At 39.8% G+C, this 71,289-nt stretch overlaps 3 protein-coding genes across 5 annotated transcripts; 2 read left to right on the top strand and 1 right to left on the bottom strand.

The window, feature by feature from the left end:
* Positions 1-3,243: 3,243 nt before the first annotated feature.
* LOC117288577 (signal transducer and activator of transcription 5A-like) lies at positions 3,244-32,624 on the top strand. Of its 3 annotated transcripts, none has more exons than XM_033769485.1 (22): positions 3,244-3,383; positions 6,328-6,570; positions 7,364-7,520; positions 8,847-8,933; positions 9,511-9,606; positions 10,120-10,201; positions 10,599-10,747; positions 11,635-11,786; positions 12,621-12,845; positions 13,843-13,908; positions 14,227-14,362; positions 14,540-14,581; positions 15,306-15,386; positions 18,244-18,336; positions 19,176-19,314; positions 19,560-19,621; positions 19,899-19,993; positions 20,592-20,731; positions 21,592-21,747; positions 22,342-22,408; positions 22,717-22,827; positions 30,771-32,624. In XM_033769485.1, exons 2-22 carry the CDS (start codon positions 6,440-6,442, stop codon positions 30,886-30,888), a joined length of 2,385 nt encoding a protein of 794 aa, XP_033625376.1. In that variant the 5' UTR covers positions 3,244-3,383; positions 6,328-6,439; the 3' UTR covers positions 30,889-32,624. The 3 variants fall into 3 exon arrangements, with proteins under 3 accessions (XP_033625376.1, XP_033625375.1, XP_033625377.1); XM_033769484.1 differs by having other exon boundaries at positions 30,768-32,624; XM_033769486.1 differs by lacking the exon at positions 30,771-32,624 and adding an exon at positions 25,180-26,221.
* A 6,307-nt stretch (positions 32,625-38,931) lies between these two features.
* Positions 38,932-44,611, top strand: LOC117287781 (retinol dehydrogenase 7-like). Its single transcript, XM_033768301.1, has 5 exons — positions 38,932-39,206; positions 39,649-40,006; positions 40,256-40,514; positions 41,585-41,748; positions 44,289-44,611. The coding sequence occupies exons 2-5, from the start codon at positions 39,682-39,684 to the stop codon at positions 44,507-44,509; spliced, it is 969 nt and encodes a 322-aa protein (XP_033624192.1). The 5' UTR covers positions 38,932-39,206; positions 39,649-39,681; the 3' UTR covers positions 44,510-44,611.
* Positions 44,612-46,118: 1,507 nt separating this feature from the next.
* On the bottom strand, positions 46,119-69,629 carry LOC117287780 (separin-like). The gene is made up of 22 exons (XM_033768300.1): positions 69,589-69,629; positions 68,242-68,402; positions 66,466-67,942; positions 65,748-65,890; positions 64,990-65,192; positions 64,433-64,540; positions 62,036-62,176; positions 61,221-61,392; positions 60,450-60,743; positions 57,765-58,019; positions 57,057-57,375; positions 54,243-56,564; positions 53,671-53,881; positions 52,939-53,156; positions 52,193-52,323; positions 51,781-51,918; positions 51,055-51,222; positions 50,644-50,823; positions 49,551-49,762; positions 48,874-48,957; positions 48,314-48,478; positions 46,119-47,919 (listed from the first exon to the last, which is right to left on the bottom strand). The coding sequence occupies exons 2-22, from the start codon at positions 68,311-68,313 to the stop codon at positions 47,703-47,705; spliced, it is 7,230 nt and encodes a 2,409-aa protein (XP_033624191.1). The 5' UTR covers positions 68,314-68,402; positions 69,589-69,629; the 3' UTR covers positions 46,119-47,702.
* Positions 69,630-71,289: the final 1,660 nt, after the last annotated feature.

Genomic DNA, 71,289 nt, shown 5'->3' with positions numbered 1-71,289 from the left:
ATATACTGGCCAAACGGACATTGCCGAGTATCACGTAGAAGTAGAAAAAAGCAAACTTCCATGCCTGCCATATTAACATTGCTTGTGATGACTGGTTTTTACTGCTGTTTACTTAGCATAATAATTGAGTATAGTCTTGGCTGACAGGCTGGTAATCTAGTTTTACTAAGGAAGGTTTTTTCAATCTAAAGTAATATTTTGAGTAAAATACCAAACTGTCCACAGTGCCTCAAAAACGATGAAATTGTTGTAATTTGTATTTTTTAAAAAGTCGGCTTGAACGGATATGGCCGGCGAGACTCCATACAGACGATTCAAGGAGGAAAGTTCTGATCAACATTCGGAGGAGAAAAGAAGTAACAACGCACAGGAGGAGAAAAGCAGTAAGAAGGCACCCGTGCAGCCTCAGCTTAGTGGCCCGTCGTCGACACCCGAGGACCGGCAAACTGGAGTTATTGCCCGAAACGCATCCTCGGACACCATTCCGCCACCAGGAACACGACGTCCGTACCGGCCTTGTGTCCCTAGAATGTGAGTAACCTATATAAAGAAAAGGCCTATTGTCCGTGTGTTTTTATATCTGGACGATAGCAAAAATAAGATTCCTTTTTATTTTGAATCAAAAACTAAACTTGAGCTTTGTTGAGATTTGCAATTCCCATAAAGTTTTTTCAATGATAAAATTATTTGGGATCTCAAGACATTGTTTGATAGTCATGTGCTTCCAAAGTGGTCCTGTATAACATGCACAAATAATTGTTGACTATGTGATGTTTTCAGTGTGCACTGAAGTCGGTTGCCCCAATGTAAAAGTTGCCTCGTGTGACAAGGCCCTTTTCACATGTTTCGGGAAAAATATATGGAACAATATTGTTTTGTTTTTACGTTTACAGACCGCTGGGGCGAAAGCGAGGATACCATGCCTTGACAGTGTCCGATGTCGACAATAATATGTCTTATATGGAAATCGGGCCTGCTGGGGAGTCTCTTAACGCATAAAACAAAGGCTCCAAAAGTGGGACACTAACGATGCAGACAAACGTATACCAGTTAATGAGAAGGCAGTCTTAGTCAAGGCTATAGTTTGAACCATTGTTTGAGATATTGTTTTGCTATTGTTTAAGCCATAGTGTATCATGTAGTTGGCAGAATACAATAGGCTCAGCCGCAGTGCGCAGAGAAGCAAAAGCTATTTTAAAAACTTGACAGAAAAAGACAAAATACAAGGATAAAACTGGAATAAAAAGAAAAAACTAGAACTAGAAAGTATTGCAGAGAAAAAGAAAAGATTACGGATAAACAAAATAGGCCTACAAGGAGGTCCTAAAGCTTGGAAGAATAGGCATCGAAGAAAAGTCTAATTCTCTGACCAGATGTGTTTCTTCTTTAAACAAAAGTTCAATAAAAGGCAATATCTTTGAAAACCCTGAACATGTTTTCTTGTTAGCTTTTATTTAGCCCGATAATTATTAGCCTTTCCCGTGAATTATAACAATGACATTTAATTCACGCATCTGCCTCCAGACACTATTTGGCAAACGCCATGATAATAATATAGGCATGCCCCAGCTAGACACACAAACGCGTCTAATGCGTCACGCTAATACCACCCCATACAAAAAGTGTTCCCTCGATTCGCCCAACCAACTATACGCTGTTGTTTTACTGTTTTTATGGTTTAGGTTAAACGTGTAAACTACAAAAACTTATGCTTAGAAATATGTTGAAAATCTAAGTGTAAGGGCCTTGTCACACGAGGCAATGAGAATCTCCTGCCACTACACTTTTGCATAAACATAATTTTCTGGGTTAGTAGAAAATGTGCTTACAGTAAACACAAACTTGGGCGTGGCGTCATTGCACAACGCGATAATACATCCCGTGAGGTCGATTCTTCACAAGGAGTCGGCGTTTCTCACAATGTTTTATCATCCATCAACCTCTCCCCATTACTCGTCACCAAGAACGTTTTTATGCTAATCATTATTTTGGGTAATTACCAATAGTGTCCACTGCCTTTAAGAAATTGAACACCCTATCGTTTTCTGTGGGGTGTGCTTAAAGGCAGATGGACACTATTGGTAATTACTCAAAACAATTGTTAGCATAAAACCTTACTTGGTGACGAGTAATTGGGAAAGGTTGGTGGTATACAACATTGTGAGAAACGGCTCCCTCTGAAGTGATGTAGTTTTGGAGAAAGAAGTAATTTTCCACGAATTTGATTTCGAGACCTCAGGTTTAGAACTTGAGGTCTCGAAATCAACCATCTAAACGCGCACAACTTCGTGTGGCAAGGGTGTTTTTTCTTTCATTATTATCTCGCCACTTCGACGACAAATTGAGCTAATATTTTCACAGGCTTGTTAATTTATGCATATGTTGAGATACACCAAGTGAGAAGACTGGTCTTTGACAATTACCAATAGTGTCCAGGGGTCGATTTCACAAAGAGTTAGGACTAGTCCTAACTTAGGACTAGTCCTAAGAGATATCAAAAGCGTACAGCTAGTCCTAAGTTAGGACTAGTAACTCGTCCTAACTCAAGATAAGACTAGTCCTAACTCTTTGTGAAATCAACCCCTGGGTCGTTAAACCTGACCAGACATTTTGAAGAATATATAGATGATCATGATGTAGATAGGTGATATGCTCGAAAGAAGAAGATGAAGACACCAGTAGCTTGAAGACACCATAATTCAAGTGCACCCACTAAGAACAGATTTACAATAAGATGCCACCACTAGCTGTAGCCCTTAATCGTTGTGTTACGTTTGTCCTACTACTTTGTCCGACTACTTTTCAGCATAAACAACAATTAATTAAAGTATCATCAATGTAATTAGAAATCCCCATCAAAATCATCAAAAGTTATCATAGTCTATCAGTTGAAATGTCATTTCAGTGAATTGGCAAATCAAAACTAACCAAATCCCGTAATACGTTATATGAGGCATTGCCTATAATATTTACTAACTAAATACTTTGTGGTTTGACCTAGTTTCCGATAATCTGTGAGGAGTCGGCCTGGTGAGGTCATCTTGTTTCTGAAAAATCTTACTCCATTTCCAGGAGCTTATGAATAAAACATGAATTCCAGGTACGCCTGCCACTTGCCCTGTGATTGGTTGATCAGTTGTGACAATATCGCAAGGAAATCTGTCACTGACCAATACAAATCGACGATCTAGCATACAACCTCACGTGACCATACGTCACAGGCGCAGCTGCAGACCACGGAAGTGTACGACGAGTGGTCATATTATGCATGCTTTTTCTGAGAAACTCCCGTAATCGGCCCAAGTGTAGTAAGTTTTTTCATGGGTTTTGATTCATTCATATGTTTCGTTAATTGGGAGTGGAACTGCTGAAACTGCATAGAGGTAAGTAGTAACATTTTCATGGCCTATTATTTTGTTGTTGCAAGTTGTTTTGGGTCGTTCTATGTTTGCATTCTGAGCGAGTGCTGCATGGATATTTCGGTATACAGTGTATTTTCACATGTTATGTGTGTGTGCATGTTATAAGGGTGAAAAAGAACATGGCGTTTCGTGAAATCAATGAACACTGATGAACATACAATGATCATTTTTGATAGTTCATTAATAACATGAACACGGGCATTGCATGATGGTGTACTTTAGACATGAAGGTAATTTCTACCTCCAAATGTGTAGCCAAACAACTTAACAAGGGTGACATTCTCTGTATTTCGGACAAAAGTTAAAAACTTATCTCTTCAATTCAAGTTCTTGTGTTTTCGCTGTAGAAAAAAGCTTTGATGTTTGATGTAAACAAACACTTTATTTTAGCCCCACTTGTGTGGCCAAGGCTAGCTGAATCCTTAGCCCAACGTCCACACCATTTCCTCCTGCAGCTAAGAAATAACCAAAATAAAAAAAGCGCCTCCCCTACTAGTTGCGATAACGTAACCCTCCTGCCGACGGTGTAGCCGGAGGATTACCAGTCATTCGCAATCGATTCATGGCGAAATATTTTAGTTAACAGATTTGCTCATTTTTTACCACTTTCAAAAATCATGACACAAGTTCTATGAACACGAACTTAATCCTCAAGTCAATGTCTAATGAATAACATTCAAAAACACAATTGAGAAAATATTTTGAAAAAAAGGACAAAAACAGTCACAAATTTCCCAGGTTCTATTTTTGAACCTGTCGCTGGTTACCAAGCGCTGACCCCAACCGCAGGTACCAGCCAATTGAATTGACGACCTGCCGACCGAGTCGCAGCCGAGTTTGACTAAACCATTCTGTAAAAGGGGTGTTACAATGGGTGCAGCTGCAGTGCGGCAGTGCGCTAAGCGAGTGAACAGCGGGCTTAGTAAACGGACAGCGCACACGCACGCCCTGCCGTGCTGCCTTATAACAGAACCTGGGAAATTTGTGACTGTTTCGCTCCGGGATCTGGTAAGTTTTTGTACTTTTTTTCAAAATACTTTCTCCATGGTGTTTTGAATGTTATTCATTAGATATTGAGGATTAAGGTTGTGTTCATAGAATTTGTGTCATGATTTTCGAAAGGGGTAAAAATTGAGCAAATCTGTTGACTAGCTGTCGAAATTGTACATGTTTGACCATTTCGCCCTGCACAGATTGCGTGTGACTCGTAACCCTCCGGCTCCACCGTCGGCAGGAGGGTTACGTTATCGCAACTACTCCCCTACGAGCCACCCGGCAGTATAAACCGGCTGAATGTGTTCACCTAACTCTTGGCTTGATTTGTGTGTATAGACCTTATGCACATGACGTCATTTCAGTAGGGCGCCCTCACCTAGAGGTCAAAAGGAAGTTATTCATTGGCCAATCCTGTGCACCGCGCGTACAAGTCTGTGCGTTTCGATTGTTTCGTCACCGTGTTTCCACTAAGATGGCCGCTGGATGACGTCAATTGAAAAATTGAAACAAAAAAAATTTTTAAAAGAAATTTTTTACGATAACTTTGCTACCTTTCTCCGACTCTAATTTCCTCAATTCGTACATGGTGCCAATCAGCATGATGTCGTCGGCCAGCCGAGCTGTGGGCGGAGTGTGTGGAGCGCGAATACAAATCAACAGCTATTTTATGTGAATTAAGCTTGGGTATTTTTCGTGGACTACGTAGCGCGTGCCCGTAAAAAGTACACAAGCTTAATTCACATAAAACAGCCGTTGATTTGTATTCGCGCCCTCACGGGTCCACAGCTCGGCAGGCCGATGACGTTATGCTGATTCCAAGATGGCTGCGCCGTGTACGAATCGAGGAAATTAGAGTCGGAGAAAGGTAGCAAGTAGGGGAAGTGCTAGAAATGTAGGGGAGGTGCTAGAATTTTTTTAATTTTTGGTTATTTCTTAGCTGCATGAGGAAATGGTGTGGACGTGTGGCTAAGGATTCAGCTAGCCTTGGCCACACAAGTGGGGCTAACTTTATATAAAAAAGCTGAGATTAATTCTAGTTTCCTGTATGTATTCTGTTATTGTTAATTAGCCTTAATAATTAATTTGTAACTGTTAGTGTTACATCAGACACAATGGACGTTTTGAATAGGATTGGGGGGGGGGGTCTCAATTTAATTAAATAACAATTAAATGGAAAACAAAATACATCAATTTGTTTTGAAGACTAAAATCATTTTTGCCCAATATGAAAATTTCACCATGTGTTCAATTCAAGAATGGTCATGTTTTAAACTGAACATCATACATGTAGACTGTTTGACTTGAACATAATTTAGACCAGAGGGTTATGACGCATCACGTCTATTCAAATGAAATTCAATTCTAAAATTATGACACAGTACACGTTATATAGAAAATTATTTGATCTGTAAAGATTGTGTAATGAATCAATTTAGAACATTCAAAACATCATGGAGAAGATATGTTGCTGACATATTTGACCAAAACTTACCAAAGGCTGAATGAGTTTTCACAATCAATGCGGGCGTCAATGAAAATGCAAGTTACTGACCTGATCCGGAGAGCATTGTCTGCCTAACAGCCTAAATCTTGCATTTTATGTTATGAATAAATTTCACCCAAAGCAGGTTTGAACTTTAAGGTCAGATACTTCATGAAGGCAACAAAGATGATTGCCTCCATGCCTCCTCGTCACTGCCTTTGTTGTGTCCTTGAAATGTAGAAATTTACAATTTCCTCATAAGGTGCCCTTTACCAAGAAGAAAATGCATCTGTGCCCTAACCCTTTAAAAAAAAAAGCATTCAATTTACAAGCCCGAACATTGAGGACAAATAGACAAAATACAAGTTTCGTGTTCAAGGGCAAGGCGTAGTGTGAGGTACCTAATGTTTGCATCCTTCCTTTTAGGGTTAGTCAGTGGTTGGTCAGTGGTTTATTCATCTCCATCTTACTCTGAAGTCAACTCCTTGACATAACACCCCAAGGATCTGTCCAAGGGGTGCCACACTATTCTGCCACCATGTCTACGATTCTTCAGCTGCAACAGTTAAAGGGGCCCGACTTGGAGCAGCTTACACTCTTGTATCAGGAGACAGGCTTCCCGGTAGAGGTGCGCTACTACTGCGGATTATGGATTGAAAGTCAACAATGGTAAGATTTTGTTTTTTCTTGTTATCTTTGTTCTACAAATTTGAAATTTCCTTGATTTAGAACTGCATTTGTCAGTAAAATTTTAAAAGTCTGTGCTGCAAACTTTGCGAACATACTTTGCTTATTTTGTAATTTATTCAAATTGCAGCGATTAAAAAGGGTTCTGCTCGAATCAGTATTCAAACTGTGATTAAAATGCATATAAAATGTGCTGTTCTTGGCCTTTCCCAAAGACTTGAAGAACTTTCACTGGAAGGGCCCTTGCAAAATGAAAATGGCCCTGCACTCTCAAAGATGAAATTCCAGGCCTGCAAGTGTCTGAAGGCAAAATGTGAATGAATGGTAGATTCTCTAGGTTATGCGTTTGTGGACACCCATTCATACAAGGGCATCTCAAAGCGCTTCGAACATTATTACCCCTGGTCACTTGGGCCATTTAATTCAATCCTTAAACCATTTCCGCTATCTGGGGAGTATACCGCCTATGCAACAAATATGCACTACTATTAGCTAAATCAATCACAAGAACCATCCCTGCCCTCTGACGTACCCATTTACCCCTTGGTGGAGAGAAGCATTTAAAGTTAGTGTAATGACCGAGTGTCATGACCGAGACTCGAACCCACACTCTGCTGAACAGAAACACTAGAGCTTGAGTTCCATGCTCTTATCCGCCTGGCCACTACAACCCTACAACTCCATGAAGTATGACGAATTATAGACATAAAAACGGAAGAGAACAAGATGACATCTAGATCATGTTAAGAAGTTTTGTGTTGTTTTTACCTTTCAGGGCAAGTCTTGACCTTGACAGCCAAAGCAGTGAGCCTGCTGCTAGTATGCTGTTGCAGCAACTCATCCAAGAGATCAATCAAAAGAGTGAGGAGCTCTCTGGAGACGACTTGTTTGTTACAAGGCTGAAACTTAAAGACTTTGCCAATGACTTTTACGTAAGTAACCTTAATTGGGAGGCATGGTTGGCTTGTGCGTAAAGCGCTCGCCTCTCACCAAGGTGACCCTGGTTCAATACCCGGCCAGGGCCATATGCAATCTCTGGCTGTGCTCCGTTGTTATAATGGGTTAATTTGGCTGGCTGCCAAAGGCGCCCTTGCATGCCTGCTTCTCGAACACGTTGCAGCAGCGTCCTTCGTAATTCAGCTCTTAGCTGCGAGTAAGGATGATTAGCCTCCCAAACTATTAATTGGATCTTGGAAGAGGACATTGTGTACATTATATGTCCATTGTACTTGTTGACAGAACTATGCGGGAACAAACATGCCACATAATAATAATACTTTTATCAAGAGGAAAAGGGCTTGGTGCCCTTTCCCTCTCAAAAAAACAAAGCAATACAGGCATGATAATCATTGCAAGCAATACTGAATTGGCAAAGTTACTTTGAAACCAAGAACATGTATTTTTGGTTGCATTTTTTTCACAATTAAAGTTTTGAACGAAACAAGAATTTTGATTGTTAGTGATATGTGATCTTGGTAATAAGAATCTCAACAACTTGTTTGCTTTGATGTTTTTGGTATTTTTGGAACTCAATTCTGTCCTCTGTCCACACGCAATGTATCTTGTTACCAGTTGTAAATAAGTCTCAAATTGTGGTTTCTGAGAAAATCAAGCATGTATCTTTTCCACTGATTTCCTTGTTTTTGGTTTCCCAGCTTTGCCCCCAAAAAACACAGAACAAATTGTGCTGCGCCTGCCACTTCCCTCTTTGTTTTCCACAAGCAGCAGGTGCATGCCTGGAAAATCAGTATTCTTGTTTATGAGAAACCCCCCCCCCCCCATACACACTGGGTGGTTTCCAATCCTGATACCTCCTTTGTTCAACTCTTTGTTTTATCTTTATGATAGCAACCATGGATTAATTGTCTCTTTGCTTTAGGTCCTTGGTTTGAATGTCCCTACAAATACACATTCACACATTGTTTGTCAACCTTGTAATTTCAAATCTTTTTGTTGTTCTGCCATTGAACTTTTTTTTGCTACTGTCACATGTCCTCGAAAACAAACAAGGATGTTCTTGCTCTGTCAAAATATCTGAATCCCTTTTGTTATGGTCCTCAGACTCAACGGGTAGACAGCCACACAAGTCCATTATAGAGGTTCCCCACGAGTTTTAGTGAAGCAAACTCTGACATTAGAACTGGGACTCTTATTAGGACTCTGATAGAACCGTTAGGTTATCAGGGGTGATCTTTGTGTTGCTAACATTGTGACTGCCTTTCGTTTACTATATTTTTTGTTTTCATACATAAATACAGAAAAACTACCGAAACAACCCGTTGAAGTTTGTTCGTGTGGTCCGTCACTGTCTTGAGTCAGAATGGCGGATAATTGAGCAGTCCAATGTAAGTATACAGCTTGACCAGAAATGTACTCAGGACATGAAATTTGGGTAAAAATCCACAAGTTCCAAGGGATGGTAGCTCAAAAGCTTAAGGGGACCAGATTGATTTAAATGGACTATAATTTTTGTCACAAGACCAAAATTGTTATGAGAAAATCAACACAGTTTAATATTTGAACTGTTTTACCTTGAACAAGCACTCAGAGAAAAATTGTATGGGTAAGTATTCTTCAATACTCAACAGAATTAAAAGATATTTATCAGACTGAAACTCAACATTTTGAGACTTGCCGGCGATTTCACCGAACTCTTTAAACTTGGGATAAATCTTGGGACTAGTGATGAGTTAAGTTCTGTATCCATAGACGTTTGGACGCATTGAACCCATCCTAACTCGAGATAGGATTAATCCTAGCATCTCAAAAGTCTTGACTCGGATATCATCAAAGCAAAGTTTGCTTGGCTCCTTTCATGTATTGATTGTCGATGCTGAACTTTTGAGTTGGGACCTAGAAAATGATGCTTAAGGATATCGAATCATAACAGTTCTATTGTTATTTTTTATTTGTTATATGCAGAGTGGAGTACAAGGTGCCATGGAGCAGGCCATGCCCGTTCCAGACTCTCATCAGGAGATAGAAAGTGTCTTAAAAACCCTCAAATTTAAAACACAGGTAACGTAGAACAAAGTCTAGTATCAGTTCAATCCTTGGCCTTGCCCTCTCAAAGGTCAAATTCCCAGTCTTGTCTCTGTATTTGAATCAAAGTTTTGTAAGTTATTTTACATACATGTGTACCACATGGACAACGCTTGGGTGGTTTTTCGTATTGCCAAGTAGTCACCTGTTCAATTCTTATATAGCGCCTTTTCACATCCCTAAAGGGGCGTATCAATGCGCACAGTATCTTTCATGCAAGGTGTACGGAGCTACGAGTTGAAGTATGAGACCTATTCTTGTGAAGCACCGTGGAATGGTTTTACAAGGTCCTGCGGTGCAACACTGTCTGCTATTATTTTGTCAACACTACCAATCCTGTATAATTCCATTAAAAAACTAATAAAGTGAAATAAAATATATGTTTATAGGGTGTTTGTAAGCATGAAGTTGTGAGCAAATGAGCTTAGTAATATAACACTTGCTGCCTGGTTTATGTTCATGTAATATTGTATTTTCTTTATTAAACAGGTTGGGGAGAAACAGTTGAGTGACATGCGACAAAAGCAGGAACTCTTCGTTGTAAAATATCAAGAGTTTCAAATGATACAGAGTGAGTTCACTAAAATTTGAATAATTATATATATTTTTGAAAATAACCTTATGTCCAGGTGTTGATTTCCCACATACCTCAGAGTGATCTCAACTGAGTATTTATCTGAATTGCTAAGCAAAGTGCGATGTCACAATACAAGTAGTAGGCGGTGACGGGCGAGCCTGCCCAGAACTAGCAAATTTCACCCAGCACTCTGAGCAAAATACACTGTGCTGCCCAGCACAGATTTCCCCCAGGTTGCACTTCAGCAATGATTGCCCCTCATCTTATTATTAATAATTTTGGCGAATTGCTCGCCCTTGGTGGATTAAATTGAATTAAGAGCCCACCACTAAAATTGGTCTAGCTATAACACTGCCATGTTTTCTAAAGTTATGCCTTTGACCCGTCATAGGTAAGCTTTCTGCCAGTCAGCAACAGTTTCAGGGGGTGCCAACAGATAACACCAGTAGTAGGAACGAAGAGGTCCGTTTAAACCAGAGAAAGGAAGAGATGAAAGTTGTTATCAACAGAGATGCCCAACATTTGATGGCTTTGAGAATGGTATGGTCCCCTCTGCCCAATCCCCTCTACCCGAAAAAAAACCCAAAACGCTGCACTTTTCACTTGTCCAGCTGTGCGATCATCGTCGCAGAAATGTTTGAAGAAAAATGTCACTTTCATATTTTGTGTAAACAAACTAGTTGAATACATTGAGTCTGTGTTGACTTTTTTAGTTGGCCTGTTGAAGAAAATCAGGGTTTTTTTCCCCCCACATTTTAAAGACACTCAGCTCTTTGGTGTATTACTGCAGTGCTGAGCACACTGTTTCATAATTAAAAAAAGAATATTCCCAATTTTGTTTTCCCTTCCCCCCCCTAATATAAGCTTGGCATGCCTTAAAAAGCTTGGCAACAATAATGTACAAACACAATAATGTCGGCTAAGCCTAGTTAATGGCTTAAAGGGGTGTCCCTATTCGACCAGCGTAAATGCGTGACGCGCGCTCACTTGACGTTACACGATCATTCTTACATCATGTAGTGTTTCAGCTCTTTTTTCAAGGGTCCTCTCACATGCCTGCTAAAAGCTTTAAGAAGTCTTAAACCCGGGGGTTACTAACAGATGGACATGACATTTTCAAATTTGGGTTCAGTTTTAGACTTTTTTGTCAGCATTGACTCTCGCCCCAGGGCCCAATTTCATAGAGCTGCTTAAGCCAAAAAAATTGCCTAACAATTGTCTGCTTAGCAGAATTGAGCAGAATACCAGTCATAAATTGTACAAGTTACATGGTACTTTTGCTGGTAACCTTATTCAGATAACCATAATTTTGTTTTGCTCAGCTACTTTTTCTGTTTAAGCAGCTCTATGAAATTAGGCCCTGTTCATGAAAAAAAACACAACTGCAGTGGGTTATGTTTGATATTCTTTCCTTATCATTACCGCAGCAAATGGCCGAGCATCATCGGGAAATCTACATGCTGTTGGCTAAAGTGCAGTCTCGGGTGTTGAAGGACGAGCTGAACAAGTGGAAGCGTCAACAGCAACTCGCTGGCATTGGAGGCCCACAAGAGGGCTCTTTGGATACTCTGCAGTCATGGTAAGTCCAAAAGATTCTCTGATTCGTGCACATGAACAAAAACAAAAAAACAAACAAACACAAATTTTGATCTTTACTACTACTACTACTACTAGTGGTGGGTGTCATGGCCGAGTGGTTTAGGGCGGTGGACTCAAGTTCTGTAATTTATATAAATATAGAAGAGTTTGCATGTAATAACAATCTCTAAATGAGTTGGGGTGGTTCTGAAAAGAACCGTTGGATTAACTCGACGTTTCGATCAGTATGCTCTGATCGTCCTCTGTAACTTACAGAATGTGAGTTTGAATCCTGTCCTGGCCAGTTTTGACACCTGTACCCTTGAGGAAGGAACTTTATCATAATTGCTTCTCTCTGTATCAATGGGTAGCAGCTAGAGCTGAAGAGTAACCTGCGACAGAGTGGCCTCTTGTCCAAAGGGAAATAGAAATAATTTTAGTTGTTTAATGCCAAAGAAACAGGATAAAAACACCATCCCGAGGAGCCATATTGGCTCGGGACAGACTTTAATAACTACTAATAATAATAATCCAAGATATAACAATATTATGCAAAGGTATCACAACAGTTTCCAACAAATAATGCAAAGAGTGCCCTGTAAAGTATGTTATTTTATGGGTTGTAAGCACGGAACTCCTCTGTAAGCAGTGGCATGAAATTGAGCCCCGGTTCTTGGGTCCTTGCATTCAGTTAAAATTCTTGATCAAAATGTGTGTGACTAGTCGCTTGCCCTGCACGAATGCCATTAGGTCAGAAAAATAATTTTTCAGGGGCTAAAATATTGTAAAACTAGGAGGGAGAAATAATAAACTTGATTGCTTCTCTCAATTCTAGGTGTGAATCCCTCGCTGAGATCATCTGGCAAAACAGGCAGCAGATCATGCACATTGAAATCCTCAAGACGCGCCTCCCCTTGGCGAATCCAGCCGAAGACCCAACCCAAAACCTTAACAGCAGCTTTACAGCACTATTATCGGCGCTCGTCCCATCCACATTCATTATCGAGAAACAACCACCGCAAGTGCTCAAGAAAGAAACAAAGTTTAAGACGTCGGTCAGGTGAATGCATCGCTGATTGCCGGTGTACTAATTTTCAAATTCTAGGCTTCTTCACTTTTGATGGGCCCTTGCCACACGGGGCAATTTACAGGCAACCAGTTCCAGGCAATCTGTAATGATTTCAAATTTTAGGCTCTTACTTAAAGGAACACGTTGCCTTGGATTGGTCGAGTTGGTCTTTGACAAGCGTTTGTGACCGTTTTTTTAAATAAAATGCATATGATTAGAAAGGTATTTTAAAAGTAGAATATAATGATCCACACAAGTATCACTCGAAATTGCGTGGTTTTCCTTTTACCTGGTCCACAAACACGGTCGGCCGTTTATGGGAGTCAAATTTTTGACTCCCATAAATGGCCGACCATGTTAGTTCGCAAAGTAAAAGGAAAACCACGCAATTTCGAGGCAAATGAGTGTGGATTGTTGTATTCTACTTTTTAAACGTCTTTCTGACCATATACATTTTATAACAAACGGTTACAAACGCTTTTCAAAGACCAACTCGACCCGATCCAAGGCAATGTGTTCCTTTAAATGATGGGGTCTTTCATTGATAGGCCCTTGTCACACGGGGCAATTAAACAGGGAAGCAGTTCCAGGCAATCTCCGAGAAGAAAGGTTTTCAAAATATTTTTCTTTGTGATCAGAGGACATTGTTTAACAAATTACTCATGTGCTACCAAAGTGGTTCTGTAGCATTCACTGCAGTTGGTCGTCTCGAAGTTGCCTGTAAAAGTTTCCAACGTGTGACAAGGGGGTTAGGCTAGGCTGTTGCAAAGAAAGGTTTATGGCGTATTTAAACTGCAAACTAATTTCATTAATGATAGATTTTCACAAGTTAAGTGTATAAATCATAACTGGGCTGCAAGTTACTTACATTCAATTTGTCTGTTCAAAGTGTGAAGATGCATTGTCCGCACAACTCTTTCGGTATTTCTTGTTCAAAGTTGCTTAAGAATTTTACACTTTTGTTTCTTTTTTTTTTTAAATGGTCCAGATTGCTGGTAGGGGGCAAGCTGAATGTTCACATGGAGCCACCACAAGTGAAGGCCACAATAATCAGGTAATTCCACAGGAATGTTAACATTGCAAGATATGGCTTTGTCTAACTAGCAATTACCTCTGCATTTGAATTATATAGTCGGCAAAGCATCCTAATGGAAAAATCACACCAACTTTGTAATGTGTAGAGAAGTCACTTAAGAAATTAAAGTTTTAGGCTCAAACCTGGGTCCATCGAAGTGAAAGGCATGGAGAGAAACGACTGAGCCAACTTGACTTAGTATATAACATGGAGGAAAAGTTACAGCTAAATATACAACTTTCCTGTGAATAAATGCTGAATTTAAAACAAACACTTTTTTGATGCTCTATTTTCCAGCGAAATGCAGGCCAAAGCTCTGCTGAGTAATGAAAATTTGAGTCCCGATGAAACAAGTGGAGAGTTTCTCAACAACTCTGGCATCATGGAGTACCATAGAGACACAGGAATTTTGAATGTATCATTTAGAAATATGGTGAGTATACTGGGCCCATTTAACTTCGCCTCCTGAAACTCAATCTTTGATCTTGTTCTCAAGTGATTTCTGCTGAGTTTGATTCAATGTGTTCACAGCTCAACCAATTTCTGTAGCGCAGACTGCCTGTGTTTTCTTCTTTCCTTTTATTTATGTATTCACCTTTTTGTCTTGCAGTCACTAAAGAAAATCAAGAGAGCAGATAGACGAGGCGCAGAGGTAAGATTTGAGGAGCAGACGGTTCTTGACCGACTTGGACTATGATTAGCCAAGGTGGCGAGACAATTCTGCTGGGATGTGTGCAAAAGCAAAGATTTAATAAAAACTAAGTTCTTATATAACACATTTCACAATAACCTCTCAATGCGCTTTACATTTGCATTTCTTAGGCATTTTTTAAGGGGGTGGAGGAAATAAATAAACTTACAGAAGGCTTGGAATTTTATCTTTGAGAGGGAGGGCATTTTTCATTTTGCAAGGGCACTTCTGTTGAAAAACCTATGAAGGGGTATTATTAGTTAATTTGGGGGGCTAATCGTCCTTACTCGCAGCTAAGAGCTGAATTGCGAAGGACGCGGCTACAACGTGTTCGAGAAGCAGGCATGCAAGGGCGCATTCAGCTGCCAGCCACATCAACCCATCCTTGACCACGGAGCACAGCCAAGATCGAAAGTGTTTGATTTTTTCCTGAGGGAGGAAAACCGGATAGTCTGGAAAACCCTCGTGGCACAGCAGAGAACCAACGCACAACTCAACTCACATATGGCCCCGAACGGGAATCAAACCGGGGTCACCTTGGTGAGAGGCGAGCGCTTTACGCACAAGCGAACCGTGCCACCCATAATCGAGGCCAAGACTAGCGCAACAGAGGCCAAATGGGCGCTTTTTATTATTTTTGCCGTGTTTGTAACTGGCTTCAACTCTATTTTGTTTTATTTTACAGTTTGTGACCGAGGAGAAGTTTACGGTACTTTACCAGTGTAAATTCACAGTGTCTAGTGGTGAGCTGGCTTTCAAAGTCATGGTAAGTCAATTTACTAATCAAGGTCCAATCTGCTTAAACATTAAAAATAGCTAAGCACAGAATAATAATGCTTACTGGAACAAGTAATGCAATTTTTCCTGTTTACAAGCATCTGTTTCAAATTCGGTCATAGAGGTTGAACTTATGAAGTCGGTAAGCAGAAAGAAAAATCTCTTGACAATTTCATCTGCTTAGCAAAAGTTAGCAAGTCTCCAGTCTCTAGCAGTGAAGTGATATTTTGGTTGTTAACCTATTTTTGGATGGCAAGATTTCTGCGCTTGGCCTGTTTGGCTGAAGGGGAGCCTTCCATCAGGTTTTTTTGGTTACACAGTCCAAATGAAAACTTGTAAGCGCAGCCACATTGCAACAGAAGGTTCTATCGTCTGGCCCAGATGGAACTATTATAGATTAAGGAGCTTTGGGATTCGTAATTTGATAATCAAAAATTTGAATTAAAAAAATCAATGTATTTCTTTTTTCAAAAGTAGGGTATAACCTTGTATTTTGTTCTTCACATTCACTTGTAAAACAATCTTTTTTGCATTATATATTCAATTCATTTCAATTCTATTTCAATATTTCATCGTAGTGTGCAAATAAAAAGCGACATAAACTTGCATTCAACATTCAAATTTTGTGTTCATTGCATACTATGCAGACATATCTTTATTTTATAGTGTTATGTATGTAATGCCATTTCCATTTTAGTGAAGTACAGACTTTGCCGCAATCATGTTGTTGTGGGCCTGAAATTTACTTCATCTCAATTCATTGAACAATAATGTGCTTTAAAGTTAGATGCTTCAGTGTTTAAAGGCACTGGACACGTTATTCTAGTACACTTGTAGTCTCACTTGGTGTATCCCAACATGCATAAAGTAACAAATCTGAGAAAATTTTGACTCAATTGGTCTTATTATGAGTTTCAAGAGAATAATAAAAGAAAACAAACCCACCCTTGTTGCATAACACTTTGTGTGCTTTTAGATGCATAATAAAAGGCTTCAGCTGAAGTCTTTTTTTTGTTTGAGTGAGAACTTGCCTCTTTCTCAAAGACTACGTTACTTCAGAGGGAGTCGTTATTCGCAATGTTTTATACTATCAACAGCTCTCCATTGCTCATTACCAAGTAAGTTTTTATGCTTATAATTATTTTGAGTAATCTCCAATAGTGTCCAGTGCCTTTAATGAAGATTATTTTATATTGTGTTTTTCATGATTTGGGATACTTAATTTGGGACAATATATATTTTTCTGCCTGAAAAATGAGTGTTTGTTGCTTAAGATTTTCTGCCGAATAATGCATGCTCATCATGCATAAAGTGCAACCTGGCTTTAAAGTTCAACCATGAACCAAAGATCCGGTCTGGAATTTCATCTTTGAGTGGGCATGGCCAGTTTCATTTTACAAAAGGCACTTCCATTTGAAAATCTTAAAAGTCTTTGGGAAGCATTTGAAGGGGCACCAAGGCCCAAGACCAGGGGTCAATTTCATAGAGCTGCTAAACACATAAATTTGCTTAGCATGAAACTTCTCACTGATAAAAACAGGTTTACCAACCAAACTTCCATGTGATTTTCAAGATAAGCAAACAAAAGCTGAATACCAGTAACAAGCACTATACAATAAATGGAAATTTGGCTGGTAATCCTGTTTTGATCTGGGAAGAAATTTCATGCTTAGCAAATTTTTGTGCTGAGCAGCTCTATGAGATTGGGCCCTGGGCAATGAACCTTGGTCTCTGTGTAACTCCAGGCCTGAAAGATTGTTTCCATTTAATACATGAAACACCCAATGCCTTCTCTCTTATAACTTTAATCAATATTACCCTGGCTTTTCATTACCATTAAAAATGGCTGAAAGTACATTTACTCGCTTGCTCATTTTGTTTTCCATTTGGAAACTTTCTCCCTGTTTAATCGATGCGTGCATGAAACCCTAACAGGTATCAATAATAGTTCATATCAGTATTTAACACTTGCTTCCAACAACAATCTTTTTTATCATTAGTGCTTTGCTCTTGGGAAGCCTAAATCTGAAACCAGTAACATTATCAAGAAAAATCTTTACCATCTCTCCTTAAGGTCAAGTTGCAAAGAAGTGAAGCATTATTCTTTTGTGAGCGCTTGATGCATAAATCATTGGTCTAAAAAAAAATAACCATGGTCATGCATATCTCCGCAGGAAAGCTTTCATTTCAATCTTTTTTGCATCCTCTTAAAAAAATAAAAAAATAAAATGCCAATAATGTAAAGAAGACGGCAACTGCTTATTTCTTTTCTTTCTCCCCGCTTGTTTGTTTTCTGTCTGGTTTATTTGTTTTTTTTGCATTCTAGACCCTTTCGCTACCTGTAGTTGTGGTGTCGCATGGCAACCAAGAATGCAATGCATTAGCTACTATTCTGTGGGATAATGGTTTTGGTGACTGCGCATCAGTAAGTTTATTCCCCCCTTTGCCCGATGGCCGCTTTTTTTGTGACGACGGACGGGCTAGGCATGGCTGGTCAGGGAACTGTCAAGCCTTTGTGGGCTTTATAACGCTTCTCACTCTGCTAGACATTAGCTGCTTGTCGATCCATCTCCATATCAAATCCTTCCCATCCTTCCAATAGCATTTTGCATTTGCTTCTGAAAACATATTTCAATCTGCATGTTCAGTTTTCATACAGATTTCTAACGCCCAGTTTGCAGTGTATGCAAGATTATTTTTTCATAAATAGTAAAACCAAATTTAAAAAGTGGAGAAAGCAAAAAGCAGAGGTGTCTTTCAGATGGTTGTTGTTGTTTGTCGTCACGGAGCGGTCGTCATTTGTAGCCTAGTCAGCATGTTAACAGGTTCCCCCCATGTCTTCACAGACTCTGTCACTACCCGTCGTGGTGATCGTCCACGGTAACCAGGAGTCCAACGCATTGGCCACAGTGTTGTGGGACAATGCTTTTGCAGAGCCAGTAAGTTATCTGTGTTACACGTTGTTCTGATACGTTCATTGGAGAGGGGAAGTTCATTACGAAAGGTCCGTCTTATAGAAGCGCCGATCCTATATAAGTGTTGAACAATTTGGAAGATTTAATAGATGTTAAATTTGCATCAGGGATAAAGAATGTTAATTTTGGTTTTTACCCGTATACACTGATGTTTGTTAGCACTGTATACTCAGTACTTTCCTGAGCTCTGTAAAAAAAAAATCACAGGCATATTACTCGAGTGGGATTTTGAACCCAAGACCTTTGCAGTTCTAGAAAAGTGTCTTACCAACTAGATCACCGAGATTGCTCGGTAGCTGGAGGCAGTTTTAATCCTATATTACACATTGTTCTGTTACGTTCATTGGAGAGGGAAGTTTACTACAAAAGGCCGTCTTATAGAAATATCCTATAAAAGTGTTGAACAATTTGGAAGATCTAAAATTACCAAAAATTTTTAATTGATAATGCCATAGTGATCAGAAATAATTTTTTAATGCTGCATTTCTAGGCAGCATTGGCAAATAGAGTCACTGATCCTATACAAATTTTGAACGAGTTGGCTGTTTTAAAATGAGTGTCACTAATGGTGCATTTTTAGGCAGCATCTTGCAAGTACATGTAGAGGGGCAGCAGCCAATTTCACGAAATGCTAGGATTGATCCTAACTCGAGTTAGGACGAGTAACCCGTCCTAACTTAGGATGGGTTCAAAAAAAGGGCTTCTCGCCTTGGGGCCAGTGGTCAAGTATACAATTCAAGCCCTTTGGGCCTCCAATTATTTTGATCCGAGCTAATGCTGATGTGTATGTTTGTATCCAACAGGACAGAGTTCCCTTTGTCATCCCAGACAAAGTCCCATGGCCGCTGATGGCCAACGCCCTCAACTCAAAGTTTATGGCAGCGAACGGGAGGAGCCTGTCCAATGACAACTTACAGTACCTTGCCATGAAGGCCTTCAGCAGTAAGTCGCATATTGTAGTGTTACCCTTTGACCTTCAGAACCCATCTTGATCATGATAATCTTGGTTCAATTTTCTAAAAACTTGCTAAGCACAAAAAAAATTGTTTTAATAGCAAATGAAGGTTACTAGCCAGAGCATTATACAGTTGCCATTGCTCCCTGGTTTTCATATTAATTTTCAGGCCAAAATTTTAAAAGGTAGACATTATGGTAATTTCAATCCATATCTCTTTTTTCATTGACAGACCAGAGTGTGCAGACAGATGACTTCTCCAACATGTACATCACCTGGAGTAACTTCAATAGGGTAGGGTAACCAAGCTTTTTATTCAATGTTCGATATGACAGAGAGTGGTCCCCCCCCCCCCTAAAAAAAATGTTTCCATACCAGGGAACGTTATTATCTGGTAATTTTTGCTAAGCAAAATATTAAGCCTGAACAAGTTTTGTGCACATTGAATGATAATATTGAGCAGCAAACAATGATTTCCGAGTAGCAACAGAGACACTTTCAGAGACAATTTTTTTTTACAAAGAGAGAAATAACTTGACACTAGAAGTGTTTATTGATTGATTTGTTTCAGGATCCTTTGCCTGGCTGTGCATTTACCTTTTGGCGATGGTTTCATGGAGTACTGGAGTTGACGAGAAAACACTTGGGAATCCCATGGAAAGAAGGGTAAGGTTTTAACTCTATGATCCTCTCTTTAAACCAAGGTTTGGGCTAAGGCTTTGCCTGGGACCCCGCCAGCTATTTTGAAAAATGTATTTTCCTTATTCGGTGTCACTCTGGGCCAAATGTCATAAGAACCCAAATTTACTAAGCGATTTTGCTTACTGGAAAAGGGTTACCAGCTAAAGTATCATGTTATGTGAACAGTTTGTGACTGGTTCCCTGCTTATTTTTGCTAAGCAGAATTTGTTAGGCAATATTTTCTGCTGAAGCAGTTCTATGAAATTGGTACCAGGTGAACAAAGCCAAGCATAAGCCATAGTTTTCAAAAGGGGCCTATTACACTAGCACCTACAAAGCCATCCCCTCATGTGGAGGGGCCAATTTCATAGAGCTGCTTAAGCGTGGAAATAGCTTGCTTATTTTACACATGTTAGTGGCCAAAATTTAATGGAGTCTTGGCCAGTAATCTGATTTTACTATGCATGGATTTTTTTGCTTAAGGGAAATGATGTGCGTAAGCAGCTCTATGAAATTGGGCTGAGATTACAAGGGTGTGATAAGCGCTATAAAAAAAAAAATGATTATTAATATTATCTTGCAGGTCCATCTTGGGGTTCATACGTAAGGAGCAGGCTCAGGAGCTTCTCTTGACCAAGCAGACCGGAACCTTCTTGTTACGCTTTAGTGACTCCAAGATAGGAGCCATTAGCATCACTTGGGTTAATGAGGATCCCAACACAGGTCAGTGTCGTTTTTATACTGCCATGCCTTGTGTGTTAACCACTGATTGCTAGACATTCTGAACATTTTTCTGTCCTCACCCGCTGGATTAATTTTCAGATAGTAAAGACAACAAAAGTTCCTCATAAAAGAATGCTTAAGGTTTTTTGTTCTCTTTTGAGAAATTTATGTGGTGTGTGGTTATAGTACATCTAAAACGGCTATACCCTCGGCCTAGTATTTGGAACTAATCTTTAGCAGCATCCAGCAATAGAGTCCAGCATTCTCCTGAAGAAGTTCAGCGCATACTGATCAAAATGATGAGTTATCAACCACTTGCTCTTTTCAGAACCAACACTGCTCAAAAGAGATTGTCTACATGGTGTTACTGCAAACCTCGCCTAGCTATACTTCCACCATGCAAAGTTTCAAAGTTCTTTCTTATTATTATGTTGTTGTTGGCTGCCCACTGTTAAGGGGCAGACACAAAGGCATTGATAACGAGAACGAAAACGAGATTGTTAACAATGCACGCCCTTGATTGGTAGAATAAAGCCCGGTTTATACTTCCTGCGAATGCGATGCGAAAAAATGACGTGAATTTGACATCACAACCCTCCTTTCACACCGATATTCGCATGTGAGTTGAGCAAAGTTGAACTGCTGCGAATTATTCGTTGCGAATTTGTGACGTCAACATTCGTATCGCATTCACATTCGCAGGAAGTATGAACCGGGCTTCAGCGTGCGAGTGTTCTGCCTGGAGCAATTCAACCAAGAGAATGCGTCCTCTTTGCATCATTATCGTTTTTGTTATCGCTATAGTGTGACTGGCCCTTGAGTCTGAATATTAAATTTGTCTTTCCCTTTTTGGATTGTAGGTGAAAGGCAAGTGCTGAATCTATTGCCGTTTGCCTCTGAGGACTTCCACATTCGTTCCCTCGCTGACCGCATCCACGACTTGCCACATTTAACGCACCTGTTTCCTGATATTCCAAAGGATACTGCTTTTGGCAATCTGTATACCCCTGAAGATAGTAAGTCAAATTTATCACCTTGAATATTACGCCTCTGGTGTTTGGTTGTTATGTCTGTCCGATAGGATATGATGTAGCCTATTTCTGTTATATTTATTATCAGCGAATTAAAACTGAAACAGGTGGCCCAAAGGTCAAAATCGATTCAATGTACAAAGTTAAACGATACAAAAATCGCATTAAATTGTAACTTAAATAAAATTACAAACAATCAACAAACCCAAGAGCCAAGTGGCCACAGCAAATAACAGCAAGTTGAAAAAGAATTCAACTTGTGCTTAAAAGAAATACAATGAAGGATTGAGCGAGATGGTCATGATTCCATAAAGCCATAGCTGGCCTGCTTGATCCTTCGGACCCAGATCACTTATCAAAAAGATAGGGGGGTGGGCCCCGGTGTTCCTGGTTTGATTGGCAGCATTTTGCGCCACGGTACTTGTAAACCATCAAATGTCCCATATACCTTGCATGAAAACACTGTATGTTTAAAGGGCCTTTGGCGTCGATTGACAAATATATGCGCGACACAAGAAGCAACTGTTTGCTTTCACAGAGTACTGACCAAACTTCTTGACCCTGTTTGTGTATTTTCAGAGGAGTTACCACAGCCTGGTGGTGGTTATGTCAGTTCAGTGCTTGTCAGTAGGATCCCTCAACTCAAGTAAGTTTTTTAAACACAACAACCTTCTCGTTTATATCAACCTTTTCAAAGATAACAGTATGGATGAATTTGAATTGAATCAAAAAATTTTGTGCTTTATTGAATATTGTACTGTCAAAAATTTGTCTGTTTTTTCACAACAACTATTTTGTAGTTCCGTCTTTTTGTAACATTGCTGGTGCTTTTATTATATTGTTACTAATTCTTTTTATAGTAAACTGTACATTTCGGCTTTTGGTCGCTGTATCACAGTATTTTAATAAACCATGATTAATATTAATATTGAGGAATTTGATTGATGTTGACAGACCTCCGCACGCATCATACGATGCCCCAGGTACCCCAATGAGTGGGTCTGTGGAGCCAGCCTCACCCCAGCAACAACTTCACAACCCGCAGGACTTTGACGAATTTAATACGTAAGTTAACAATTTCAGATAATTCTATATTTTGTCTTGTTTTGCTCATCTAACTAGCCATTGTGGATATCTTTCATTTTCCAGCACAAATGGGCACAAATATGTGAACCATATTCACAAATAAAAGGAACTTTTCCATTTGAATTGGGTTAATTAATTTTCTTTTTAAAGGATTTGGGTATTTTTTGTAACTCAAAACACAATGTCTACAGATGTCAATAAACTTACACTGTTTGAAGATAATGGTAGTAGAAAGTTTACCTTAAAATATTAATTGCTGAGGTGCGGCAGTTTTTGAGAAATGAGTAAAACAATGTCACAAAAAATAAGTTTTACATATTTTTCGGGACTTGTTTGACTCGTTTCTCAAAAACTACAGCGTCTCAGAAACTAGTACTTCAAGGGAAGCTTTCTACCATTATTATTTTCAAACTGTGTGAGTTTGATGTAAATCTGTGGACGTTGTGTTTTGTGTCATGCTAAAAAGTACCCAGACCCTCCAGCGGTGCCTTTGTTACCTTACATAGGGAAAGGTTCTTACCACCCGAATTACTCTTAGAGGGCTATTCCCGAAAATACTTTTAGGGGGGTCATTTCTAATAATAATCGCTCTCTCTGTAAGGTTGGATTTAAGTCTGGGTTGAGTGCAAATTTATTAGAGCACTGATGACCGGTTAGTCTGTTCCATTATTAAGTGTGATAGAAACATATTGCTAAAAAAAAAAAATGTTGCTGATGAATAGCCTTCCATCAATTTGGAAACCAGTTGTGCCTTCCCAAAAAAACAGAAAGGATTCTAAGTCCAATAGATTTTAATAAAGTCTGATGAATTCAAATTTAAGTGGTACCTTGTGATCAAGCTAGTCATTGTACCAGACATGCCTGTCTGGTCATTGCCTTGGTGCCTTTGAAATGCTCCCGTAGTAGTTCACAACTTCCTGATGGTGTCCTTTATCAAGGAGAAAATGCATTGGTGCCCTTCAAATTTAAAGCATACAGGCCTGATTTGCTGTCGGTAAGTCCGAAATTTGTCTGAATGAAACCGTTACTTAGCCAAGCAAAAGCCACTGGAGGCTCTCATAAAATAGTCTGTGATTTTGGTTTCTCTTTTAATGTATACACACTGTCCTTAGTTTGGGTTGGTCATTTTTGTTTGTTTAGGTCTTCAGTTATTTTCCTGAATATGACTTCATTTCAGAAGGAAATTGATTTGGGGTACAACAAGGAAAAATAATCTTGTATTTTCAGGCTAATATTCCACAATGATATGTTTATCCTTACCAATCCTGTATAATGATATGTGATGATCTCATTTGTCCACTAAGAGATTAGGCATTTTTGTCAAGTAAACTTTAGAGGGTTAAAGGCACTGAACACCTCTGTTAATTGTCAAAGACCAGTATTCTAAATTAGTGTATCCCAACATACGCATATAATAACAAGTCTGTGAACATTTTGATTCAATTGGTCATCAAAGTTGAAGGAGAAAAACACCCTTGTTGCACAAATATGTGTGCTTTCAGATGCATAAAAGGCTTCAGCTGAAGTCATTTATTCTTTGAGTAAGAAATTACTTTTCTCAAATACTGTGTTACTTCAGAGGGAGCCATTTCTCACTATGATGTATATTATCAACGGCTCTCCATTGCTTGTAACCAATGGAGTTTGTATGCTAACAATTGTTTCAAGCAATATCCAATATCATCCATTGCCTTTAAGTGGTCTTGGAGTTTGAGTTGACTTTCAGCCGGTTTTCATTATAAATTAGGTTCTGGGTAGAACCCCGGATAATAGAGAAGTTGTTCCTGTGTTTCTGTTTCAGGGGAAGCCATTCCAAGCTTTCCCTAAGCCATAAAAAAAAGAAACACTGTTTATTTGTCTTCACTATAAATGCATTTTATCATACATCAAGAATGTTCCCACCCACCTTAAAAAAAAGAAAATCAAGAGCAAAACAAAACAAGCGCTGGGAGATATAGTGGCAAGACCTACCTGCAGTGTAGCATGCTAGCCTGGGGGTAGGTAGGTAGAACCACTGTGGGGATTGGAGAATGAGCTGAACACCTGTATAATCTATTGAATGGCAAACATCCCATGCAGTCAGGCGACAAATTTTGCTGAACTTTAAAAAAAAAAAAAAAAAAAAAAAAAAAAAAAGAGAATACATTCTTTAATCGGTATGATAAGATGAATCAACATGAAGAGAAACGAAATCAAAAATTTCATAAAAAAAAAAAAAAAAAACAAGCAGAAATATTTATCATCATTTTCCCAATTTTTCCTTTGGATTTTTAAACAAATTCGTATGAATAGTAAAAGAATGCTTTTTGGCTCTCTGTTTTTTTGCTGCAGGGCAATGGAGGGTTCTTTGCCTGGAAGCTAGCTGGGATGTTTGCTGTTCATGTGAGATAGATTTGTTGTAAAAAAAAGTAAAAGATGAAAAAGTCTACGTCCCCCCCCCAATCAACTTTGCCTCTCCCCCGTGTTTTGAGCTTACTGTCGCTAGTTGGATCTCATAGCTGACCCCCCCTCCCCTGTGCTACCGTCAGAAGGGGGACATTGGAAGGAATCATGAGACTTGTGTGACATCAAGGAGCAAGTTCGAGTGCACACTTTTTAGTCAATTACTGACCAGTGACGTACATGTGCAGTGATGCACTTGAACGGCTTGTTTGGAAGCCTAGTCAACCATCAGTACCACGGCATTCAACACTCCCTTGCCTTCCGCGTTTTGGCCATCGAATCACTGGTTCCCCTCTGTGCTTTACACATGTTAGCATGGAACAGGCTATTGGGACCAGTGAAAAAACCATGCTCATGAGGCTGGTCTCAAATGGTCGATCGCAGTAGTCAACCAATGGTCGACCAGCCAGGGTTGGAGTCAAAATAGTAAACTTTCAGTTGACCATGGTGGACACTCACGCTTGCTCAAAGCTGTGAGACTCATTGAGTATTCCTTTGGGTTGATGAAAACTCGAACGACACCCTGAGTGTGTACACGCTGTACACATCGGGGGAATTGAGGGCGATTTCTTCTGATGGTTCTCATCAAAACTTCCTCATGTAAATGATTGGTTGGTTAGTTGGCGTTCTAGACCTTATTCATTGACGTCATCCAGCCGAATGGAAACGCACACTATTTGTATGCGTGGCGCACAGGATTAACCAATGAACAGCCTCTTTTTGATCTCTACGCGAGGGTGCTCTACTCAAACGTCCTCATGTGCATAAGGTCTATTGTAATCTCACTTTTTCAGTGGAATTCAAGATTGTGATTCTTAATTGTCTCTGAGAACCTTCTCAAATCATCAAAAGAGCAGAGCTTGATACTTCACGGAGGCAACAAAGGCGATTGCCTCCATGGCCCCTGGTCATTGCCTTGCTGCCCTTGAAATGCTCCTTGAAATTTTTAAGCATCTGCTCTGACCATTTCCCAACAAAACCCTGTCGGTAATCATTGAAAAAAAAAACACCCTAATATTTATGTTGTCGGTGCTCCTGTAGGAAAATATTTTTTCTTAACACACTTTTTATATTTGACCCTAAGTTTGTTTTTTTCTTGTTCAAAGTTAATCATGTAAATAAATGCTTTAAAAACACTTTTATATATTTAATGTGAATGTTGCTTGTGTGCTGCAGTAAAACAAGTAAGTAAAAAAATAAGGATAAAGACCAAATAAGGTGGCACTTAGGGCTTTTAAATCTTGTTGGATGTTCCCTTCAAAGAGATAAATAGCGGAGCAAAGCTCTAATGTTTCAATGTAATTTTTAAAGGAGATTTTTTTTTCTGTTTACTACTGACACGCCTGAGATATGTAATGTTTTCAGTTGTAAATCCCCCGGGCCCGAGTTTATAGAGCTGCTTAGGCACAAAATATTACTTAAGAATTCTGCTTAGCAGGTATGAGCCGGATACCAGTCACATATACAAGTGATATGGTAGTTTGGCTGGTAACCATATTCAAGTAAGCATAATTTTGTTATGCATAGCTTCTTTTGTGCTTTTTAAAGCAGCTGTATGAGATTGGCCTTGGGCTTAGGGATGAAATGAAGGTAAAAGGCCACAAAGATCTACAAATGTGTTTGCTGGGCCGTAGTAGCTATATAATACCAGTTGTTGGTGTTTTATATATTTTATAGATAATCTGATTATTATTATTATTTTTTTCTTTGAAGAAACAATTTTTGAGATGACTTGTTGTTTTTCAGTTTCTAAAACAAATCCTGAAATGAATCCGTACAACTCTGATCGAAATAGGTGTGCACAAATTTGACAGAATGAAGCCTATGTTGTTTTTGTGGTGATGTTTATAAACTTAACTGAATACTTTTCATGACTTGCCTCGCAAGCCAATCAGTGACGATGTTGTCTCAAAAATGAGAGTACTTAATGGGTTAGAAGAAAGGACTCTAGACTATTGGTAGTTGTGCCATCTTTTACACTGTATACGGATTTTTATATTTTTGAAACGTTTATCTAATTTATTGTCTGCTAGTCCGATTAAGTTAGTAGTAAAGATCCAGTATCAAGTTAAGACAGCCCTCTTGCCGATGCTTCTAAGACGAAACACATTAAAGCCATTGGACCCTTTCGGTACAGAAAAAAAAAAAAATTCACAGATTTACAAATAACTTACAGGGTTTACAGAAGGTAGTGGTGAAATACTTCTCTTGAAATATTATTCCATGAAATGCTTTACTTTTTGAGAAAACAGTAAAACAATATCAATTCTCGTCAACGAGAATTACGGATTTATTTTAAACACATGTCATGACACGGCGAAATGCGCGGATACAAGGGTGGGTTTTCCCGTTATTTTCTCCCGACTCCGATGACGGATTAAGCCCAAATTTTCACAGGTTTGTTATTTGATATAGAAGTTGTGATACACGAAGTGTGGGCCTTGGACAATACTGTTTACCGAAAGGGTCCAATGGCTTTAAGCGAGGGGGGGATTTATAGTTGGAATTTGTTTGGGTTTCTTCGTTAATTGTTTTGCTGCTGTGCATTCAATCGTTTCTGATGAGGAAATCAAATCTGAGAAATATTTTTTCAACCACTCGTCAATATTTGACGGTTATCTACGCAGGCAACACATCCTGGTTACCAGGCAAAATCGCCAAATGGTTGACTTTAGTGCCTTGCTCAAACTTGACCATAGTTGATTCATGCCTGAAATTGCATAGGAGTCGTCAAGTACATATCCTCCAGGGTTCTCCCTGCGTTTCGGGATAGTAGGGTTTACTTATGAATGATTTGCCACTTGGTTTCTTAGCCATTTGTCAAGGCCGCCTTGGTTAGAACAGCTTCGTGGAGCCTTGATCCCAAGTGGGATCAGGAAGGGGAGACTGACCCGCTGACCCCCGTCGAAACTGATTGCTACCAGTCAAGATTGATAAACGAAAACATAAGAAACCATGATCGTGTTATGAAATGCCCACTCGATATGTGTGCGATAGGCGTGGAATGAGAATGCATGCTGGTCTAGCTAGACCAGCATGCACCTCATTCAACAGTTAGCGCTTGCGCAATGGGTATTTGCGAAAGGTTCTTTAACCACTACATAGCGCCCTCTATTGAAATAAATGCATCAATGAAACGCAACAGAAAAGCCAAGGCTGATCAGAGTTAAACATTTTGGAACGTCTGTTTGATAACTGTTTTGTATCTTTGGATAATTCTTTATTATATAAGGAAAAGTGATATCCCCTTCAATGGTGCTTAGAGAGTGTGACATTAAATTGCAAAAACAGACTCATGTCCGATATTATCTCATAGTTTTGCGTAGTAGTAGTGTATATGTAAGACACTTTGTACTACTGATAGCCATCTTCTATAAATATATATTTAATATCCAACAAAACCAGAATTCTTTTTTATTTGAAATGTTAAAACATTTACAAGTATTATAAGGAAATAATAGGTAATCAATTGTACATGTTTTTTAGTTATTAAGTGTTAATCTGTACAATGTCTGTTTTCTGGTTGCTTAATAAAATTGCTTTTTTTGGAAGCCTTATGTAGTTTTATTTGATGATAACGCTGGCAAGTTTACCCGATGGTCGATGTTATTTGCTTTTGCACTTTGTCTTGTATTGACCATTGACCATGTACATCCTAAGGGTTCTGGTTGAACCTGTAAGTTTGAAATGAAAAAAGAAAAGAAAAACGGAACAAAAAAGTGTCTCGAGTGAGTTATTGGTGTGCTCGGTTTGCCCTTAACTTTTTAAGTGACTGGCCAGCAGGTGCAGTTAGCTTGTCATTGTCATTTTCCGTCACCTTTTTACTGGTCCTGGCCGAGCGGTTAAGAGCACCGAACTCGAGCTCTGGTGTTTTTGTTCAACAGAGCGTGGGTTCTAATTTCGGTCGTGACACTTGTGTCCTTGAGCAAGACACTTAACTATTATTGCTTCTCTCCACCCAGGGGTAAATGGGTTCATGTACCTGTGAGGGCAGAGATGGTTCTTGTGATTGATTTAGCCTAGTGTGCAACATATTTTGGCAGAACAGGCTGTATACTCCCCAACTAATGTTGGAAGCGCTTAGAGACACCCTTTGAGCAAGACCAGTTACGTTTGTCATTTCACTACCCCTACGGCTTTTTCACTTGTCCATATTTCAAACAAGGAAACAGGATTGCTTTTGAACAATAAAACTAGTCGGCAGGACCACTTGGAGTGAATTTGAACTGGTCCTCGGGTGTTTTAACTGCCATTTGGCCAGCGGACCACAGTTAAGGGAGAATGCTGGGTTTGTCATGCACGAACATAAAAGGCAGTGGACACTATTGGTAATTGTCAAAGACTAGCCTTCACAGTTGGTGTATCTCAACATATGCATGAAAAAACAAACCTGTGAAAATTTGAGCTCAATCAGTCATCGAACATGAAAGAAAAAACACCCTTGTCACACGAAGTTGTGTGTGTTTAGATGGTTAATTTCGAGACCTCAAGTTCTAAATCTGATGTCTCGAAATCAAATTCGTGGAAAATTACTTCTTTCGCGAAAACTACGTTACTTCAGAGGGAGCCGTTTCTCACAATGTTTTATACTATCAACAGCTCCCCATTACTTGTTACCAAGTAAGGTTTTATGCTAATAATTATTTTGAGTAATTACCAATAGTGTCCACTACCTTTAAGGAGCCATTGATGTATTTATTTTTATCCTTTATTTACCCAGGGTGGCCTAATCAGACAAAAATAACAGGTTTCCATTTGGACCCTGCAGTACATTTTTAAGAATAAACAAATTAATATATTATTAAAAAGTAAATGTACATAAATAATCAAGCTAACGATATAAAAGTTATAAGCTAAATATGTAAAAATGCAAACGGAAAATTAAAAGCAATACAAACAAAATTGATGTCATAAGGCAGCCCTCAGAGGAGAGGGCTGAGTGTTTTTAGGAGGATCTGCAATGGAGGGTAGGTTTCCAACCGGACATGCTGGTCTAGTCTGGTATACATTCTTGAGTGGACAATTTTGGGACAGGTTGGGGGAGGGATGGGGGTGTGTTAGACCAGGGCCCTATTTCATGGCTTTGCTTACCTTTAGCAAAGAATCAGCCCTTACGGAAGCAGGGAATTCCGAGCTTTTGGCAAGCGCATTTCCACGGGTAAGCGAGGAATTTTTGGCTTGTGTGTGTACTCCACGTTACAAGGCATTCTTCGCTTACACAGCTAGTGCAAAAATTCGGCGGTAAGCTGAGCCATGAAATTGGGCCCAGGTCATGGTGTAGTTTAACTTTTCCCAAATCACCTCTGAGCTTATATAAACGGGCCCTGGACCAACCCTCGAGGCGAAGAAGTCCTACCCTCGAGGCGAAGAAGTCCTACCCTCGAGGCGAAGAAGTCCTACCCTCGAGGCGAAGAAATCCTGCCATGCTCATCGATAATAACCATTAAGTATTTTCCTTCTCTTGCTTTACCTTCTAGCAGATTTGACGATTATGACCAAGAAGATTCCATGGTGACCCCTGACCTTGACGAGCTGCTGAAGGGTCTTCAGTTTGAGCCCGGTGAGAACAATCTTCTGAAGTACGAAATGACTTCCTAGTTTAACCAAAGGAATGCTGACGGCGGCGGCTGGCTTCCAGATGCAGACGGCAGATATCCAGGCCTGTATGCTTCATTTTTGGAAGGGCAAGGACATCCAGGCACTTTCTCTTCTTTGGTCAAGGTCACCCCATGAGGAAATTTAGAGTATACTTTGAAAATTACCAAGGCAATGACCACTGGACATGGAGGCAATCGCCTTCTTTGCTTCCGTGAAGTATCAAGCCTGGATATCAACGAGAGCATTACCGGTAAATATGTGCTAAGCGTAAGAATGGTGGACCATCAAAATTGTAATAACCTGAATCTGGTTAGGCAGAAACAGTTATGTACAGACTGCTACTTGTACTAGTCAAACTATACTAATATAAAGGTCTGGCTGTGTATGTAAACTGTATACTTGTACATGGGGCCCAATTTCATACAGCTGCTTAAGCACACAAAGTAGCTGTTTAAGCACACAAACCAGCTAAGCATAACAAAAGTATGCTTACCAGTCAAACTACTATGTAACGTACAATTTTTGACTGGTATCCTGCTTAAGCAGTATTTACTGCTGTAGCTGAAATTGGGCCCCAGACCGAGCATTGGTGGAGTTAATGTATTAAATATCCCTTGCGTGTTTGTATTGTTCATCACTGCGAAGAGTAATTATAACTAATGGAGACTTTTTTCCAGTTTGCTAAAATGTCAATGTTGAGGTTAAAACTAATTTCCTTGGAATATGTGATAAGGTAAAAAGTTTAAATAAATATTTTTCTTGAGTGAAAAATGACACTAATAGGCTTGTGGAGTGGGTTGTGCTATTGGGAAGCTGTCTTGTCGTCGTCTGATTAAAAATTGCTAAGAAACTTGACTTTCTTTTGTGAAAATCTCTAAAAGGATAGTTGTATTTTTGTATGATACTCTGATTTAAATTAGAAGAATTCTACTTAGAAGTGGGTGGGAACTGAATCAAAATGCTAATAATGAACCCGCATTGTTTGTCAGGCAGTGAAATTCGTTTCTGAAGTGGCACAGCAATTTTCCTCTGGTTCGTCTATGAGGAAAATGTAAAATTTGTATTGGAACTTTGCTAAAGGGCACAACAGCAAAAGCCACAGGGCACCACGGCGATTGCCATTGGTGCTGTGGGTTAATTCGAGGCTTGGTTTCTGCTTGAAATGATAATATATTCTTTGTGATAAAAATGTGATGCGATCAAGCTTTAAATTGAGTCGTTTGTCAGAAAAAAAAATATCAGTATGGAGAAACGAGCCAGAACAGTCAAGCATGGGTCAAAGGCGAGCTTCTCAGTTGCTCAGAAGTTGTAAAAAATAAAAATTCATCACACCCTGCAGTATGTATTTAACTTCATTCCGATTTTGAGAACTGTGCACGTGCTCAGCACTACGTAAACAATAGACCTTTCCGCAAATACCCATTGCGCAACCGCAAACGCAAACTGTTGAATGAGGTGCATGCTGGTCTAGCTGGGAATCAAACTTAAGCGCTAGCTAGACCAGCATGCACCTCATTCAATGCCCAGCGTTGAGGTCTATAGAAATATACCCAGTACAGTATGTCTGCTGCCGACTAGCGTTCAAAAATATCCCATTGTGTAAAACATAAATAGCATCTATTTGATCATAAAGTGCACAGCAATCTTATTTTTTGAATACTATTTTTTTATAACAGTGATTTCAGCGAGTCGCAAAATTGTATAGATCTATGTATTATCAGGGAATTTTTTTTTTTTTTTTTTTTTTTTTTGGGGGGGGGAGGATGGGTAAATCTTGGAGGGGCTTTGAAGAAAGTATTTTACTTTGTTTAAAAATTGCTTCTTTTTAGCATAATATGTTTTTTTTCCTGTTAACTGCTCTTGACATTGTTTGAAGAAGGTTTTGTGATAGATTTTAAGCGATTTTTGAGCGATTCTTTAATTTTTTTTATTAAAAGTTTGTTCCCCCTAGTTGAAGGATTATTGTTTTTCATATTTCTCTTTTGCCAAAGGCACGTTTTCATTATAAGGGGCTCACACTTTCATATAAATAACATTTATGAACAACAATGAATTATGAAAAACATTTCAATTTAACTATAAATATCGACAAAACTATTTTGACAAAGCTTAACTGCTGTTAGTGTTTATTATCACTGTGTGAATAAATATATTTTCTAAATCGTAGCATCTAGAACAAATAAACCCAGAACAAAGTTTTGACATTTACAATCTTTGCAATTGTAGATAGAGTTGTTTAAGCCTTCCACTAGAAGTGCTTAAAAAATGTATGTGCTTTAAGATGTGTGTATAACTAAGATTGAAAACTCATGGCTCTGCTTACCGCCAAATTATGCGGTTCTGATCACCATTTTCTGCTTAACTGTGCAACCACAGAACAGAATTTCTGTTAAGCGAAGAATGCCTACTAACCTTGAGGAAGCACATGCAAAAGGAAAAGATCCCTGCTAACCCGTGAAATATGCTTGACGTATGTGCATAATTCCCTGCTTCCGTAAGCACCAATTCTTTGTTTACGGTAAGCAGATCCATAAAACTGAGACCAGTTCTTTATCATCTAGCCTGTGTAAACCCAACAGAAGTACCTGCTGGATTGCTCGCTCAAAGTGTTTTTGTTTTCATGTCATGTAAATACCAACAGTTTCTGAGTTGTTTTGTGTCGAATAGAGGAGGTTCATCTATAGTGAGGGTTTAAAATCCAAGCCTGCTCTGAAGAGGTTTAGTAATTGACAAACTTAAACAAAATATTTAAAATGGATTTTTCGCTTGAGTTGTGCAAAGGTTTCTTTGAACCAGTGATGGTGTAGATTGTAAAAATTGTAGCTCTGTGTAGCTGCAGGTTTGGGCTCAGTTCGGAATGCTTCTTAAAGCATAACATTCTGCTAAGCAGAACAAAGCACAGAGTTACATGTATCAGAGCACTAGTCACAACAATGTTATAATTAGATGTGGCAGTGTGGATGGTTGCCAGCTTCAGCTAAGCAAGATCATTTTTTGCTGACCAACATTTGAGTGCTGACCAGGGCCCATTTTCATAAAGGTTCGTTCAAAGCAAAACTTTCTTAGGAACTGTCATGGTATTTTGGCTGGTTTCGGCTTAGCAAGAATGTTTCTGTGCTGAGTTAATTTGTGTGCTTAGCAGCTTTATGGAGTTGTGCCTGCTTGTAGTGGTCCTTTGCTGTCATGGTAGTTTTCAAGTCATGCCTGGAACATAAAGTAACCTGCATCAAGTGTTAAAAAACAATAAACAAATTTCAGTACAACATATGGACTTAATAAGCTTCATTGAGTGGGTCTAAAAAGCTTAAGTTTTGTTGAATGTAAAAAGAAAAGTTTCCTTGACATTTTTTGTGCACTGCGCTTTGATAAAAAAAGTATTTTGAATGATGTCAAAATATTTGTCTTTGTAAAGGATTGATTTCTTTGTACATATTCAAGTAATGTATGGTCTTTATTATAAAAAAAATAGGGAGCTTGCAAACATAGGGCTAGATAGTTCAAATGGTAGAGCGCCGGCACGCTAAACCAAAGGTCGTCAGTTCAAATCCCGCTCTAGTAAATTTTTATTTGTTCAACACCAAGTAATTTTTCCTAATTACATTGCAGATTTGCGCTTTTTCAGCAACATTATTTTCACAGAATCAAAAGTCAAGTTCAATTTTAAAGAGCTGGTCAAAAAACGGTACAGATAATCAAGAGAAGCACAATTTATTATTATTATTATTATTATTATTATTATTATTATTATTATTATTATTATTATTATTATTATTATTATTATTATTATTATTATTATTATTATTATTATTATTATTATCATTATTATTATTATTATTATTAATTTATGGTGATTTTTTTAATGCATTTACCTGTTCAAAAAACAGCAGCAATTTCATTTTTAATTAACTTAAGCTGTAAATTTTAACAGAATCTTTTACACTATAAATACCCTCCATTTGTTTTATCTCAAATTCCTTAATTTTGTGGTTTATGTATTGAGTGATAAAGGCTCTAATCTGTGTAAAACCTTCCTAAACAAAAGCCCTTGTCACTAGAGAGCAAATTAGCAGGGGTCCCTTGCTTCGTGATATCATTAGTTGTTCGTTATTGACAGTTTGAACATGTATTTTTGCCAAATTTTTTGGCAAGGGACCCTTGCAAAATTGATCTCGTGTGAAAACGGCTTGAGGTGCTATTATTTAGGTAGAGTTATTTGTGAGGAAGGTCAGGATGAGTTATTTACCTCTTAGAGATTAAGGTGTTTTTCTTGTTGTGAACTAATTAACAAAAATTACTAATTAAATCTGTAACATTTGATTGGCGTTTTAAAAAGACTCGGCACGCGTGAAATTTGTATCCAGGTCCTTCAATGCTGTGAGGTAATTATACGTTATAAAAACCAAGATGGAGTTAACTTTGGAATTTGTTAACCTTTTTAATCAAATTCAAACACACTGCCTTTAAGAAGAATATTTGTTTCATGACAATCGTAATTGAGCTTGTTTTCATTAACATATAATGTGCAGCTTCAAAATGGGTTGAACCTGTTCACTCTCTTAACTCGGATTAGGTTAACTAGGATTAAGTTGAACTTTCATTAACCTGGTTTAGACCAGTTAAAGCAGCTGTTATATTTGACCACTTTGTATTACAGGACCAATGGTCCAGTTTGATTGAGCTTACAAATAACCAGAAAATATTGCTGAAACATTTTGTGCTAAGCAACTTTTTCTGCTGAGCAAGCATAAGTTGGATACCAGTCACAGATGGTATGACGTTGTATTTGGCTGGTAACCTTGTTCGCTTAAGCATGGATGCTTATGTGGAAATAGACCAGTTCAATAATGGTATGAAATGACATTTTGGCTGGTTACCTTTATCAGTTAAGCACAATTGTTTTGTGCTTAGCAAATGTTTGTGCTTAAGCAGCTCTATGCAGTTGGTCCCAGATGTTACTGCTATCATTATTTTTATATTATGGTGTTACTGTTAGTGGTCTATAATTATATATAAAACAGCGTGCACCTCATTCCATGGTTAACGTGCGCATAAGCTGCTTTTTGCTTATCATTAAACTTTTTGCAGTATTTTTGATAATAATAGTACCTGTGTAGTTTTGCATACAAGGATGTAGTGCTTCCATGTCGTAAGTGTTTTGTTAAGTAAGATTATGTGTGGAAAGGGAAGGTAAAGCAGTTGTTTGTGAAAGATGTATAAGAAGGATTCAAGAAGTGTCCATAACAGTGAGCTACTCGGTGCCCTATTGCATCAAGCCTCTACAAAGCACAGCTTTTACTAAGCAAAGACAAACATCTTGCTTAGCTTAAACAGTTTACCAGCCAAAATTGCATTCTGTTTATGCTGTTGCCACTGGTTCCCAACTCAATGTTTTGCTGAGCAAAGAAATTTGTTAAGCAGTATTATAATGCGCTTCCTTTTTGTTTCAGCAATTTCAGCCCTCCCCTACCCTCCCGACAAAAAAATGCTTCTTTGTTTTTTTTCTGCTTGGGCCCACAACCATGGCAATGCTTACTAGGGACTTATGATAGAACTTTCCTTTGAAAGAGTTGTGATGTCTTTCAGCTTTGGACTATAAGTACTTCCCAAAGTGCTTCCTTGTATACCAGCCATCCCCCACAAGAACCAAGAAACCCTTATTTTGTCTTCTTGCTTAGGGCCAGTGCACAATCATGGCATTACTTCCATAAGCGCAGAATAATGAGTGGTAAGCCATGCCATGAAATGGGGCCCAATCTCAATTTTTTTAAATTTAAATTTTATTAGAAAGGATATATATCATTGTAGTCACTGTTGTAAAACTTACTCCAGATTTTAGTACATACTTAAAGCTGTTAATGTTGTATTTTTTGTAACATTTGGTCTTATCTTTGCCAGGGGAGATTTGAGTGGGGAAGGGGCCTGGTAATTCCAGGGATCATGGAGGTTTTCTCAAAATTGGGTCTCTTGAAGAATTTCTAGTGGAAGTCCTTAATTATCTCAAGGCCTGTGTGGTGGAGGGGGGGGGGGGGGGGGGGTTGTGATTTTAAATTTCTCAAAATACTAGTTCATAGTAAGATTAGTTGTCATTATTGTAGTTTCTTGCTCTGAAACAGTATACAAGGTGCTGATTTTAATGTTTTCTGCTCAAGTAAAAAAATGTTAAAACTGTTCATGTACATTTACAGACTTGAATTTTACTGATTATTTTGTTAGTATAGTCACATTGACTTGGAGGCGTTGCAGACCCTGAATTCTAGAAGGGGTACAGCAGTTTTCCTGTGAAAAGTGGCTGCGCTTCTATAGGGAACTTGTATTGGAACTCTACAAAGGGCACCACAGCAAAAGCACAGGGCACCCTGGCAATTGCTTTGGGAGCCGTGGGTCAATACCAAGGCGTGCATTGTCGTTCAAAAATGCTTTGGTGGCAGCAGGTGGGATTCATCCCCTTGTTCTTGTGGGAACGTGTGCTTGCTCAGTACTATGTAAACAGTGGATTATTTGGTAAGAAACTGCTTGACATGTATAGCAAAGGTTGAGTAGGTTCTAATCCTACCCAAGTAACATGCATGTGATTTTTGTCTACAGAGATCAGGAAAAGTACAGAGTATACAGTGCTAACGCACATAAATTATATAAAAAATATATGTAAAATGAATAGTGGAAAATTACTTGGTGTGTCTGCTTGCCATCATGCATCGTACACTCTCCCAATGAGAAACAACACCTAAGTGATGAGAGGGGTCTGTAGGTGTGTGCGAACCTGTGACAGTTAAACAAAATTTCTTCTTAGTTTAACAATCTGACCTTGCGCCTTTTATAAAAAGTTGATTTTTTAGTCTTCATTGTGCTACCTTCCATTTACTTTGATTGAGATCTAATTTATCACTGGATGTTTGCTTAATATTTAAAGTTTGCTTGAATAAAATATTAGCAGTATTGTGTATTAACATTGCTTATTGAGTTTTGTCCTTGAATTATACCTCCATGTTGAAATTATGGAAATGTTCAAAGCATATATATAGCCACTGACTTTGTTCTCAAATACATTTTACAATGTAATTTTTATGTTCTTAGCTATTTCTTTGGAAAGTTGGAAAAACAGTAATCAATTTTGATTTTACCTTCACCGAATGGAATTGGTTGGAATTGGTTGTGGCTGAGTTGTCTAGGGCACCAAACTCAAGTTCTGGTTGCTTATAGTTGCCAGATAGGGAGTTATTTGATTTAGTTGAGACACTTGTTCAATTGAGCAAGAGGTGTAGTAACACTTTTGTATGGCACTTTGAGGGGAGAATTTTGCTGGGGGGAAATAAACCCTGCAAAATCAATATTATTCTTAATCTGGAGTATTTGTTTGTTACCATTAAGCCTATTCACGGAATGTTCTGCTATATTCCCAACGAACTAAAATACAAATGTTAAAGTGCCTTTCAGCAGAATGTAAAGCTCATAAGGCCTTGCTATTTTTGTCAGTGGAGTTAATTAAACTATGAGATGGAATCGGTGGCAATGGAATTGAATTAGTATTGGTTTCAGACTCTTGTGTTTGTTTACCACATAATTAATTCCGACAACGAGGGTGCTGTTTATTGATACAGCTTCTTCATCATTCATTGCGGTGTACGGATATTCTTATAATCTCACAGTGCAATATTTGGTGGACATAATGATCCAAATGTGAGTGCTCTATATTCCGACACCAGTGTTGTTAGGTCTCGAGACCGCCTGCAATTTTGAGGTCTTGAAATGTTAAGACCTTGAACAAAACCATCTAAGAGTTTTATAGATCTTTAGTTTAAAAAAACCTACAAAACACTATTTTAAAGGTTTCTATAGAGGCATTTAACAGCCTATAGGCCCTCCTAGATGGGACTTTTTTGTAAGGGTTATTTACCGGCCATTATTTAAATCTATCTGGCCATGAAGCCATGATCTCACAAAATGGCCTACGTGTATATTGACTACAGCTTGAACAACTTTGGACAAGTTTGAGTTGTATAATGCTGCTACAACTGAACATGGAGAGGTCACAAAACTACCTCCATGAACTGAACCAATTCAGACAAAGAGGGTGCTCTTCATGACCAATGGACTATGACCACTGATCTCACCAGTGGCTACATGACCGAATATAACCAAACAGGGTAATGTTTATTTGCAGGTACATGTAATTTACAGGTACATGTAATAATAGCTGGTAGGCCTATGCAGACTTGAGGTGCCGCTTTCGATGTACCACCCATTGGATTGGTGACACCCTTTTAGCAGCTCCATGGTGAAACTGTGGTAGAGGAAGAGCTAGGATAGATCCACATATGGTAAGTACTAGGGGGAAGTGGTCTGCTTACTCCTATAGAACTATGAGGTACATTCCACTGTCTGCTGTGGATACAATTTACAGCGGAATGAACCTCACAATAATAGTTCCAAGAGTAGGGTCTGCTAAATTTTTGTTTTATCCAATGTACACCCAATGTACATTATTACACCATAGAGTAAGCCTTTCTCTATGATTACACTGGCATGGTCTCTATAGACTTGTGAGCCTGAGCTTGGCATCTCTGTAATTTGACAGAGATTGCCATAGCTGCAGAAGCGCGGGGACCAGCTAGGTGTGAGCTACAATTATCCCATCTAACTCTGAGATCCCTTGCTCTAAAAAAAACCCTTATCATTTCATGGTGTCTAATGTTACGATTTTGGCAAAATTCAACTTTCATTTGAAATGGTTAACAAGTCTCTTTTTCTATTTCATTGCAGAATATAGTATATTAAATAGCGTAACAAAAAACCATGGCATCATGGCTGGTCATAATTGCTTTGGTGGTCATCATTGCACTAATCATCCAAGACATCATGGACCGAGTCTACAAAAACGTCACCAACAAGTACATCCTTGTCACAGGCTGCGATTCGGGGTTCGGTAACCTCTTGGCACGATATCTAGGACAGAAGAGAGGGTGTCACGTCATCGCGGCGTGTCTGTCCGAATCTGGGCTTGAAGCTCTAGAGAGGGAAGCCCCAAAAGGGACTGTCACTGGCATTGTCATGGATGTCACAGATACAGAGAGTATACAGTGGGCTCGGGATAGAGTTGCACTGATTGTGGGTGACAAAGGCAAGTTTCAAGCCTTAAAATACTCGGCAGTGTAAAATTTTCCTACTTTTTCCCCTAGAGCCAAATGTAAGCCTGTTGTTGTTTGAATACACAGATACTAAATGATATTTTGAACTGTTCTTGTCTTTGACTTAAATAACTGTACTTGAAAAAAGTTCAAATTTTATCACCAATATAGAAATATAATATGTTGATTAAAATTGATTTGAATTGATTCAAATTGAATCATTGTCTTTTTTCTTGATGTAGGTTTGTGGGGCCTTGTTAACAACGCCGGTATAGCAGGAATCCCAGTTCCCTATCACTGGATGGAAAAGCGTGAAATACAACGAGTACTGGACGTGAACCTAATGGGAACCATTGAAGTGACCAATGAATTCTTCCCCTTGATACGACAAGCGAAAGGGCGCATTGTAAATGTTTCCAGTGGTTCGGCTGTTATGCCCATGACCATCGGGGGATACAGTATCTCTAAAATTGGGGTGGAGGCTTTCTCGGATGCTTTACGGTGAGTGTGAGGAAAATATTTTGTAGGCAGAGGGCAAATTTTGTGAATTTGATTAGATTGGTGTTATTGGAGTGTGTATATTTCTGTTCTTTTAAACTGTTATTAAACATGGTTGTAATCATTGCTTTTCACAGTTGTTTTATCCATGTGCAAATGGAAACGATGTCTGTATATATTTATGATGTGTTCTAAAATTGTAACTCTAATTCTAATCTGCTCATTATAGCTTATGCTTGGTACATAAATGTTTTTTTTTGCTGGTAAATTTATTCTGGTAAGAATAAATTTGTTTGTGCTTAGCTTTTTGTGCTTTAAGCATCTCTATGATTGAAGGTGGTCCCAGGCAGCTGATGCATCAGGTGTATGTTCGAATCCCGGTCATGACACTTCATGCCTTCAGCAAGACTCTTTACTATAATTGCTTCTCCACACCCTGGGGTACAAATGGGTACCTGCGAGGACAAAGTATTGCTGTTATGATTGTTTTAGCTTGGTGCGCTACATTCGGGGAGCTGAGTTGATTTATTTAAGAAATGAGATAAATGGCCCAGTAATGGTGGTATTATTTTAAAAAAAAAACGGCGAATGAGACTTTGAAAAGGAGGAGCTGGGGTTTTTGTTTTTTTGTTTTTTAGTATAATCTTTGTTTGTCTTTAATTAACTAACTCCTTTAAGTTAAATATTTGCTAGGCCCCTACTTCTTCTTTCTTGAAGTATTTTACTTTGAGGTTAATGCAACTGGTTCTTCTTGTTTTCCTTCTTCTTAGTTTTATTTAGGGGTTCACGGAATTCCTGTTTATACGTCCAGTTGTTTTACATATTTTGGTATAGTTATTGCCTGCTTGTTCTTCTTTTAATCTGTCAAGTGACTTGAGCAATTTTGTTAAGGTGGATTTTGGCGCTATTTTTAAAAAGCATTTAAAAATGTTTTTATTTAAGTTTTATTTTTATTGTTTATTTGTTTACTCTTTACTTTGTTGTGACTTCCTGTACAGCGTTTTGAGATTTATTTATGTAGAACGCTATATAAAAGATAAATTATTATTATTATTATTATTATTATTCTGCAGTGTAAGTTGCAGGGCATTTGGTGTCACTGTTCACATCCTTGAGCCTGGCTTCTTCCAGACCAACATTGTAGCAAGAGATTCTACAATGACGTCAGTGACCAATGCATGGAACAGGCTACCCAAAGAGGAGAAGGCAGTGTATGGTCCAAAGTATCTTGATAAGTGTAAGTATCATTTTTAGGCCCTTTTTGAATCCACGGCTTTGGCTTTGGATTCGGCTTCAGACTCCGCCCTGTCACTCATCTGAAGCCCTATTGTTTTGTTCACTCCTTGATTACATGTGTTTGTTGTTTTAGTATTGAAATGAATGTGTACTGAATCAAACATTCTGTTTATGGCCGAGTGGTTGAGTGCACTAGATTTAATTTCTGGTAGCCAAGACGATCGTCGGGGTATGGGTTCGAATCCCGGTGATGACACAAATGTGTCCTTGAGCAAGACACTGAACTATAGTCGCTACTCTTCACCCAGGAGTAGGTCCTATGGGTGTTTGTTCAGTCAGAGTAATTTCTTGTGATTGTTTTAGCTTTTTTGCTACGGTACATTTCATTTATGTTTTAACCTATCTTGTATGCCCTAATTGTATATTTTGTTTTTATGCGTGTTTGTAATGTTTTTTAGCTGTTTGTATATGTATATCTTGGGAGAAAGATTCAGTGGGATCAGAAGCACATTCAATGTAATGATCAGTGTTACTGAGCTGTCTAAGGCCCTCAGCAATGTAGTCATGTGTGTTCATGACTACAACTGCGGACCCCTTGTCAGCCCGTTTAATCACTATGTCTGGTGATTGGCGGAGTTGTCAAAGGGTGATAGGATGAGGGTACCAGGAGAATGCCTAGGCTTATCAAGGGCTTGGTCCCTATAAAATAAATGAAATATAAATATACATACCTTGCAGCAATGTTTAAAGTCCCTGTTGAAAAGTCATTTGTTTAAAGCTGCTTTTTTGTAATTTGCTTATTTGTTTTTTGTATCTTTCTCTCATTGTTTATTTTATTGTTCTCTTTATGCGCTTAGAGGCTTTTTGCATTAGGTGCTTAACAAATGTCTTATTAGTATTATTATTATTATTATTATTATTATTATTATTATTATTGTTATTATTATAATGAATAGGGTAGATGGCCTTAGCTTTCGATCCAATCCGGACCTTCTTCAGAGGCATAAAACAAGTACAAACAAATACATATCCATTTATAGAAAAAGAGAGGGGGAAAGGGATTAAGGAAAGGATCCAGAAAGAAGCGGGAAAATAACAGCCAATCCCCAAAGAAAATTCCCAGATACAATAGGTCTCCCCGGGTCATTGGGCTTGTGTATCTTAGGTAAAAGGTAGAACCTTGCTGTACGGGGGTCATGTGGGAGGAGATAGTTAAATGTATCTTTCTCAATATCATTGGCATTATAAATCTTAACCAGGGTGTCACTGATATCTTGGGAGAAAGATTCAGTGGGATCAGAAGCACATTCAATGTAATGATCAGTTTTACTGAGCTGTCTAAGGCCCTCAGCAATGTAGTCATGTGTGTTCATGACTACAACTGCGGACCCCTTGTCAGCCCGTTTAATCACTATGTCTGGTGATTGGCGGAGTTGTCAAAGGGTGATAGGATGAGGGTACCAGGAGAATGCCTAGGCTTATCAAGGGCTTGGCCCCTATAAAATAAATGAGGGAAAATAACAGCATATCAAAGTTCCTATTTCAGAAACAATATTGGTGGCTATGAACCAATAGGAGTGAAGTGGCGAGGACAAAGGATGTTTAGAATGAAAGGAAGGGTTACTGGACCATAAAAGTGGTAAATGTATTGTTCGACAACAATGCAGGGAGACATGAAAGGGTAGGATTAGAGAGCAAGTTGCATCATGATGCAACTTAACAATGGTCAATTAATAAGAATAGCAAGATCAAAGGTATGATGATTTTAAAAAATAGGTGTGAGGGACCTGTGGAAAAAAAGGGGGGGGGGGTTACTTACATCAGATAGTTACAGTGATGAATTTATAAAAACAACTTTAAACTAGGTTAATTTATACTTTATGTACAGAATATATACAACATATAAGTTCTTAGGCAGAAGTGAAGTGGAGGGTAATGAGAAGTTATTTAACACCAGTGTTTATGTTAAGTCCAAAGGGTTTGACTGTCTTGAGTTGGTGAATCCAGTGTGATTCTCTATTCTTGCGGTGTGTGTCATCACCATTGCAAGCTTCAATCACCAGAAGTTCAACATCAATGACACTATGATTGGGGCTGTTGAAGTGGATAGAGACTGGGTACGGTTTCTTAGTCTTTATGGAAGAGACATGATTCGCAAAGCGAAGACTAAGTTTGGTCTTAGTCTCTCCCACATATTGTAGCCCACATCTCTTACATGATATGACATAGACTACATTAGACGTGCTGCATTCAATCTGAAATTGAATTATTATTATTATTATATATAGAGGGAGCTTATGAGATGTTCAATTCTTATTGTCTATTGTTTAATATCCCATATACTTTTATTAATTCTACTTGGGAAGCAAACTCATGTTTTTTAATTATGACAATAAATATTTCAAAAATCTGAAATTGAATTTTGTTCATTACAAGAATAAACTTGATTGAGTTTGGCAAAAAAAAAAAAAAAAAAAAAAAAAAAAAACGCATTTGTAATATTTGACTGACATGGATCATCTCATTCTCTTCTTGCCTCAGTACTTTCAAAGGTTGAGATGGTTCTTGACAGATGTTCTCCGTCCTGTCATCTAGTCACTGATGCTATGGAGCACGCCCTCTGTGCCCGTTGGCCATGGCGACGCTACATGCCTGGAAACGACATCAAATTTATCTTCAAACCACTGTCTATGATACCTCCGTGGATAACAGACAACATCCTTTACTACGTGCTGTTGCAAAGGCCAGAATGTCATCATTAAAAGCTCTATTACAACTCAGGCCAAGTAGAAAAAGAAACATGTTTAGCGTCCCCGCCCGCTTCCTTTTTACAGGCCGCCTCCTTTTTTATTTATTTTTTTATTTTAGTTTTGTATGCACTTTTTAAAATTTTATTCTTTTAATGATTTATTTTTTATTTTTTTATGGACAAAGGGTTATTTAAAACAATCTGAATGTCTTGACCAACATTTTTCATTTATGTATTGTGTGTTTGAGCAGTAGAAAAAACAATGCATATTTGACATTTTAAAAAGAATGGCGGCCATCTTGAAATAAAAAATAAATAATAAAAATCCCCTCCTCCTTCCCTTTTTTGAGAAACACGGACGCTAAACTTTTTTTTTTACTCGGCGTAATAAAGTTGAACTCATAAAGCCAAAAGGAGAAAATGATAAACATAATTGTTAATTAACTATTTTCTTAACTTGGTTTTGAATGGTGTAATTTTTTTGGTTGTTTTAAATGAATAAACCATTAATAATTATCAACATGTTCACTTTGAAGTAATGTGGTTATGTGAAAAGATGTCAGTTTTTATGCACCAAAATTTGAATCAGAGAACGCTTCTCTGGTTGTGTATTTGTTAGGGATTATTATTCCTGCGTGGACAATTATTCGCTCCAGGTTTTTGGTAATATCTTAAAAATGAGAGCACCTTTTATTAAAGTTATTGTATATATCTTCATTCATCATCATCCTTCGATGAAATGGTGTCAGGTTGCTTCCCAAATTAGTTGTTGGGTCTCGTTTAAATTTAAATTTGTGTCTTTGGTTATGGTGTCTGGAAAGCACATTTTCCTCCTGCCGTGATGTGGATGTCCACCAGGAGATCAGGTGCGATATGGGTTGATTAGTCGTACGCAGTGTCTAGCAAGAAACTGTAGGAGTCTCTGCTTTACGGTTTCGGATAGTGGCGAGGGATTGTCGTACACCTTTTTATTTGTAATATGGTTCTGCCAATTGATGTTCAGAACTCTACGCAGCAATTGAGTGTAGCAACCGTGTATGCGATCGTTTGGGTTGTTGTCCATGTCTTGGCTCCATATAGCAGGATGCTTTCAACGCAGGCCCTGAAGGACTTGATTTTGGTAGCTCTGTCAAGATCAGACTTCCAGATCTAAGTGTTACAAGCTGACCATGCTTGCGCTTTTTTCTGCATTTGAAATATTGAAATGAGTCGGGAAGTGTTGAAATCTGAAACGATTTCAAGATTTGTACCATCGACAGAGTGTATGCTGGATGTATAGGAGGAATGTTCATGAGGAGAGAATTGGTTTTTCCTGTGTTTAGATGTAGGCCAACACAGTTGGAAGCCTCCTCAATACTATGCAGTAATGATTCTGCAGTGGCAATTGGAGACTTTCTGGGACGATAGAGGGCAGCAGACTTACCGGGTAAATCCATTGTTCTCATAATTATGCGCATGTTCAGAACTACGTAAACAATGGAAATTTACCCGGTATGTCTGCTGCCACCTAGCGTTGGAAAGTCTCCTATTGATGTTGACAGGAGAGCTATATCATCGGCAAAGTCCAGATCATGGAGAGGGATCTCTGGGTCTCTGGCTACATTAAAGTATGATTAAAACAATCAAACGGTGTACTTTGCCATTTAAAATGGTCACATTTCCATACCATCATAGAGTAACCGACCGACTAGTCATGCCTCAGTTAGTCTCAACTTCCACACTAGTCACGACTAATTTTTCATTGCCAAGATGCATCAGGCATTATGTTTGTCGCAGGTGCAATATAGTAAAATTCACGCGATTGTTTCACTTATGTCTGATTGTGTGTCATAAGTAAATTATGTTGTCTTGAATAGTTGTTTACAACACAATTGGTTCACCAAACAGGAAGATGTTATTATTGACAAATGGTAGTTGCGATTCAACTAAGCAATCAATAGTTGCGACTATGACACTAGTCCCCAAGGTCTAGTAACTGACTGACGCGAGACAATCTTTATGAAATATTTTCCCTTGATATGCGACAGACTAGAAATAGGCACAGTTTATTTATTTTTCCAATATTTTTATTTGGTCCATAAATTAATTTATTAAACAAGTGAAAGCTAAACATTTTTATCACAAAACAACAAATAATACTTTTGAAACAATTCACAAAATTGATAACCATGTACAGACAGTGAGATAAATCGGTTTCAAATTCTCTTACAAACAAATACTATCTGAAGTAACTATATTCTTCACACCATGCAACGCTTCAAACACCATTTTAATTACCATCAGGCACAGGAGTACTTCCTAGTATATGTATCAAACTGGTTTATAAATGTTGTCTAACTGTGAGAATAAATAATTGGAGATTTAAAATGAGAGAAGTGTGTCAGCATGACCGTAGCAGGGTTCGTGGAATATGAACTCTCAACCAGTTACTGCAGGATCGCCGTAAGATCACAATATAATAGTGACAGCGCCCTTTGTGACCTGGGCCAAATTCATAAAGCCGTTAAGCAGAAAAAAACTCCTTGACAAATTTCTATGTCTGAGCAAAAATTTAGTGCCGCACCAACCACAACAATGCAAACTTAAGTAATTTTGCTGAGCAAGTTGTTTAGTGCTTACACAGGGCCCTGATAGTCTACATGTGCAGTAAGTTGGGTAGAGTTTATAATTCAATGTACATTCACAAGGCTGCTGTGATCATCAGGACGACATTCCCCCTTGAACTTTGACCACAAAATGCGAGGTTGGGGAAAATCACAATTCATTGGATTAACGAGTGTCCAAAAAAACATTGATTCCATCTGTTCAAAAATGTCCTTTTGATGTATTTTGTAAAGTGACCGTTGCAAAATTGATTGCTGATCTAAAATACACAATGTGTTTCGTACGTATGCTCATTGTAATATTATTGCTTCAAATTTTCTGACTTTAAAAAACCCCTGACTGTATTTTTTATATATAGTGTTTTATTAAAGTTTACAAATGTCTTTTCCAATTGAAAATGATTCTGTACAATCGTAGATGATCTAAAGTAGCTTCATAAAAATAACCATCACTTTGCTCAATTGTGTGATGTTATTTAAGTGCACTGAAAGATCAAACGGTCTTAAGATTTGATTTTGAGACATAAATAATAAAAAATATTGTTTAATGTTGCTGAGCAGAATTTTTGAAATTGGGCCCTTGTCAGTGAGTTTATTAGATTCTTAGCGTTTGAGATACACAGGGAGACCGTATACAACGGGCGATGCTCCTATCAGGTACTGTAGTTTACACGCTTTTCTTGCCTCACTCATGTAGTCCAATAAGCTCCTCTGTCTGTCGGTGCTTTGATCACCGGCCAGCCACGACCTCAAAAGATGCTCCAGGAAACGATCAATGTCACGATCGGTGACGTCCCACAGATTGGCGACGAGGCATGGACTGTAAAGAAAACAAAGAAAATGACATTTGTAAAGTGGTATGTCTTGGCAGACGATTTGGCGAACCCTGCTGGGCATGAAATGGTCAGATTTCATCTCAAATGAAAAGCTGGCTGAGCTGATTTAAAGAAAATAAATTTGTAAAGTGGTATGATGTGGCCGAGCGGTCTAGTTGATTGGATAAGAACACCGAACTCAAGTTCTGGTGCTTTTGATCAGCTTCCGAGTGTGGGTTCGAGTCCCAGTCCTGATACTTGACCATCGTTGGTCCCGTGTTTACGAGAACCGAGAATTATGAATTTCACTTTATATGAATGTTGAAAAAGAAAAATTTCACGCTTGATTTTTTTCAAAAAATAAAATAAAATTTATAAATATAAAATTCTTTGATTTACCATTCTGCAACAAGGTAGTTGAGAACCATTCCACTGGCCTCCTGGGCACCAGTGACATGGAGTCGACCGCTGCTGCAGCCAATCAGGAGGCTCGTTGCTCGGCAGTTCAGTCGTTGAATGTCGTCTCCCGTCAGGAACTCCCGTCCATTACCATGGCCGCAGAAACTATCGGATCGATAAGAAAATCGATGTAATATCAAATGCATCCTGTATAGGCATGGGCGACTAGCGAAGTTTACTACTTGACTAGTCGCTCCTCAAATAGTTTTTTAATCCCCCTAGATGCATTGCGGCATATCAGTTGTCGAAGGCGCAATATAGGATTACGATTGTGTCACTGATGTCTGATTGTGTTTTGTAAGGAAATTATGTTTTCATGAATTGTCCTGAGCGACACAATATTTTCACCAAGCAGGTAGTTGCGACTATTTTTGTAGTAGTCGTGGCGGCCTAATTAATCAATAGACTTGTCGCCCAGGCTTATTACTGTAATGAAAGGGCGAATACGTTTTTAGATTTACAGGCAAGCTGAACCAATTTCCACAGGAGTAAATACTCACACAAACAGTTGGTGGTCCGTCAGAGCTGACTTGTACTCATCTTTAGTAGGTGGCCGAGCCACAACACCCTTCCAGTTATTTTCTCTGTTGAGGGAAACAATAACAAGTTGACAAACCGAACTCACAAAACCATGCCCCCCCCCCTCCCCCCAAATCGAAACAAGCACCAAAGAAAAGGTCACCTTGTGGTCCCATACCCAAGCCACTATGCTTTTTAATGTTAGATTTGGGTGAGAGTAGGGTGTCATGTTCCGAGTGGTTTAGAACATCAAATTCAAGTTCTGGGGTCGATTTCACAAAGAGTTAGGACTGGTCCTAACTTAGGACCAGTCCTAAGAGATATCAAAAACGTACAGCTAGTCCTAAGTTAGGACTAGTAACTCGTCCTAACTCGAGATAAGACTAGTCCTAACTCTTTGTGAATTCCACCCCTGGTGGTTAAGTCATGTTCAGTGCAGATTTGAATCCCTGTCATGACACTTGAGTTGATTTTGTGTATGAAAAAGCCTGTGGAGGGCCATAATTGCCCAGGGCAGTATACTCCCCAGGGAGCTGAGCAAGATTACAGGAATGCTTGTTGTAAAAGAGTTGATTATTAGTAGGAACTACAAGAAGAAAACAAAAACACAAAGAAGGAAACGTCCCACTAGTTATGAAAATAAATAAGAAGAGCTTACTTCTCAAACCACTTCTGGAAGGTCTTCTGGGTGTTTGCAAGATCGTTGGAGGGATTCAGGACAAAGAAGGCATCGGTTGGGTCTAGGCGGTTGGCGGCGGTCGCATCAGGGGACCTGAGAAGTTGAGCCAGGATGAAATACAGGCTCGGCATCCGACACACGGCCCCGTCTCTCAGGATGGGTATACTCTCCCACGGTAACTGCTGGATTTGCTGTCGAGGAAGAAAATATTATTTAAACATTTGTTTTTGTCTGGTAACATTTTGTTACCTTTCCATCGCCTTGTGGGGGAGTTGATCTGCAATTGTTTTGCGCTTTATAATTTGGTCTTTATTATTCTAATTATTATTATTATACTTATTTGTACGGCTGTGCCACGCGTCTGGAATTCTCTACCACTTTATCTTTATAAATCTCTTCCCAAAACTTATCGAAATATGCCACAGGTTTTCAAGGATTAATTTTTTTGTGTCTGTTTTTCTTTCATTTTGTTTTTTTTTGGGTTCAAGTCTTTGTTATTATTATTAATAATAATGACGTCGTGTACAGCACCGGTATCCACAAAAGTGCTCATGGCACTTGCTCTAAAAGTAAGTTTCTCTGTGGATCTCTTCCAGTGGTGCACAGTATGGGTCTCAGAATCCATCACTGCAATAACCAATCTTTCTGAAAGTTTGTGTATACTCAGCGCCTTGAGTACCTTGTTTGGTAGATACGTGCGCTATATAAGACTTTGATATTATTATTATTATGATTATGTAAGAAAGGTGGACAGGGGGAGCTGCATAATACAAAAACATTCTCCATTGAAATACAGTTTGCGGTAACACCATGTGTATATCTACTTGCTGTGTAGAATAGGTTCTTTTGAGAACTTGTCTCGCTATATATTATACAAACGCGGAGTAGATTTTCGCAATTCAGGAGACCTCTCAGTTCTAAAAAGAAATGTTATGCTTATTAACTACTACCTGGGCGGGAGGTTGGAACACGGGCAGCACTACTACTGTTGTGCTTAGTTGATTGAGGGGACATTTTTTGTTGTTGACTTCATCAACTTCATTTTCGCAAAAATAAGTTCTTATCCACGTACCTTATCAAGAATCAGAATAATTGGTTCCCTGCTGGTGGCTGGTGGCCAATCTCGTATCAGCTGCCTGAAAGATGACACCAGGCTTACGTGTTGGTCTGAGCCTGTTGCGGCACCACTCAAACTGCTGAGGGCGCTATATAACTGCAGTTTGCTGAGGTGATTGGATGACTCTAAGACACACTGTTGGACAGAAGTACATGGTTTTGTTTTTAGATTGTAGATTCTATGTTTACATGGAAAACATTGGACAAAATAATGTCACTTCAGTCCCAAAAAATTTCTTTGATCTCATTGTTTGAGCAAAAGTTGGTCGAATATTGTGGCTTTTTGCAGCCGCTCTGGACATTTTGACACAAGCAGCTTGCAGCTGTTTTGTCTCTTATTGGTTTACTTTTAAGGGATGAAACCAACCTGGCATAATTGGCGATCCACCTGTTTCTTGCACATAGTCTCAATCAGCGCCTTGAGTTTCTCAGCGGTTTGGGTGAGGCGCTGTCTGTCCTCTGGGTTGGTCCTTGCACCGAGTGCCAAACCCTTCCACTGTCCCAACAGAGTCTCTTCCATCGCTTCAGTCAGAGTCTGAAAGGAAACAAAACACTCACTCAGTACACAACTGCATCATGTCGTACCGCGGAAGTGTTGGGCAGAGCGAGTAAGAGCAACGCATTCAAACTCTGGTGTTTCTGATCAGCAGAGTCTTGGTTCGAATTCCAGTCGTGTCACCTGTGTCCTTAAAAAAGCAGGACATTTAACCATTGCTTCGACCTTCCACAGCACCTTGTAAACCTTTACACGGTGCTATTTAAAGAAATAGGTCTCATACAAGCTCCACAATAACTTACAGGAAAATGAGAGCATCACTGAGTGACACATGTGAACACTATATAGGAAGCCGCTATTAATAATATATATTTGGTTTGCGGTAACACAAAATGTATACATGTAGGCCTATCTCTTTGCCAGGTAGAGTTTGCTTTATATGTCTTGCTATATATTCTACTACTGCGGAGCAGATTTGTTGGATTTTTTGGGAGACTTCTCAGTTCTGAAAAGAACTGTCCTGCTTTTTAACTACATGTTCTACCTGGGCATAAGGTAGAAAATCTTCTTATAATTGATTGGAAAATTGACTCCTACCTGAGTTCGTTCATCTAGCTGCTGCCTGCAGGTCCACCAAGCTTTCTTATCCGTCTCTTTGACGCTAGACTTGCTCTCGGACAGAATGTTTGTAAACTCTTCCACGAGACCTGCTGCTGATCCTAAGCCAGTTGAAGGCTGTAACAATAATATAACTGTTAAAATAATTAGCCCAGCTGTATTGTTTTGAATGTAAATAGCCAGATGCTGAGAATCTTGGCCGAGGGTGAATCGTGCTGGTGACCTCTCTCCCTCTTGTGTTTTTTATCGACTCTTTGAAAAGCTAATAATCTTTTCACCAATTCAAACACTGACCCCCAACGATGCCTGAACACCAAGTGTCTGTTCTCACAAAGACTAAATCGCTAGATTATGTTTATTATTGTGGGATAAACTGCGGTTTGAGATTTACCATGCTATGGTTGACGATCAACGGTTTACATCCTCTGCTTAAACGACACATGAGTAAACTGTCTGAGTCGTTGAGGGTACCAGCGGGAGAAATGCTCGAGGAGACACCGGACATCATACACACCGTCCATCCTGGAACACACATAGAAAACATATAACCAGTTCATATAGTCAATTTTAACAATACCCTAGCGCACGAAATACTCAAATTTGTGTTGCTATTCGTTTTACAATTTGATAACAATTTCACAGGGAAAAGCGTCAGAAACATACAGTATTTTAGAAACATAGATACTCTGTTAACATGGAAAATATTGGAAAAATCAAATCATCAGGTCATGACCTTTACTTTGACCTTTTCGGGTTGAGTGGAAGTTTCTAGGTCAGGTTGGCTCAGTGGTTTCTGTCCATGCCTTTCACCTCTGTGGACTCCAGTTCGATTCCCGGACCGAAGCTTTGCATGGGGATTGGTTTTTTCAGTCCCTACCTGACTGCATTGGTGTTCCCCATAGTGGTTTTTCCTCCCACGTCTAAAACTGAAATTTCTTCACTGTTTTCTCTACAAAAGTTGGTGTGATGTTTCCATTAGGTTGTGTGGCTCACAATATAATTCAGATTCATATACAGGTCCGATTTAACAGTCATTCACAGATAAACAGTATAAAACCGTTTCCGACAGCTATGGTCTCTAAAAAAAAAACATAACCAAAACAACAACAAACCTAACAAAAACAAAACAATATTTACCTTCTGGTAGTACATTCTGTAGTTGCTGCACAACATCTAGGCTTTCTCCTTGAGTGGAAGGGTTCCTGTTGAAGGAGAACAACCCTTGTTCCTCAGTGAGATGTCGTAGACCCGCCTTCTCTTTACATCCATCCTTGCTGTCTCCGTCAAGCGTTATCGTCGCCATGGCATCTGGGAGACTCTGGATGTTGTCCGAATCAAGCTTCTTCTTCTGTTTCCTGAAAAAATCGGCCAAGAATTTCAAAACTTGGTATAAATATTGTACTTACTCATGTTCAATATTACTTTTTTCCTGGCTGGGGGTAACTAGTAGGTATGGACTTTTTTCCCTGGCTGGGGGTGACTGGAAAGTTTGTGCTGTGGTTGAGTGGTTAAGAGCACTCAAGCTTTGATGCTCCTGATCAGCAGAGTGTGGATTTGAGTCCAGGGCATGACATTTGTGTCCTGAAGCAAGACAACCATTTATTGCTTTGTCATTCGGATGGGATATAAAGAAGTTGGTCCCATGTGTTGTGTAATGCTTGTTTAAGAACCCGGGGACCTTTTTGTTTTTAAGAGAAGGGGTGTGCCCCAGTGTTTTCTGGTATGGTTGGCTGCAGATTGCAACTGTGTTTAATCATCTTTTTAAATTTTGAGTACCCTGTATTTTCCCCTGTAATTTGACCCTTTTAAAAAATTTTCTTAAAGAATAAACCGTAAATGAATGAATGTAAAAAAAGACGAAGGATTTACCTGATTTTTTTGGTCAGGCTGGAGAGCTTCTGGTGACGTAACGTGACCGCGCACGCTTCGCTCAGGTAGTACGTCGCCCTCTCTGGGTGTCTGTCACTAAGGCACATGGCCAGGAGCTGACACACACGGCGATACAGCAGGGTGGGGGCCAGGTGACAAATGCTAGAATGAATCTGCTCCAGAGCGGAGATCACCGACTCAAAATTGCTACCTGTATGTAAAAAGATTTCAAATAAAAAACATTTGGTTGAGTGTAACCAAATGATACCATCAGGTATCTCACTACAAAGCCCCCGCTTCTAGATGAAACCTCCATACTTAAATAAAATTTCTGCCTTGTAAAGTTGCTTTTTTGGGGGTTACTTCTCTAATATCAATGTTTTGACTATGTACAATTTGGAAATTTTCATGATTGGAAATAAATGTGAGTTTCATTTGAATTGAACTGAAACAACACCAATATCCCTAATACAATTTGTTTTATAAAAACGATGTGGTCAGTTATTAACAGACTGGTTATAAATGCAAACAGTTATCAAAGTCGAGAAGATGAACATTAAGATGAGACTGACCTGATTGCATTGAGCTAGACTCACTAGAACCCCTTCTAGCCGATGCAGTTTTCCTCAGCATCTTTCCCGTACCTGTCTTAGCATCGATGGGTAAAACATTCGCTCCTCTCAGCACTTCTACCTCCTCGACGGCACCCTTCCTGGTTGCCCTCTTCCTAGAGGCAGCGGGTTTCCGAGCAGTTTTCCTACGGACGTTGATAGCGGTCGAAGGCTCATCTGAATCAGAGCCTCCCCCTGCTCTTGGGATTTCAATCTCATCAAGGTCCTCAAGGATGAAGGAATTTGTTATTCCCGTTACAGGAGAGGAAGTTTGCTCAGTCCTCTTGGACGGTGTGTTCATCTCAAAATTTAAATTCAAACTACCGTGGTTATTGCTTCCAATGGTCGGCAGGCTTACATTAGGAGAGTCGAGTTCTAGATGGGGAAGTTGTAAATCAGGCAGGATATCACAAGTGACCTGGGTCATGACCTCTGACCTCAGGGTCTCCACATTTGGTTTTCTTCCCCGTTTTGGTCGTGCGGACACAACAACCTTGGGCTCCAGTAGCTCGGTGTTTACTGGAGTCTTTCGCACCTTTCTTGTCTTTACCGTGCTGTCCACGCTCACTTCTGTTGCTTTTCGAGACTTTCTAACCGATTTTGATGCATCCACTTTTTCTATGAAGCGGTCAACGTTCTCCAAGAACTCAGAATCTTTATCAAGTTGCACTTTGCTTGCTGATTTCTTGGTTGTCGTTCTTTTTGTCTTTGTGGCAGTCTTTGGTGCGATGGTTTCAACTTCCTTATCAAATACCTCATCAATATCTGAATCAAGATCTATGGTTTGAATTGCAACCTTTCTTCTAGTGGACTTGGATTTTGCGCTAGATTTTGCTCTTGTTCCTGCTTTCTTGGTCTTCAGAGGACTAGGTCCATCAAAGTCAAAAACGGCCAGTGAGGCTGTATCAGCTTGAGGTGTCACGATATCGTTCCAGATAATTTTATTAACAGGTTTTTTCTTTCTAACGCTGAACATCAAGGCTCCTTTCTTGGTATTTAGCGAAACGGTTTTTGGTGTCTCTTTCACAGCTCCCCTTCTAACATCCGCGGAGCAGTTCTCCACCGTTGAAGTGGTCTTGTCCGAGTTGTCACTGTCGCTCATGTCACAGAAGATGCCTAGCTCGGACACCTTCTCCGACAGTTTACGTGACACTTCGGGTCTCTGCATTCTGTCGGCAAAGACAGAGTCTTGAAACTGTGTCTGCGGTTTACTGCTCGACTTTCCGAGGCCGAGTCCTTCAAACTGGAAGGCCAGATCTTCCTCTTGAGTTTGACTCTCTCTCAGGTTTTTTGTTTTTGATTGCACTTCCCAATGTGAGCCGAGGAGATCTTTCGTCGTTGTCTCTGTCCTTTCCGCTTCATGCTCTAATGAGATTAATATGTCAAGGTATTGCAGCCAGGACCTTTGGATGCTGGCATGGTTTGCTAAATCAAGGGCTTTTTTTATGAATCCCTCTGCCTGGGCTAGACTGCCACCTAGTAAACTCAACACTGTCAGACTAATATGAGCTTCTATAATCAGTTCCGTGTGGATGTTGCAGGTTAAATCAGCATCCACCTTGCGATTGTCCTTCCTCTTTCCTTTCTTTTTGGTTGCGGATTCACAGCTTTGTATGTGAGAGCAGCTCTTGCTCAGCAGCGATGGAATTTTCTTTGTCGCCCAAGCACCATGGTCCAACACTGCCTGGTGGTAGTTCATGGCCTGAGTGGAGTCGCCTTGGAGCTCAAGGTGCTGGGCTCTACGTAGAAACAGCCTCATGCTCTGCGCGTGGAGGGACAGGTCTAGGCATGAGACACAGAAGCAGTCGAGTCCATGGCCGAGGTAGGCAGGTAGCTTGATGGTCTGAGGTCTGAGCGATGGGGAGGACGTGGTGTCGGTTAGGAGGGCATTTCTCGAGGAGGAGCACTCGCTAGAGATGGAGATTCTCTTGGTATGGATGAAATCATCATCGTCGTCGTCATCTTCTTGAGTGACGCTGGCGCCGTCTTGACATCCAGGCCTAGATCCCTCGTTAGAGACATGGAGAGTCACGTGGACCTTGGACAGAGTCCCTTGGCAGTCGTTCTCCTGACCACATTGTGCGTACAGGTTGGAGAGTTGCAGCAAGAAGGCTACACACCGTCTAGGTAGCATGAATTTGTCAGCGAGTAGCAAGCCTTCCTTGAGGTAGCTCTTGGCTTCTCGGATACAGCCCTGATCGAGGTAGAGACTGCTGACTTCATAGAGGGACTGTAGCACCATGGTCATCACTGTCCACTGGTCGAACTCTATGTCATTACAACCTGGCCATTAAAAGGAAAGCATTTGTTAGAAGCCAACAGCAGCCTTTGATAGTATAAAGCATTTGGAGAAACATTTCACTTCAAAGAAATGTGGTTATGTTACAAAATATCAGCTTTTATGCCACAAACTTTGATACTGAGATAACGCTTCTAAGATTGTGTATTCCTATTCTGCTCAGTTTATTTACAAAATTTGAATCACCAAGAGTCAAGGCGAGTTTTTGCGATTCAAATTTCTGTGGTGTCCGCATGTGAATGCAGCAGTCAGAGGTGCGGTTGGTACCGCATCACTTTGCTAAACAGGATGGATTTGATGTTCTTGATGCAAATACTGTTACAGTTTTTTTGCTGTTTTCTCAACAAGTAGACACTGTAGTCAGCTGAAACTTTTATCGTTCTTGTTATTTTGCCTATAAACCAGCATTAACTCGACAGAAACCATTCTACGACCCCACCTGTAAGTACACTTCTTGATAAATTAGGTGAAATTACCAGATTCAGCGGCAGAAACATGTTTGAATCCATCGCAGTGAAGGTTCTGCTCATTGCTGTAGATCCCCTCCCCTAGCATCAACCTGCCCACCCCCATCTGAAGTCTCATTGCCTCAGCCCTCAACTCCAGGGGTGAAAGGTCATCAGGGATCAGGTCACGCTGTATCGCTGCGTCCTGGGTGCGTTGGGAGTTGGGCAAGAGGAGATAGAGGGACTGAAGGTGTTTGGTGGAGGCGTTGCGGAGGTACGTCTGACGGGAGCGGCGTTTGTTGCTCTGGAGCTGGAGGAGTTTTCCAAGAAGACTTTCAAATTCTCTGATCTGTTAGGAAGAAAAGAAAATGTGACGGGAGTGAAGTTAATCTATGTGGGTGGGTCTTACCAAGAAGACCTTCAAATGCTGGAATCTGTTAGAAAAACAAAATGTGACAAGAGTGAAGTCTATAATAATAATAATAATATTTAGCACTTAAAACTGGCGTTTCTAAGCGCATGAACCTTACACTATACAAAGATATGAGTCTTCAATAGAGATTTGAATGAGTCAGTAGAGGTAGCTCGAGGAATATTGAGAGGGAAATTGTACAAGTACTGTACGTGGATCATTTGCAAGTTTATATTGTGAGTAGTATGCAAAATGCATTGGAACTTTGAAATCAAGTGTTTCGTCTCCTTAAGTTGCACTCATGCCTAGATTCTTAAAAGCCTTACCTTGCGGGAACCGAGTAAGACGTAACACTCGGTGATCATTAGTGCCACTGCCACTCCATTCGAGTCCTCCCCATCGACCTTGGACTCTCTCATCAGGTCATGGGCCTTTGAGAGGAGGCTCTCTGCCTCAGCCACCGCACCAATGTGGCACACGGCCTGCGTCATCTGACAGTAGGCTAGGATGGCGTCGTCCATGGAGGAGTTTGTGATGGCAAGACGAATGAGGAGACTGAGGGCTTGAATTTGCTGGATAGGCTGGGTGTTAGTATCGGATAAAAGAGGTCAAGGAATTATTGGAATGAAGATTCCTGTAAGCACGGGAAGTGTTTGGTAATTTTGAAAGAACATTATTCTCACTTGGTGTATCCCAACATATGCATAAAATAACACATCTGTGAAAATTTGGGCTCAGTTGGTCATTGAAGTTGCAAACAAATAATTTGGAAAAAGCCACCCTTGTTGCACAAAATGGTGTGCTTTCAGATGCCTGACAAAGGGTATCAGAGCTACTGTGCAGCAGCTACTTTGTTGTAAATAGTTTTGGCAGGTGTGCAAGTGCTACTGTGCAGCAGCTGCATTGTTGTAAATAGTTTTGGCAGGTACTAGGTGTGCAAGTGCTACTGTGCAGCAGCTGCATTGTTGTAAATAGTTTTGGCAGGTACTAGGTGTGCAAGTGCTTCTGTGCAGCAACAACTTATTATACAAGTACAAAGGCATTACTAGGGCCTGTTTCTTTTGTGTTGTGGACCCTAGTGGGTGTGTTAGGTATGTCACTGGTGGGCTTGAGCAGGCAGAATACTGGTGTTATAGTTTAACATGTTTGGAAGGGGTTGTGGGTTATTGTTAGGCGCTTGGTGCTTTAATACGTGGCATGGTGTGCTCTGGGAGTCTCTGGAATTCTTTAGGGATTTCAGTGAAGGGGGGGGGGGGGTTGGTAATTTTTGTACAAAAAGAGAAGAGTGTGTTAGAGAATGGGGAACATTAGGGGGGCCCTCTATAATATATCAGGCGTGTCTCTGGAATTCTTTAGGGATTTCAGTGAAGGGGGGGGGGGGGTTGGTAATTTTTGTACAAAAAGAGAAGAGTGTGTTAGAGAATGGGGAACATTAGGGGGGCCCTCTATAATATATCAGGCGTGTCTCTGGAATTCTTTAGGGAATTTTACTGAAAGGGGGGGGGGGGTTCCTTTTGTATAAAAAGAGGAGAGTGTGTTAGAAAATGGGGAACATTAGGGGGGGGGGCCCTCTATAATATATCAGGCATGTCTCTGGAATTCTTTAGGGGATTTTAGTGAAGGGGGGGGGGGTACTTTTGTACAAAAAGAGAAGAGTGTGTTAGAGAATGGGAACATTAGAGGGGGCTGGAACCTCCTATAATATACCAGGCATGTCTCTGAAATTCTTTAGGGGATTTTAGTGAAGGGGGGGGGGTACTTTTGTACAAAAAGAGAAGAGTGTGTTAGAGAATGGGAACATTAGGGGGGGGCTGGAACCTCCTATAATATATCAGGCATGTCTCTGGAATTCTTTAGGGTTTTTTAGTGAAGGGGGGGTGTTACTTTTGTATAAAAAGACAGGAGTGTGTTAGAGAATGGGTACATTGGCGGGGGGGGGGGGGGGGGCTGGAACCTCCTATAATATATCAGGCATGTCTCTGGAATTTTTTTAGAGGATTTTAGTGAAGGGGGAGGGGGTGCTTTTGTATACAAAAAAGAGTGTGTCAGAGTATGGGAACATTTGGGGGGGGGGGGCTGGACCAGGGCTCCCTCTATAGCACATATGGCATGGCATGGTACTTTGGTACAGTTAGTGACAGTTTGAGCTTGTGTGTGGACATGCAATGCAAGTTGTGGAGAGAGAGAGAGTGTGCATGTATAATCCTGCCAACGCCCATGCAAACAGCACACATGGTTTAATCTGGTGATGCCACGGTGATGCAGAGGCTTTGAGAAGAGTGGCCACCTCCATGCACACACACAGACACAGCAAATTGTAAGTTAATTTACAAACCCTTCAATTATAAAGAATATCCGGTGAATTTTATTTAATGTTGAATGAGAATTTAGGCAGTTCCCAAGTGAGTTTAGTTGGTGAAGAGATCAACCAAAAGCAGATATAATTCCGTGTACTTTTTTCTAATAACAGATTGATCAGAGTGTTGTTGGGTTGCAAGATGGTAATTTCTCCCCCTGTAGAATAAATTGCCATCCTCAAAAAAAATTCTGAATTTTGTTAAGGATTCCCTTTTTTGAATCGACTTGGGTGTTTTTTCCCCCAACTGAAAGCACTACGACAGTGGCAATTTTGATGTACAGAAACAAAACTTGCCACTGTCAGAGTGCTTTTCACGTAGTGCGACACAATTGGTTCACAAAACAGGTTTAGTCGAGACTATTTTTGTAGTAGTCGTGGCGGCACGATTAATCGAGTTGTTGAAAAGGAGTAGTAGCGACTCGACTAAGCAGTCAATAGTCGACTACGACACTGGTTGCCCAGGGGTGGATTTCACAAAGTTAGTTCTAACTTAGGACTAGTCCTAGGCTAAGAGATAGGACCAGTCCTAAGTTAGGATGAGTTACTGGTCCTAACTTAGGACCAGTCCTATCTCTTAGCAATGCCTAGGACTAGTCCTAAGTTAGGACTACCTTTGTAAAATCCACCCCAGGCCTACTGTAAACACTCTTACCCTATCAGCAAGGTGACACAGTGACGCAGCCACCTTAAGACAGTAACAAGTAGACACTGGGTCATTGAACATGGACGTGTTGCATCTGTCCACCATCAGATCGCTCCAGATATCTAGGGCTCTGTCCAGGGGCTCGGTGGCCAAGTACTCGGCCGATAGGGTGTAGGATATAGTGGTGGGATCGTTGGCAGATTGTCCGCTGTGTTTCTTGCTGGTGGTGGTGGGGTCGGTGGCTTCGGGTACCGACTCGGGTACCGGTTTGGAGTCGATGAGCTGAGTAGCGATGTAGGTTGCCTGAAAATAATGGAATTCATTTTAGACTTGCTTGACTTGAATTTTGATTTGGCTGCAATCAAATACATAATTTGATGAAAATAGCACTGTTTTCTATAATCTATTTAATTTTTTTCAATAAAAATATTTTCTGATCAATTTTAACATGTTGGAATTGGAGATGCGGTGTCCAGGCCTGCGGTCCAGTATAGAATTTGGGCCCTGAATTTGAAAATTTATCACAAGTTGACAGGTTGATTTAGGGTTAAACAAAGACAAATTTACTAGAGTTGGATTTGAACCAAAGATTAAGCATCAAACTGTGGGCGCTCTACAAACGGAGCTATCTAGTTCTGTTGTGGCAATATCACAAGTTGGTTATCACAAGTTGAATGGTCATAATAACAGGTTGAGTGGTCATAACAAGTTAAATGGTTTAATGTTGAATAGTCATCACAAGTTGAATAGTTATCAAGGAAAAATGTGTATTCTATGTACCTGATTGGCCTCACTGTCGCAGATGTAGAGCCAGAAATACGCAGTAGCAAGCAAGTCGAACACCACCAGGTAGTCCTTGCTGGTGTCTTGCTGCTGCTCTTGCTGCTGCAGGAAGTCTTGGGCAAGGTCCTCAAGAAGCTGGATCGCTTCTTTACAACAGTCCACTGGAGAGCTGGAAGCAGACAACAAAATACTTAGAGAGAGTTTGGTTCAGGGTTTGCCCATAACTTTTGTTTTAGTGACTAGACGGCAGGACCAGTTATGTTGTCATTTCACTAGCCCTGTGGCTTTTCCCAAATAACTAGGGTTGTTTTTCAAATATGAACTAGCCACCTGAACAACTCGGAATGTATTTGGACTGGCCTTCATGTGTTTAATAACTGACATCAGGTCAGCGGAACACTGTTAAGGGAGAACGATGAGGTTGTATTGCCTGAGAATAGAACCTGTGAATGATTTTTGTATTTTTTTTAACAAACATAAGGGACAGTGTAAAATTTGTTTGCAGTATTACCATGTGTATATGTCTACTTGCTGGGTATATTATGTTCTTATGAGAACTTGTCTTGCCTTTTGTTCTACTGCCGCGGAGTAGATTTTCAAAACTGAGACTTCTTAGTTCTGAAAAGAACTACCCTGCTTATTAACTACTACCTGGGCGGAAGGTAGGAAATCAGCCAGGACTAATATTTTCGCTTAGTGGATCGAGGGGACTTCTCGTTATTAACTTCAGCAAGTGGTTTCAGCATTTCAAAGGGACTATTTCTTAGCTTTGATTATGATGTGAATGTATGAAGTGATGAGATTTGCATTACCAGTCTGTTTCCAGAGAACCGTCTCTGAGTAGTTGGGCCTGTTCAATGTGAGCGTGGGCTCTGTGTAGTCGCATCTTATCATCGCCATACAGCCCCAGGAGGTCACACACCACGGCATACTGCTCTACAGTCGACTCATACCTGAGTGTCAATAAAACAAGACAATAGATGTAGTGTTAATGGCTTATTATTACTTGTATCCCTTAAAGGTGATCCCTCTGCTGCCACTACTCATTTTGTATCAGAATCTTTAGTGTGATTGCTGTATACACGGCAGTTTGTATGGTCGTATGGCTTCTTACTGGCACCCCTGAACAAAGATATTGACAAAATAGGGAGATCCCCCAACAGAGGTAGTTGGTTCAAGTCAAGCTGTGGTCAATTTGTGTTTGTTCAACCCAAAGTTATTTAAAACTGTACACACTGTCAGTTTCCCTTGTAGCTTATTACTTGGTGCATTTAGGATGACACAAAATACAATTTTGTAAGAGTAAATTTGTTTTACAGTATAACTGTGCAGTGAACATATTTTTTGTATTTGAACAGGAATTAAGAAAAATATCTCCTTAATTTTGCCTTATTAAGTATGCTTTATTACTCGACACAATTGAAAGATACTTAAAGATATTTTTTACACAGTGAGGGACTTTTATTAGTCAATTAAAAAAAACTTAAAGGAACACTTTGCCTTGGATCGGACGAGTTGGTCTATAAAAAGCGTTTGAAACTGTGTGTTATGGAATGCATATGGTTAGAAAGATATTTTAAAAGTAAAATATAATGATCCACACAAGTTTCACTCAAAATTGCACAATTTTCATTTTACGTCGCAAACTAACACGGTCGGCCATTTATGGGAGTCAACAATTTGACTCCCATATGGCCGACCATGTTAGTCGACGAGGTAAAAGGAAAACCGTGCAATTTAGAGGCATGTTTGTGTGGATCATTGTATTCTACTTTTACAACATCTTTCTAACCATATCGATTTTATAACAAACGGTTACAGAACGCTTTTCAAAGACCAACTCGACCGATCCAAGGCATTGTGTTCCTTTAAAGGCAGTGGACACTATTGGTAATTGTCAAAGACTAGCCTTCACAGTTGGTGTATCTCAACATAAGCATAAAATAACAAACCTGTGAAAATTTGAGCTCAATCGGTCATCGAACTTGCGAGATAATAATGAAAGAAAAAAACACCCTTGACACACGAAGTTGTGTGCGTTTAGATGGTTGATTTCGAGACCTCAAGTTCTAAACCTGAGGTCTCGAAATCGAATTCGTGGAAAATTACGTCTTTCTCTAAAACTATGGCACTTCTGAGGGAGCTGTTTCTCATAATAATTTATACCATCAACCTCTCCCCATTACTCGTCACCAAGTAAGGTTTTTATGCCCAAAATTATTTTGAGTAATTACCAATAGTGTCCACTGCCTTTAAGACCATCGGACTTTTCAGGTCCCGAGTATACTGGTCCAGAGGCTACTGGTCCAGAGGCTAGAATCACTGGCCTCTGGTCCAGTGTGAATTTCGAGCTCCGATAAATATTTCATATCATTTACCACTGACTCACAATGAGAATGGCCGATGACAAACGAGTTATCAAATATGAACGTAATCATGAGTGTTTCATTGATGAATTAATGATCAGTTACAGCCAGTCACTTATCAATCAATTATTTGCTGGATTTCCTAATAATGAATTATTCGGCAGGAAACGGTTTTGCCTCTCTCGGCTATCGCTAGGTGTGACATCAACAAGAGACAATGTTGTTGTAAAAAATTAATGGGAAAGTGGATGAAATAGTGGCTTCATTTTCTTAGTAAACACCTTATTGGAAAATATTTGTAATAAATTAAGTTACCACTTTTTGTGAAGGACGTTATGTCGGATATGACTTATAATCAGATACAAACAGGTTAACCGTAAAAAAACCCATTGAAATCTAGTTTCCAATGATTAAACGAAGAGCTATAATAAAACCTCAAATGAAAAACCGACAGTAGTGAAAAAGAAGAAATTTAATGATCCAAGCATAGAAATTGGCACAATCGAGAATGAAAACTTACTACAGACCCCTTTCACAACATCTTGTGATATATCTAACTGTATGCAATTTAGGTTAACCACCTAAAAACATGAGTAATTTGAAAGGTATTGCGTCAAAAAAGGTGCATTTATACAACATGTACTAAGTGCCCCGGAAGCAGCCTGCAAGCTTATGAATGCAGAGCAGCTTTTAGTTAGCCAATCAGCGTTGATTGTCAGTATTTCCCTTCCCGGGTTTAGTGATGAGAGGTATCGATACGGTGCACTGCCCGTAGTAGCGAGGCTGGATAGGTCGCCTCACAGTCGAGTGCGCATGAGGAAACAACAATTTTTATAATAATACCTCTGTGATTTGTAGATGCTGAGTTCCAGCTCTAGGAGTTTTGAAACAAGACTTGTGCCCTCGTCGGGAATGGCGACCTCTATTGCTTGGATAACATCAAGCACCGTCCTGTAAAGAATGAAAATAGAGGGTCTTGAAAAACAAAAATAACATTTTTGTAATATTATCCCTCCCGAGTCCGGAAACGTGATAAGCGCTTTGAATGCCGTGGCAAAGGTGCTCACGCCTGTATGCTTGATTTTTGAAAAAGCAAGGGCACCAAGGCATTTTCTCCTAGGTTATGGGGCACCCTATGAGGGAATTGTGAATTTCTACTGAAGCATTTCAAGGGCACCGAGGCAATGACCAGGGACAACGGAGGCAGTTGCCTTCATTGCCTCCGTGAACTATCAGGCCTGGCTTATGAATGACTGATTATATAAGCCTGTGCCATTGATATGATTGATTTTTGTCATCCATTGATAATTTAGAGGGCATAGACACAGATGAAGATGAAGTGCAGTGCTCTCCTGATGAATCATCTTGTCACCTCTATCCCAACCCTAGACTCTCCTAACCTTGTTCTCAATTCATCATCCCCAGTAGACTTCACTGCTTCCCTCTTGGCCTTCACAAATATTTCCACGATGGTGGTCCACTGGTCCGCCAGGTGACTTGCGTGTTCCCAGAGGTAGCCGACCGCCGTCTGCATAGCCTCCTGATGCTGACCTGCCTTGCGCTGGCAGTCCACAAGGAGTTCATACTTGCTGAAGAGCTGGACCTGTTCAGTAGATAGTGAAAGTTAATGTAGTCTATAAAATTGTGTGAATAAGAAGATTCTGGTCGTGTGAAATCCTGGTCTGGTAATCATTTTGAGCTACAAGTCTTGTGAAATTTTACCAACATTATTTACCAACATTCATTTTCATATTTTTGCAGCGATGTCAGTTTGTGTTTAATGTCCATTGTGTGGTTACCCCCTACACAGTCCGTAAGGATATAGGCATGGGTATCATCCACTAGGAGCCTGGCTGGCAGAGCAGAATGCACTACCTTCCCAACTTTTTACAGAGCAATTACAGTTTAAGTGCCTTTGCTCAAGGGCACAAGTGTCATGACTGAGTATTGAACCTGCACTCTGCTGCTTACAATACCAGAGCTTGGGTCCGGTGGACTAGACCGCTCGGTCACGACACGCCATTTCTCATGAGCAAAGTGATCCCCAGTTATACCGAACACCACTAATGCCAAGAAAAGAGCAAGAAAGGCAGCGAAGTCCACTGCGGTTTGACAAAATCCGGGCTGAGATATTCCTTCAAATAGGATAACAATATACCTTTGTGATTTTGTCCTTGTCAATGACTTCCTTAGTGACACACCACCTCTGAAGCTGCTGGCATGCCAAGGTCAACAGTGGGACCCCCTCAGTATACCACTGTTTCTTGTAGCACATGAGGCCAAAGTTGTATGCATTGGTGCCTAGGAAAAAAACATAGAAAAAGGGAAACACTTTAATAAAAAGTATTAGTGATCATTTGCTTTTAGAGAGACCAATGAACAGTTTTATGAGGTTAAACAATGAATTTGAATCTGCAAAGCTATACAATGTAAAAACGATTAAAAATAATTTTCAGGTATGACACTTCAGTTTACTTCATGAACGAAAATGCCTCTATGTCCCTGGTCAGTGGTGATTGCCTTAATGCCCTCTGAAATGTCCAAAAACAAGTTAAAAATGTCCATCATTAGAGGTACCATTTATTAAAGAAAAGCTGCTTTGTAATAAATGGAGTAGGCCTATCAGGCCTGAATTTGAGGTTTTGCATGGTGCGAAAAAGAATATCAAAGTACTGACAAACGTATGAGACTTGAAGCAGTGCATGGTGAGGTATAAAATGAATATTTGGTTTGCAGTAACACCATGAATATATCAACTTGTTGGGTAGATAATGTTCTTTTGAAAACTTGTCTTACTTATATTCTACTAACACGGAGTAGATTTTTGAGACTTCTCTACCGCGAAAAAGATTACTGACATATTTTCATGGACTTACCTAACCATCTGTGTTCATTGGTTGACACAGCTCCTCCTGCCCCACCAGACACTTCCTCAATGATGCCCAATGTCCGCTGGCATATACTCAAAGCATCCCCTGCCATCCTCCCTGCATCCTCAATAACGATGTCTTCCTTGCAGTGCTTCATCCGATGCAGCAAGATGACAGACATGAGATTGAGAGATGCCAGCTGCCTGTTGACTGCCTTCTGGAGCAGCAGCCTCTGCTGTTTTCCCTTACTAGCCGATTCCGCGTCACCGGGGTTCCTGTGCATGTGCTCTCTTTGTAGCTGGAGCAAGTCGATCAGGAGACTGACGGCAGCTTCTATGGCTGGGATCAGCTCATCAGGTACCATGGTCGCAGAGGGTGAGGTTGGAGCTTCCTGGCGTTGATTAGTGAGATACTCAAACCGCTTCTTTAAGAACTCAAATGCTTCGATCAGACACTGCAAGGCCGCTTGGTTTGGATCACCCTTCTCGATAGCCTTAGATGTGCATATGACGGCATCAAGGATTTGCTTTTTTATTAAGTTTAAGTCGACGGCTTTTTGTGATTTGGCTTTCTTTGTCGGCTTTGAAATGTCATTTGATGATGATTTAACACTCACATGCAGAGTGGCTGTGATAATGCTCACTGCAGCACTGTAAAGTGTCTCACTGCTCTTGCTGCACTTGTTCCTAACCACCTTCTGCAGTTTTTCATATTGAATGAAGGCCTCTTCAGGTGTTCCTAGACGACTACAGCACCATGCCAATTGTAGACAAAGCTCAAACATAGGAGACAAGACCTCGGACAACTCCACATTCTCTTCCTTCTTTGCTTTACCGCAACCTTCTTGTAAGGCATCTAGAACAGTTTTAAGGAACTGCAATATTTGACTGTTCTCCTCGATGGAGTTGCTACTGACCCGATTAAACTCTACCATAGCCCTGTGAGCTCTCTCAACCACCCAGGACACCTCGTAACTTGTCAGCATCAAGAAGGTCAAGGCCTGCAGTCGGACGTCCAGCACGACCATGTGTTTCTTGGTGCCCGGCTTGGAGGAGTGTTCCAGGTCCACACAGGCTTTCCAGAGCTGGTTGAAGGCCTGCTTACACACCGTGTCAAACTCATTGTCAACGCCTTTCCCATCAGTGATGAAGTCTTGTTGGCACAGACTGAGATGCTCATGTAGGTTCCTGGCAAACACCATGGCATCAGCCATGAATCCTTTGCTCATACCCTGTACCATCATGTGAAACAGAAGCTTCTCCAGTGACAGGGATACCGTTGTTGTGTGTTTCTTTGCCCTGTTGATGCACTCATAACTCTTGTTGGCAATATGGATGATGTGACTAATAGTACTGTGACCTGTCTTGAGTACTGTCATCTGCTGAACACAAGCTCGAAGCACTTTCAACGCGTACAGTCCATATTTGGAGGCCAGTTCTTGCGAAGTGTTAGTTTTGTGTCGCATAAAGGGAGCCATGTAAATCTGGAAGGAAAAAAACAAACAAAGTAGAAACAATAAGTTTAGACAAGTTGCTGGCTGATATTGGAACGTACAATTTTTGTTTACAAAAATGTACCTCCTCTCACAAACAAACAACAAGTGTTTCACTGGCTTTCAATTCAAAATCCTTTGGTAGGCTTTGAAGGCCCAAAGTGGCAAACAATAAGTCAGAACGTAATGTTTTGAAATAAATCTCATGCTCAAATGAGATTGAGGCCAGCCGCTTCACTTTTATCTTCACATTGTACCACTATCATTGATGATGATAGCCATCTACATACCTCTAAATCTCTTACAAGGTCACCAACATTAGTGCCATCTTTTAAACTCTGCAGAATCCTCTCGCCTTCCATGATGTGATCAACAGTTTGTAAGATACTTGGTAAAAAAGAGCCCAGGTAATCAAAGATGTCAGGTTACATTTTGCAGTTGTGTCAACAGCCTGAGGAAAACAGAAGGGACACAATTCAAAATAAACATTTAGTGGCAGTGATTGATATGTTAGGCCTATCACAATCAAATATCATAAAGTCATGTCCTTCGTTAGTTGTGATAATCGTAACTCTGTCGTCGGGAGGAGAGTAACGATTATCACAACTTGTCCTTTGCTGTGAGTCCAAAGTTATTTTCTCAGGATGGTACACTTGAAAGGTCAAAGGTTATTAAACTATCAAAATAAGAATCAACAACCCCAAACCAAGCCCTTAATTATTGCGCTATAGACCCTCTTTAGTTTCTGTATTTTATCAAATGCTCTTCATTGTGTTTTTGATGAAAAACATGAAATGATGAAGCAAAACCGAAATATGTGATTTGTGACTTTTTCAGTAGTGAGACTGAGATGCTGTCATACATACTTATCATACTTCATAATTCAAATAAATAGTCTTTCAGTTTTCACAGATCATTAGGTAATTAAAAAAAATATCCTTATCCTGCCAATATTAGTAAGTATTTAATTTATCTAAAATTAATTGAGATCCTTTTCTTTCTTTTTTTTAAATTAAAAATTAGGGCCAAAAATCAAAACAAAAGGAGTGAAAAAAATGTGGCAGGGACGATACAGCAATCTTTCCAATTTCTTATCCTATCCCCCTGTCTCATTCTGTAGAGTCAGTGGGTGGGACTGTGAGTGTGAGTGGGACTGCTGGTTGTAAATGTAATTAATAAATTAAACTTTAATTAAGTTAACAATAAATGTCATGATAAAATAGTAAGGTAATATAAATAACACTAAACTAAACTAAACAGTAATGACACAGTCTACAGTTTATTTCAGATCTCCACCACTTCATAATTAAATAATTTATCATAACATAACCAGATAACTCTAGCTAGTGTGTCCATACATGACTATAAAAATAATATAACTTTTGTATCGATCGTTCATCACATAACATAATCCAAATATGATAATCATATTCATTCATGAAAATTATTTCATGACATTTGACGGTCATGACGGTTGATACGGAACGATCTGATCTGGAATTGCCACCCAAAAAGCCAAATGTCAAATAAGTAATGGATAAATCAGTGATAATAAAAGAACAATATTTCCGTATTATTTATCAACAAGCACAAATAATGTTGTATTGTTGATCCAAACCATTAAATTTAGTTCTTACCACACAAACGCATCACCAAACATTCAGCTTCAGACGACGATTAGATTTATATCAGACAAACATTTTGGTTGAGTGAGCTTTAAAATGGCCGCCAGAAAATTCCTCAGCGCTGTAAATAAGACAGAAAGTACGATTGGTCAAAGTTGAAATTCAACTAGATATAAGCCAATGAGGATTCCTGTACTATGATCTCTGATCTAGTGCGAACTTGTACGGCGCAAATGAATTTGAGTCGGGCTACAAAATCAAAACTCGTTCTTCATACGTACACGAAGTCAGTTGACCATACAAACTGCAGGGACGGAGGCTAGCCGCATGTTGGGCCTCCTCTTGCATTTTTTTCTTCAAAAAGTAGAATTCATGCAGTACAGGGAGGTAATGTAAATTTGAGGGTGGGGCTTTTGCAGAAATAAAATAAGGGAATCAATAGACCTTATGCATTGACGTCATCCAGCCACCATCTTTGAGGTCAAACGGTGACGAAACGATCAAAACGCACATAGATTGGCCAATGAACAACCTCCTTTTGACCTCAAGGCGAGGGCGCCGTACTGAAATGACGTCATGTGCATTAGGTCTATAGACCTTATGCATTGACGTCATCCAGCGGCCATCTTAGTGGAAAAACGGTGACGAAACAATCAAAACGCACAGATTTGTACGCGCGGCGCACAGGATTGACCAATGAACAACCTCCTTTTGACCTCTAGGCGAGGGCGCCCTACTGAAATGACGTCATGTGCATTTTATTATTAGGTCTATAGTGTGGTGAAGAGGTTTTCAACTAGTGGTTTAAGCCAAACGAGGCCTGGTTCTTGATAATTTTACCGAGACGATGATTTCTTTTAACACAATACCCCTCCAGCTATGAAATGGTAAGGCCCTCGGCCCGATCGGGTAAACAACTTCTTACAAGGGAATGCTGGGCGCGTCGCGTGTATCAGGTGATGTGGCACAACTGTCCCGGCCGATGCTCTCGACCATAGGAATGAAGAAACTCAAATTTACCCGGGGCCCTAAAGCGGGCCCTGGACCCCACACCGTAAATGTTATGACTAACGAAAGCAGCGCTAGGAAATGGACCCTTCCCATGAAATGTGCTAATCACACGCATGCGTACAGACCCTGTTGGTAGGCAAGCGCCATAGAGTTGTGCACTAAGCAGACGCGCAATTGCGTCTTTGTCACGCACCAATTAGCTGTGTACAAAACAGCGCGATGTTCCCTCATTTTGCCAACCAAAACGTTAGTACGCACGCGCTATGTGCAATTTACATATTTCATGAGAAGGGTCTATTGTCGCCCTTGTCCAGCCTCCTCCCGGTCCCCGCCCCCGTAGTTGGAGAACTTATCACTACCTCAGACTGCATGTGCTTGTGCCCAATGCACGGCTAGTCAGTTACGGCTACGGCTGGATCGTCGCTTCACCACACACCATGCGTTGAAGTATAGGATATCCTTAGCAACACACTCTCAGCAACAGACGTAGCCGTAATTGTAGCCGCCAATTCGGATACAGCCTCAGTTCGAGGCACACAGTGCATGTCGTCAACGACGCAAGGTCGGTCGAGCAACGAAACCCAACCGGTGGACGGCTTCACACTACACACTCTGCAACACACACGTCTTAGCATTGGGACCTTGCGCTGCGCTGCTCTCTGGATCGGCAAGAGCTGTCAGAAGCTTTAGCTGTTGATATAC

This window comes from Asterias rubens, chromosome 3, assembly GCF_902459465.1.
Source record: "Asterias rubens chromosome 3, eAstRub1.3, whole genome shotgun sequence".
Lineage (NCBI taxonomy): Eukaryota > Metazoa > Echinodermata > Asteroidea > Forcipulatida > Asteriidae > Asterias > Asterias rubens.
The sequence above is the reverse complement of the archived record's forward strand: the minus strand, read 5'-3'. Positions and strand labels throughout refer to the sequence as shown.

What these genes read in the sequence shown, in the direction of transcription:
- LOC117288577 (XM_033769484.1), top strand. Translation starts at nt 6,440, where the DNA reads ATGTCTACGATTCTTCAGCTGCAACAGTTAAAGGGGCCCGACTTGGAG. An exon ending in ATGTATCATTTAGAAATATG is followed by an intron (nt 14,363 to 14,539) that starts GTGAGTATACTG and finishes TTTGTCTTGCAG; the next exon opens with TCACTAAAGAAAATCAAGAG. An exon ending in TCTGTATACCCCTGAAGATA is followed by an intron (nt 21,748 to 22,341) that starts GTAAGTCAAATT and finishes GTGTATTTTCAG; the next exon opens with AGGAGTTACCACAGCCTGGT.
- LOC117287781 (XM_033768301.1), top strand. Translation starts at nt 39,682, where the DNA reads ATGGCATCATGGCTGGTCATAATTGCTTTGGTGGTCATCATTGCACTA. An exon ending in ACTGATTGTGGGTGACAAAG is followed by an intron (nt 40,007 to 40,255) that starts GCAAGTTTCAAG and finishes TTCTTGATGTAG; the next exon opens with GTTTGTGGGGCCTTGTTAAC. An exon ending in GCTTTCTCGGATGCTTTACG is followed by an intron (nt 40,515 to 41,584) that starts GTGAGTGTGAGG and finishes ATTATTCTGCAG; the next exon opens with TGTAAGTTGCAGGGCATTTG.
- LOC117287780 (XM_033768300.1), bottom strand. Translation starts at nt 68,313, where the DNA reads ATGGAAGGCGAGAGGATTCTGCAGAGTTTAAAAGATGGCACTAATGTT. An exon ending in TCTTACTCGGTTCCCGCAAG is followed by an intron (nt 57,376 to 57,764) that starts GTAAGGCTTTTA and finishes TCTTCCTAACAG; the next exon opens with ATCAGAGAATTTGAAAGTCT. An exon ending in TTCCAGAAGTGGTTTGAGAA is followed by an intron (nt 48,958 to 49,550) that starts GTAAGCTCTTCT and finishes TTCCCTCAACAG; the next exon opens with AGAAAATAACTGGAAGGGTG.